We start from the raw sequence: 72,089 nt of genomic DNA, 5'->3' as shown, positions 1-72,089 counted from the left end.
AAAAGATAGACGTGATAAAAGCAATACGCAGTATTAGAACAGATCAGGATCTGTCATATACCATCATGAATAACAAACTAAAAATCTCAGCACAGGCAGAAAAACTTAGAAGACACACAGATAAATATAAAGGAAAAGTACAAAATAAGCAGTTTATTGATGACCCAAAACTGTTTTATAGAGAATTGGGAAACAAGGTAAAAGGAATTGAAAGGCCACCAAAAAGGAGAAATAGATACATTTTGGAGAAGTATCTATGATTATCCTGTGGAACACAACAAGGATGCTAAATGGATAGAAGAAGTAAAAGAAGGAATAAGAAGCTTAAAGGTACAGGATGTGGAATGGTATGAAGTAACAGCCAGAGAGATTGAAAGAAAGTTCAGAAAAGCCTCAAAATGGAAAACCCCAGGCCCAGATGCAGTACCTAACTTCTGGTTAAAAGTATTAACATCTTTGCATGAAGATTTAGGCGTGAGTAAGAACTATTTATATGCCCACACTGAACAGACACTGACCTAACTAACAGCAGGAACTGCTAGATAGGGGCCCGGAGAAGTAAATATTGTGGGAAGAAATATCCAGGAAATTGTTATGGCTAGGCTTGCATAGGTCCTAGGGCCGATAGCCTAGTGCCAACCTATGAAAAACAATGCTCCTACTTAAGAGCGAATCTGCAAGCTTCCCTAAAAATTATAGACCAGTAACTTGCCTTCTAACAATGTATAAACTATACACTGGAATTGATGCCAACAGAGTTTATAGTCATTTAGAAGAAAACTCAATGATATCAATAGAACAAAAGAGCAATGAAAGAAAGTCATATGGGACAAAGGATAATTTGTTGTTAAATAAAATCATAGTGGAGAACTGTAAAAAGGGGAAGAATTTAAGTATGGCATGGCTTGACCACAAAAAAGCATCTGATAGTATCCCACGTTCACAGATAAAAGAGTGCTTAAAAATATGTAAGATACACCCTGCACTGATCGATTAAATTACAGTGACCATGAAACAGTGGCAGACCACTTTGCAATTAAGCCATGATAAAGGACAAATTATTATTCCATGGATACAAATTTAAAGGGGGATATTCCAGGGTGACTCTTTGTCACCGCTGCTATTCTGCCTTTCCCTTAATGCACTAAGCTGTCTACTTAACAGCTTAGGTCATGGCTATAATTTGGCTCCTAGAAAACAACACAGTGTAAAGACCATAATGAAAAAGGCACAGATACTGGGTAAATGCTCGGTAGTCACCTCAAAGAAAAAAATAAAAACAAAATAATGAATAAATCACGATTGAAAGAAGAGAACAAACAAAATTTAATGAGAAGTTATGGCTTTCATGATCCAAACTGATCGCTTCTTCATACTACTGAACAGCCAAATTTAAATTAAAAGACAGCCTATCACAGTGGAGAATGTACTAACTAAATTAGAAAGTGCATTTATCTAAAAACTTTAATTACTTAAAAGCTAAAAATATTTTAAAAATGTACAAACTATTGGTAAAATGTATAAATAATACATAGTACAAAAAAACTGATACATAATTTTAATGTTTCAGTTGTCTGGCTTTCAAAAAAGGTTTAAGTGATACTGTACCATTAATTCCAGGGGGGTTATCAGCCTGCAGTTTTATAATCCACTTCTGTTCAACCTCCTCTGTCCTGTTCTTAATATCTCCACCTCTCAAGCTTTCTGATAAAATATCTAATACAAAAAAGTTAAAAACATGGTGCATCACTTTTTCTTGAACATGTCTAGCCAGTGCACTAGTTTCCTAGTTGTCATTGTTGGCATGCGCAACTGTACTGTGATGGACAGTTGTCTGATGTTTGGTTTTAAGAATACCGTTTGTTGCCGAAAGTAAACTCCGGCGCCTGTGGCAGGTGTCTGCATTGAAAGCACATTTGAAAAAAATTGAAAGTATTTTCTGAAGATCACTTATTTATTATTCGGTGGTTGACTCTTAACAAGTTTTTACGATTAGCACTTAACACTTGGGGAGGCATGTTTAATTTCTGCTAGTATTTCGTATTGTGGTAGAGGGGAGCAATGCGTCTGTTGCAACTTTTTTTACAAGATGTCAGAAATCTTAAAAGATGTTGCGTTTCGTTTTCCGGAAGTCTGAAATTGACAGGTGATTTTCATTTGAATATCAGTACTTTATGGTTGCTTTTTTTGTTGATAAAGCAGTTATTCGTGTCTTGTGAAAAAAAACTCATTTTAATATGATAGTTTTGTTATTATTACTTTCTGGTGACTGCGTCTGAGTGATCAACCCACCATATTCATTTAACAAAGAAATAAGTGTAGTATGAGTTTGAATGAGAAATGAGGAGGAGTGTTTAGAATGTTATGGCCCTTTTGCACCATTGCAGAATGGATGTAAGCCCCCATTTACCACCATGTGGGAAGCCCTCCCCCTTAAATCACTGTAATTTTGAGATTGTACCTGTCAAATATTGCACAGAAAACAACTTATTTTATGTTTGAGGTTTCATAAATTTGGGGTTAGAATATGTAATTGAGTGGTGGGATTGCCACCCCTTCCCTGTTTAAAGAAAAAAAAACTTTTGTTAAAAACTTTTAGGTATGTGGCTACAAATAGGAGACACTTGCAGGACACCATACTTTCAGATGTGCAATCATTTTGTTAAATGGAAGATATTGTATTAACCAATGAAGAAATAAGATTTAAGATATAGGTGGTTGTGTATACTTATCTGATTAGGGGTTATTTGAAATGTTCCTGAGTAACTTGATCTTTGAGAGTGAAGTTTGAGAAGTCAGGTTGAGTATGAACATTGAGAATAACTGTTGCTCAAGTTATTTATGTAATCACTTGCTGTTTCTTCTAGTTTTGGGACTTCTACAATTTCTGTATGTCTCAGCATAAAAGAAAAAGGAGAATAAGTTTACTTCTTTATTTTTTTATCTATTTATAGCCCCTTACTTCCTGTGTAATGCGCATATAGTAGATCTGCCACTTTTTATGCTCTTTGTTTGTACATCAAAACTTTATTTTAATGCATTAAAGAAATCAGGGAAATTGTGTTAATGCAGCAATAATTGATACTGTTTTTGTTTGTTACTGATATACTTGACACTTATCCGGCCCATAATTGAGTATAACGCCCCATTCGGTATGTACTGTACTAAAAACTTACAGCAATTAGAGAGACCTCAGAGGTTTCTAAGAAAGAAGATCAAGAGCCTCCAGCATGTTCCTTACATGGACTGGCTAAAATCCCTGTCACCATACTCCATATTATAGACTTCTTAGGGGAGACTTATGCCTGGCTTACAGAGCAACCCAAAACCCAAACCTAATGGACTTACTGCATATCTGTAAATCAGATGGGTCTAGGGCTACCTGTTCTAGGGAGTTAAGTATGGCCTGCGACTTAAATAGGACATGTAGGACAGACAGATTTATCTTCTAGCGACCACCATGTCTTTGGAACAGGCTATCAATTCATGTGAAACAGAGCTCTTCTATGACGCTGTTCAAAAGGAATCTGCATGAGTGGATGTGGGACTGTAAATTCTTACCGGGGATGGTGCCCACAACCCTCCTGGACATGGGCAGTCATCACTAAATGCAATCTTGGGTATTGATTAGTACCTCTACATCATTACATTGGGTTGAAATGGTTAGGCTTAAAATGACCTCCTGGTTGAAAGCCTAGTAATTTCCTGTGATTCCTGTGATCCTTGTTTTTTACAATGTCCCTCATATGTTCCAGGATTATATCTTTAAGGCATCCATTTGTCTTCCCATTATAAAAAGCATCACAATATTTACAAAAACTAAAATAGACCACATTTTGCATTTTATGATCTGCATAGAAGTCAGCCTCAACTTTAAATTTTTGACTTCTGTGTGAAAAAGAAGAGCCTGAATATATGTACTTACAGGCTGTGCAATTTCTGCAGGAGAAGGTGCCGACTCTGTTAGAGCATTTGCTGGTCATTCCTGAGGACTTATAACAAAGCTGCCTCTTAAGTGACTTTCTATTAATAAATGAGAAATGTGGTACTGTATCAATTACATTGTCTAATTCAGTTATCAATGTTAATATATTCCATTTTTTTTCAAAAATATTACAAACTAACTTAATATCACTGGAGTATGATACTGGAAATCTAATTCTATCATTATTAGCCCTAGAATTACTAGGGCTACCTTTTGTTGAATGGGAAAAATATTGTTTGCCACTACTATTACGTACTTCATACATATGACTGACACTTTCATCTATCTCAGTTTGATTATAGCCCATATCCATGAAATCTTTCCTCAATGCAGAGACTGCTGCATTTAACCCATCATCTGTATTATGTATCCAGCTCATTCTCAAGAACTGCCCCTTGAGAACATTCTTACTCACATGTTTAGGGTGCATACTTGATTTATGTAGGATGCAATTCTTTCTCCTAGGTTTTCTGTACAGGTCTGTAGTTAATCCCCCAGGTTGTATCTTACTAACTTTTACATCTAAAAAATCTATTCTCTTATTAGAGTACTTATAAGTGAACCTCAGGAAGTTGGTAGACATATGAAGATAATCAATAAATTGTTCTAATCTTTCTACTGTACTTTCCCATAAGAGGAAGGTGTCATCTACAAAACGTACATAAAATTGCATCACTAAAGTCATTGCCTTGGAGTGGAGTATTGTGTTCCCATTGTACCAATGCTAGGTTGGCGTAGCTACTGGCACAAGCCGTGACCATAGTGACGCCAACCTTTTGCAAATAAAACGTCTCATTAAACATGAACACATTGTTCTCCAAAATAATCTCAAGTAGGTTACATATCAGGTTAGTTTTAGCAGAAGTAAAAACTTTTTAGTACATAGCAATTCACGAACATTCTCAATGCCCCATTCATTAGGTATTACTTTAAAGAGAGATACTATGTCCATTGTAACAAAAAGAAAGTCATTGTTCAGCTCTTTCATTTTAGCATAAAGTAAGCCAAGAAATGTCTTAGTGTCTCTCAATATAGTACCACAAGTTTCCAAAATGGGGTGCAAGCTCTTCTCTGCAAACATCGATATAGCCTCAATTGCCTAGCCTCTACTTGAGACAATAGGTCTCATGGGGGGCACACCAGATCTTTGTGCACTTTTGGTAGTCCATAAATAATAGGAACTACCGGATTGTCAACAGAAAAAATATTTAAAAAGTTCCTCTGTAATTTGACAGGACACTAATAAATCAAAAATTAGAACAGAAATGTTATCAATAACACCTCTAAACATAGTTTTAGAGATTTGTAGGTATGTTTCTCTGTCATTCAGAAGTTCAAGCATCTGCTGCACATAAAACATTTTGTCCATAATGGCAACCCCTTCCCCTTTATTAGCTGGTCTAATCTCATTGGACTGCATTGCTTTTAGTTGTGTGAGAGCTTCAGATTCATCTCTATTTAAATTATAAAACATTGCTGATCTGTTATCTAAAAAAGCTTCCCTAATTTGCTTCTCACATACAGTAACATATGCCTCTACCATGGGATGCATCTTAAGTACAGATGTGCTGGGTCTTTCAAAACAGTAATCATTCCCAGCTTCATTGTCCTTAAAAATGTTTTTTAAGGTTAAGTTCCTGCCAAAAAGTCTTAGTTCTGTCAACAAATCTACCATTACTGTCTTTTGCGCAGGAATGAAGGAAAGTCCTTTATTCAAAAGTGAAGACATGGCTTCTGTTAATTGAAAAGAAGAAAGATTGATTACCATTTTTTTTTTATTCTTGCTGTGAGTTATCATTGGGTTTTGGCGTACATCTCCTTCTTGTGTTTGACGAGTTCTCCCTCTCCTCCCTCTGCTCTTTGATCTCTCTCTCTGATTGGTAATGCATTTTTCAGTACAAAAGGTAGAACTGAAGTCCCTACAGTTTATTGGGGAACTAATGGAAAAGAAACTGCTTCATTACTTGAACTGTTTTTGGCATTGTTAACTACTGAACTGTCTCCCAAAGGTCTTTTACTTTCCTTTGACTTCTGGGATACAGGGAGAGTTATTGGATTTCCTGTCTCTTGAATCACATGCGTAGAAATTTGCAGGTTCATAGGTAGGTACTAGGCTACCTGCCCAAAGGCATTTATAAGCCTAGCCGGAATGTGTTGGCTTTTGCCGCCCCCTTAGATTAGTTCCCTGTGCCTCTGTCCAGCAGAGCCACTGAAGTGATCCCTGGGGTAAACTTTCTGTTTCCCATCCACTCGTCAAGGTTTCTCTTGAAGAGGGTTAGCGAGGAGCTCTGCCTAATGTAGACTGGAATATTGTTCTAGAGCTTGGGAAGTCTCCGGGACAGGAATCTATCCCTCCAGCACGTCCTATTTATTGTTGTGGTAAGGTTTAGATCCCTGGAGGTTGTGGCTCGAGGGGATATGGTTTTCTTTAGGTGGAGCATGTCCATCAATTCTGGGTTGGAAATGGCCTTGTATGTCAGGTAGAGATCACCTCTCAGTAGGAGGTATGCAATTGAGTACAGCTGGAGTTTCTTCAGTCAAGCTGCATAGGGCATCTGCTTGAGGCCAGTGATCCTCTTGGTGAGGTACTTCTGTGGTCTTTCCAGTTGTTGCAGGTGTCTTGTAAGGTACATCCCAAATGGGCATTGTACTCTTTGATGGGTCTGATGAGTGATGCATAGAGGGGCCCAATGACCTCTTTCGATCTGGATGCAAACCCTTTTGTGATTAGATGGGCTACAAAGAAGGATTTTCTAACCACTTTGGCAATGTGATTATCAAAGGAGAGGTTACTATCTACTTGTGTCTCCAGATCCCTTATTACGTCTTCCGTATTTAGGGGGCTACCACCTATGTGATAGTTTGTGGGTACTTTGTTTTTTCCAAAGGGGATGACTATGCACTTTTTGGCATTTAGCTAGAGGCCATGGTTTTGACACCAGGTATCTGTCTCAGTGAAACCTTTTTGGAGGATGTCTGTGTCAGCCGGAGAGTCAGTTATAGCCCCTAGTTTGCAGTCGTCTGAGAACTTGGTCAGCAATAGTCCTCCTGTGCTTGCCTTTACCTCTGAGAAGTATATGCCGAACAGGAGGGGTCCTAGGACTGAGCCCTGGGGAATGCCATTTTAACCGGTTTAGAGTCAGACCTAGCTCCCGCAACTCTTACCATGTAGGTTCTGTCCATGAGCCAGTTGGCAACCCATCTCGTGATGTAGGGGTTTATGTTAAGGCTGGGGAGCTTGTCTATAATACCTGAGTGGGGAATGGTGTCAAAGGCCTTTGCAAGGTCTATGTAGGCTGTGTGGACCACCTTTCCCTCGTCTATAGCCTTGGTAACTGACTCAAAGAAGTCCACCAGGTTTAGGAGGCATGATCTGCCCTTAACAAAGCCGAACTGGGTAGGGTCCAGTGTTTGGAGGTTCCCAATGTCTCTGTTAATGAGATCCATGATGATGCACTCCATAGCTTTGCAGACCAAGCCAGTCAAGCTTATAGGGCAATAGTTCCCGGGGACCGTTGTGGCTCCACCTTTGTGGAGCAGAATAACCATTGCTGTGCACTACTCTGTGGGCACATAGCCTGTTGAGAGGCTGAGTTTAAATAGTGTGTTTAGGTGAGGGGTTAGTTCATCTTTGAGCTCGTGTAGGACGCAGCCTGGGACACCGTCCGGTCCCATTGATGCTGTGTTTTTGGCTTTGGAGAGGGTTGTTTTAACCTGAGTGTCTGTAATTTTAGGGGCACTACATTCTTCTGGTATAGTTATGGGCCCTTTTGGGGGTGAGATGGGGGTGAAGTTTGCACTGAACCTGTCTGCCAGGATGTTGGCTATATCGGTCGGTTCAGTGTATTTTGTGCCATTCTGTGCTAACTCTGAGCAGATCTGAGAATTGCCACTTAGATTCTTGACATAGCTAAAGAATGCCTTGTGGTTATCTTTGGAGTCCATGACAATTTTTCTTTCAAAGCTAGCCTTGGATGATTTTATGAGGGAACATAGTTTCTTGCTGATACTGATCAGGGATGTCTACCCTTCTTGGGATTTTACTCTTTTTTGTACCAGTTTCCTCCTTCTATTGTATAGCTTGTTTATGGCAGAGGTCCACCAGACTGGTTTCCTTTTCTTGGAGGAGTGAGTCTTGGTTTTGTTTGGGATAGCATGATCCATGCATTCTTGTAGGTGCCCTTAGAGTGCATTAATAAAGGATTTTGCAGCTTGGACAGCGTTATCCTTTAGCATGGGGGCTTTGAAACTTCCCACCTCATTCTTAAGTAACGTGAAGTTTGCTTTTGAAAATTTTTTCATGGTGGTTTCTTTGACCGGGGTGGTGGTGGAATGTGGATATTCAGAGTGATTCGTTTTTGGTCAGATCTAACCAATGAGAGGTTGACCTCCAGTGTGGAATACCGATCGCCCATTTTGGTGATGACCAGGTCCAATATGTTGTCACCCCTGGTGGGGGTGTTGACCAGTTGATCCAGGGTGTTTGAGTTTATAAATTGTAGGAAATGTTGGGCAAGGGAGTTTGTACTTGAGTAGTTCTCCCAGTTAATGTTTGGGTAATTGAAATCACCCAATATCAGGGTGTTTGGTAGAACCTTTATGTTTCCCAGTGTTTTCAGGAATGCGGAGTGGGGGTCATGGGACATGGTGAGTGATCTGTAGCAAGCTATAATTTGAATAGCAGTTTTGCCCATTGTTAGTTGCACATGGATGATCTCTGAAGCATCGTGCTGTGCCACTAACCTGGAGGTATGGGTATCCTTGATGAATATGGATACGCCCCCAACTTTTGTATTTCCTTCCAGGTTTTGTGGCCGAAATGTATGGTATGAGTTGTAGCCTAGTAGTGCTGGGGTGCTCTCTTGAAACCAGGTTTCTGTTACTGCACATATATCGATTTTCTCCATACTGGAGAGTGCCTCGAGTGCATGCATTTTGAGGTTTAGACTTCTGGCATTGAGTAGCATTACCTTCAGTTTTTTGTTACTTGTGCTATTTACAGCTGTGGAGTTGTCTTTTGAGCCTTGCCTAAAAAAGACACTAAGGCGGTGACAAGAGCCTTGGCCAGTATTCGAAAGCCTAAGGGTGACAGGTGCAAGCCGTCTCTAGCGAAGCAACGTAGTTTGTCGAGCATGTCATCCCAGGCTGACAGACACTGGATCCCCTTTGAATAACACCAGAAGCTTAGCCAATTGTTGAAATTGATAATTTTTTCTCTATACCATGATATCATTCTTGGTGAGGGAAGGATGCTACTGAGGGTCAGGGTCATACCAGCCTGGGCTACATGATCAGAGAGCTCCTCCATGTCTCTTTTATGTAGTTCCGGGAAGTACAGCTCAGGTTATTCACACCAGCATGGACAATGACAGAGTCATATTTGTACTTGTTCTAGAGTGACATGAGTGCTTGTGTTATGTGGCAGATCCTGGCATCCCACAGGCAGCTAACAGTAACCTTCTCCTTGTTCAGCCTGGTGAATGGTATGTCAGTGTGCCTGACTATAGTCACCTATTACTAGTGTGTTGGGTATGTTATTTTGCCTTAAAGGCTGTGATTGCGTGGCACACTGGTTTTGTGAAGTATGTGTTTCATGGTTTGTGTTTGTGGGTGGAGGTTGCTTGGATGTCTGCTTTGGAGGTCTCTGTTGCTTTTGCAGATTTTTATTTAGAGCCTCCAAGTATGTTTTCTTGTATTTATGGGTGTTTTTTGCTGGTGCTGGTTTCATAGGTCTGTGTGAGACTGGTGGTGTGATGCAAGTAATTCCCTTCTCCTCTTGACTATCTGGTCCAGTCTTGTGTTGAGAGAGCTTAGCCTCCAGTTTTGCTGTAGCTCTTGCATGTATTAGTGTTTGGTGGAAGGAGGAGAGGGTTGTCTGTGTACATAAGGCAATTGTAATATTGCCTCAAAATGCCCAGATTCACCAGTTGGACCGGAGAGTACACCTAAAACTGCCCTTTGGACATGCCTGGATAGGTACAGTGAACTGTTTTACTGATTGGCTGGTAAGGTCGATTAGAGAGCCTTGTCCTTCTCTACATTATGAGGGGGGGGTCTAGTGCTAAGGTTTATTAGTGCTTGCTATGAGTTTTGAGCAAGTGCCGGGATGAGAAGTGAATGGTTTGAGTGCTTAAGCTGAAAGTTTGTCTAGTTCCAGTTATACCCTAGCTAACCGGTGCTGTTCAGTTCGCAAAACCGAGCAAATATGGGTTTTATAGCAGGGAAATGAAAGAGATAGAAATTAGTCCAAAATGGCCAATAAATTACTCATTTCTGGGCTGAAACCACTCCTCCAGGGACAGATAGGCTGCTCAAAGCTCCCTCTCTCACAGTGAACAGAGAAACTTCCTTTTATCCAAGTAAGGTAAGGGCAAACACAGAAACATGTAACACAGCTCTGAATTCAGCACTAACCTGAAAACTGGACTATACTAGCTTAGAAAGGCGGGAAAACAAGTATTTTTTTTTGTTTTGTTTTTTTCAGAAGATAAAGCAGATACAATCAAAAAACACTTTAAATGCACAGAAATGGCTATCACACTTGAGTGTGTAGCCTACAACAGTTAAACTGGTAATTTAAACACAAAAATGACTTTGTTAAAGTGCAGGCAGTAAAATAAGTACAATATGTAGCTGAAACAAGTTTTTTAAATCACAGAAACTCTAGAAAATCGGCGTTTTCAGCAGAATTAACTAAAGGCAGCAAGAAAATGCAGAAAAATGGTACTTAATCACTCCAAAGTCTCTCTTTTGTCTCTCTGCTGCTGTAGAACTCTGCAGGGCACCAGGCAGGAGCTTGCTGAGCTGTATACTAGCGCAAAAACCTCGCAAATGCGGGTTTTATAGCAGATAAATGAAATAAATAGAAATTAGCCCAAAATGGCCAAGAAACTACTAATTTCTGGGCTGAAGCCACTCCTCCAGGGGCAGGTAGGCTGCTCAAAGCTCCCTCTCTCACAGTGAACAGTGAAACTTCCTTCTATCCAAGTAAGGTATGGGCAAACACAGAAACTTGTAACACAGCCCTGAATTCAGCATTAACCTGAAAACTGGACTATACAAGCTTAGAAAGGTGGGAAAACAAGTATATTTTTTTTTTTTCAGAAAATAAAGCAGATACAATCAAAAAAATACTTTAAATGCACAGAAATGGCTATTACACTTGAGTGTGTAGCCTACAACAGTTAAACAGGTAATTTAAACACAAAAACGACGTTGTTAAAGTGCAGGCAGTAAAATAAATACAATATGTAGCTGAAACAAGTTTGTAAGTCTAGAAAATCAGCATTTTAGGTGGAATTAGCTAAAGGCAGCAAGAAAATGCAGAAAAATGATAATAGAACTTCAGCAAGAGGAAGTGTATAAATATTTGGGGATTGATGAAGGATCAACAATAAAACATGAACAAATGTGAATAAAACTTAATAAGGAATACTTTAGAAGACTTAAATGAATTCTGAAAACAGTGTTGACATCTTGGAACAAAATCCAGGCTATAAACCAATTTACTCTTCCTGTCCTACCTTACAGTTTTGGAGTGATTGACTGGCCCCAAAACATGTTGGATAGATTAGATAGGAAAACAAGAAGGAAGCTTCATGCCCACCAAATGATTTATAAAAATCATTGCATACCAAGATTATATATTCCCCGTTCTGAAGGAGGTGTGGATATTCTTGAAAGTGATTACATGTACAGATCTGCAATTGAGGGGCTCCACACATATCTGCTGACCTTACAAGAACCAAATGTTGTGAAAGTTTTGAAACACGAGGAGAATAAATCTAAGATGAATTCCCTGCTTAGGCTAGCAGAAGCATATTGGCATAAAGCAGGAATGGAAATCAAACCACAAGTAAATAAAAATCAGGCAGCAACTGAATGTGCCTAAAAATAAAAGGAAGAATATAAGGTGAAAGTCCAGATAAGAAGGCAAGAAATATAGAAAATGCGTAAATATAGTTGCAAGTATAGAAAACTTTTGGAAGAACCTCATGTTGATCAGGAATGAACATAGGAATGATTAAGGAGAGGCAAATTCAAACCAGGAGATGAAAGTTAATACTGGTGGCACAAGATAGTGGGCTACATACTAGTTGGTTTACAAAGTTCTTTGAACATGTGGGAGAAACAGACAAATGTAGGTTATGTAAAACAGAATTTGAAATAATTGCATACCTCATTGCTGGTTGTGACATACCAATGGCAGAAGGGCTGTATACTGACAGGCATAATAATGTGGCAAGACTGTTGCACTGGAGATTGTTCAAGCATCATGGTATTGAAGTGGCTGAAAAACACTTGAAATATGATCCACAAAGCATCATAGAAAATGATGAAGTCTACATCACATGGGATTATCCGTTACCAACAGTTCAAAAGATAGGTGCTAGAAAAACAGATATAGTGGTCCAGAAAAAGAAGACAAAAGTAGCATTGATAATTGAAATTGCCACACCCAGTGACTACAGTGTCCTGCATACAGAGAGACACAAAGTCATAAAATATCAGTATTTGCAGGCAGAAACAAGAGCAATGTGGAAGAAAGATACCCAGATAGTTCCAATAGTAGTAGGATCAATGAGTCTTATAAAAAAGAGTCTACAGTCATATTTAGATATCTTACCAATAAATGCAACTCCATATGAACTGCAGAAGAAGTCATTACTGGGCACATTGCGGGTGCTGCAAAGAGCATTACTGGCTGACATCAAAGAGTAAGACAATACTAATTTCATGAACTTTAATCGTACTTTGACTTAGGAATGGGGTCCATTCTTGTCATGGTATTAGAGACCCAAAAGATTTGGAAAAAATTAAAAAAAAATAAAGGAAGAGGAATTGGAAATAAACTTACACTGCCTACATTTTCAACAAGCAAAAGTACTTCTTGCTTTAGGGCTAGAAGTTTCACTAAATGGAATACTGTTTGCTTTTAGTAATGACTTAAGATTGAAATTTCTCTTGTTAATATAAGTTATTTGTTATCAAATAAAATTTTGAAAATTTTGTCTGATTCTGAAATTTTTTAATTTGTACGTACTACTTTTATTTCCATACAAATCAAGATGTAAGTAAAAAAAAAATTCCATCAACAGCATCTTTTTCATATATCTTTACTTGGTCAGTGTCAATATATAACAATGGCCTAAACAATGTATTCCATCCACTGATAACCTCTTGTTTAACATCTAATAAAAGATAATTCGGGTGACCTCTGACCAAAAAGTCTTTGGAGGGGGGAAGTGGCTTGGCTTGCCACTTGAGCAAAATCCAGGGGGAGCTCTGGGCCTGAGGGACATGCTGTTTCAGTGTATATATGGAGGCTTAATTCCTCCTAACACTGGTGACTTTTGGAGATGATGTGGTGAGCTACACTTGATAATAATTAGAGTTATAGACTTCTTTTACTTCAGAAAATGTATATTAATTCGTATCTTATTCTGTCAATATCTCAAGTTAATAAATAAATATTTTAAAATTGTCTGTGATTATGACTGGTCCCTGATTCTGTTGAAATGTGTCCTTGACTGGTTGAGAGCTATGCTGGACCAAATCGAAAATGATGGGGGACAAAGGCCCAAAATCAGTGAGAAATTTTAAATATCAATATTTAAACTTGGGGACGTTTGCTTTACCATGCATTTTCTGAATGGTATGAAGTCTGAAAATCAAGTGTATGTCATTATTTAGTGACATCAGCCCTCAATGATTTACCAGAATACCACAGATTTTATAAGTATCAGATTAAAAATCTGGACTATTAAGAAGTTAATGCTGTCTATTTACATAGATGACATGGGTAGAAAAATTGTAGAGATGTAAGAATGTACAGACTGACAATGAATATTGAGAACTGTGAGACGATCTTATAACATACCCAAATTGTTTTGCATTTTAACATGGATATCAGGAAACATACCTTGAGAGCAGGTTGATAATGGAAACACAGGACCACCCTGGTGTTTTTCTGTAGTTGGATATTATTGTTGTAAGGTAGTTTACCAGCTGCATTCCTAATGTTGTGACAGATTTTTGAAGACTGGCAGGGCTGAGCAATATGTTTATAGTTGCTACTGCTATCACTTGTTTGGAAAGAGGCTGCTCCCCCACTTAAGCCCTCTGCCCACTAGTCTGCCCCTTTAATAAATAAATATAACATTTTACTGTGCTTAATCTGGCCTTTATAAAGAATATAATCACCAAGACTGAAGCAAATTGTATATTATGTGTACCATAAAGTATATACACTGTATATGCTGCATTTTTAATATCTTTATTGAATTATCACTTAAGAAGAAGGCAAACATACATAAGAAAACAAAGCATGCTAACGTTCACATTTACACAATTGTCATCAATCTAACATTACATAATTTGATCAGCTTCTGCCTTCCCTTAAACTTTACTCCTCCTCCTGCAAAACATTATTCTGCATGTATTTTTCCCACAATTTTCACTTTTCTGTGTAATTTGCTCTTACCCTTTTCTAAAGCTTCTACTTCCAATTCTTTTACCTCTGTTACAATATTCATTACTTCAAATACAGCTGGTTTAGACTTTGATTTCCATTTTCTAGTAATTGCATTTTTGGCAGCAACCAGAATTAAACTTAACAAGATCTTACTATGTCTAGCCAATCATGACCCTGTATCCCAGCTCAAAAATGTATTTCCTTAGTTATTCACAATTGCACACCCAATATTCCTGAAAGAGTACTCTGTAGAGAATTTTGAAAGTCTGCCAACTCATTACACTCCCAAAAACATATATTCCCAGTTATCTCTTTCTTCCCCATCACATCTCCAACACTTGGTATCGACCTGAGGAAAAATTCTTTGGAGTCTGCTTGGGGTATAAAAATACCCATGCAAACACTTCCAAGCAAAAATCCTGAATTTTCTAGACTTTGTTGCACATTTTGAAGCCATACATATGTCCTCCCATTGTTTCCTTGTGAATTGCTTATCCAATCTGTTCACAATCTTTTCTAACCTCCTCTGATTGATTCCTATAGTTATTGTGTAATATTTTGTATGCCCTAATTATCATTTTTTAACAGCAGCTTCTGTTCTAGATTCAACTAAAAACTTTACTAGAACAGGTTTTTCACTTAGGATTCCCCTATCCCTTTCTCTTTGCCTTTATTCTGATATCAGTCCCTGTTTAGGGAGGTAGTCTCTAGCCTGCGGTCCAAATATCTGTTTGACCCTCTTCCCACTCTGTTACCTTTCTTTCCCTAGCTATTTAATCCTAAGATCTTGGTTCCTTTGCCATTTTTTTCGAGTAAAATCCATCTCCCTCTTACCTATTCTTTGTATCTCTAATTTTAGTCATCCCTATCAGCAGAATCTCTTTTCTCCATTCACATGTTGGCTTAGTTCTTAGAATACTTTGCTGCTTTATACATATAAAAGACTTGAAACTGTCTCAGAATGCTCCCCAACACTGAGATGTACTTTTCTGCTTTTATCAGGTCCAAAATAATATTGTCTGCAAATAAAGCCAACTTTTCCTGATTACCATACTTATTTTCTTTGCCAATGAGTATAAATATAATGAAAATAACAAAGGAGAAAGAGGACAACTATGCCTGTTTCCTCTGTGCAGACACAACTTATCAGAAAGGAACCCTCCTACTTTAATTTTTGCCTCTGATCCCTCATACACCTTTTTAATTAACCCTATTATTGTACCAGGGAAAGCAAATGCATCCATTGCCCTACTAATAAAATTGCAGCTTAATCTGGCTAATGATTTCTCTGCATCAAGACCAACCAACTAGAGGTATTTTCATTCATTCTGCTTCCCTCTGAATCATCATTGAACTATTAATGTTGTCAAATGTTTGGTCCCCTTTACAAAACAGCATTGATCCAGATGTATAAAATTTGGCAACACCTCTCTATTATTTTAGTTAGTATAGACATAAACACTTTATAATCATGATTTAAAATTGAAATGGGCCTGTATGAAGCTGTGTCTGATGGGTTTTTACCATCTTTAGGTATTACAGCTACAACAGCTTTCTTCCAGGATGTTGATGATTCTCCTCCTTTTAAAATACTGTTAAAAAACATTCCATATCCTTATCATTTCCTTCCCTCATAGTTTCCAGACAGGAACACTAGCAATTCCTGGAGACTTTCCTGCAGATTGATTGTACATCACTGTTTTTATCTCATTTCCTCCTATCTTAACTAACTGTTCTTTTTATTTTTATTTTTTTTTATTTTTACTAATTGTTAATTGTTGATCCTCATTTACTCCTAAAATTGGTATAACTAAGTCTTCCATAAATATTTCTATTTGTGCTTTTTCTTGATTTCCACACTCCTCTGTTTTATACATATGTTCATAAAAATTCTGAAGCATCTCTACAAGATCTCTGGTTATTTTTCTTGTTATAGGCTTCCTAAGTTTAGCAACAACCCTTTCTACTTTTGTTGCCTAAGTCATTGTGCTAAAGTTTTTGTGCTCTGGTCTTATTATCAAAAACAGTTGTTTTAACAGCAATCTTTCTAAACTCATGCATATTATCCAGACACCCCCTCATTTTCTCTTTAGCATTTGCACCTCTTCTTTTTCTGTGAGATCCGTCTTATTCTGCAATACTTTAAACTTTGTCAGCCCCTCTAAATAAATCTTGCTACTTATTAACCATATCTGTTTTTCTTTGTTTTTTATCCTATTTTTAAACTCCAGTTTCATTTTATTCCACTCACTATCTATAATTTCTGAAGAGATTTCTATCTTCTTTCCTAGTCACTTGAATAATTTTCGCTACCCATTCCTTAAATTCATCTCTTTTTAACAGGTAGGTGGGGAAGTGTCAGTGACTCATTTGTACTTCACTACACTGCATTTTTATCTCAGTTGTTATTGGCACATGATCTGAAACAGTTATTGGATGCGTGCCAAAGATTTCAATTAAATGTACATGTTCCTGTGAAATATAATTTCTAGTCTAGTCCAGTTATTGCTTCTTGGGGAATAATATGTAAATTCTCTCTGAGTTCCTACTACTGAATTTGTATCTTCCATACCAAATACTTTCATAAACTTCTTCAGAAATCTACCCTCTTTTGTTATATTTTCCCTTTTAGGTCCCCCAGATAAAACCTCACTGTTGCAAATCAAGTTCCAGTCCCCACCTATAGGTAGGACTGATAGGCTGAAAGCTGATTATTTTTCCCCCAAATTTCTTAATTTCTATGATAGTAGTTCTGGATGGAATATAAATGCATGCCAGCATAATCCTCCTCTCTTTCCAATAGCCCTTTACCACCACAAATCTACAATATTATCTTTTTTGTTCCTTTGAATATCTCCTCTGAAATCCTTTCTTTATCCAATTCACATTCTCATTTCTTTCCAAGTGTGTCTCCTGTAGCATTGCTATTTGCACTCTGCATTTCTTAATATAATTCCTTATTCTTTCCTTTTTCTCTATATCTATGAGGCCATTCACATTCCTAAATGATATGTTTAGTGTAGCCATTTTGATAATAACTTATTATTCCCACTTATTATATATGATAGATTTTTTAAATGTCTACTCCAGCTTTTGTGTTACATGCATCCACTAATGTTTGGCAGGTTGATCCATTTGAACCTATGTCATATTTTACAAGACTTTTTGTTTTAATGAAAACCCTCAAATAAAAATCTGAACACCTCATAGACAATATAACCTATTACCTTAAAACAAACACACAAAACTATGTACATCTTCGAATAACGAAGGTTAACCCTCCTGATAGGAATAACTGTCACAAACCAACAGCTGCGCGCGCGTGCACACACACACACACACACACACACACACACACACACACACACACACACACACACACACAGGCAAAACCTATCCTAAAATTAAAGCTATCCATGCTAAAACATATGCTATAGCCTGTGCTTCTACTTAGATTAATTGCTGTCTGTTCTTGTCTTATCTTTATTCCACTCCCAGATGTGAAAAACAACTTGCATGTTTTCTGAAAACATTAACATTTAGCCTTAAGAAAAACTGCACTGCTATCTTTAAATAAAACTAAATTATTCACTATTCTAGTAAGTGCATTAAAGTATTTAGTTACCAGAAAAGCTGGTATTTCTTTTTAACTTCCAATAATTTCAAAATTTATTTTTTTACTGAACTGCTTGCCCTTGTACATTTTAATTTTCTTCTTCCTTCAGTAAACAGTGTCCAGACCTCATAATTTATTGCCAAGACCTTTAATCAGTTTGTTTCCATGGAAACATAAATTAAAAATATAGAGCTGTCCTCAGCTCCAGATTTCTTAACTAACACTGAAATTGTATTTCTTTAAAGAAAACTATTTATTACATTGTGGTCTCATTTTTTAAAACCCACTTTCATTCACAAAGCCTCTTTCCCTGACTTTACTTTTCTCATTGGTCTTCACACATCTAGGATGGGCTCTTCCTAGATTAAGCAAAGGGAATTAATTCAGACATTCACCTATGCAAAAGTAAAATAAAACATTTAAATTCTACGTATATTATAATCAGTGCATCTGCCCATCCACCACCACAACAGAACAAGATTAAAACCTATTGACATAAATGTGATTTTGTCCAGCCTTTCTTCTCTTTTTTACATTCTAATGCATGCATTTCTTAAAACTAAAAAGACAGAAGGAAAAGAAACACACCTGTTTACTTTAATATCTTTAACACATATAACAATCACCAAAAATACTTTTCTATATGACATGCAAATTATATCATAAAATGTTTTATATTAATACCGTTAAGAACAAAATTGTTTACTTACAGTTATTTTCCCTCCTTCTCCTTCCTTTTTTTCTTTAGTGTCCTTTTAAACATTAATATCATGATGTAGGGCGCATGCCTCAGTCTCCTAGCAAGTTTAACAAAGTCAACAAAAATCCAATCTTTTTCTGCCACTTTTTCTTGTAAAGCCATATTTCACAAATGTGATTGATAGTTTATAGTCTCACATTTGTTCTCTGATGTCAGTGTTGCTGATCTTCCTGTTCTAGTCAACTCCTGTACTTTTTTATGTCTCTCAAGCATTTTCCTTTGGAACATTGGAAAAGGTTTCACTTACAAAATCTTCTATGAAGAAGAAGGAAAAGCAGAGTCCCCTTCTGTTTGATGTCTCTTCCCTTGTTGCATACAGACCTTGGTTGCTTCTTTTGGCCAGGTTTGGAACATACATAGGATGTGCCTTTTCAGTTAGCAAATCATGCTGTGGACTATCAGTCCAGTTACTTATCTGTGCTTTCATAAAATGAATACAGTCTGTTCCTTCCAGTTTCTCTGGTACACCAGAAAATCCCAGGTTTTCTCTGTGAGCTCTGTCCTCTAATGACACCATTGTTTGAAAGAGCTCTTCTTGAGTAGTCTCATACTTAACCAGCCTTTTATTCATTTAGATCTCAGATTTTTGCAGATTTATCTGTTAATCTGAATAGCTGTTTATAACTTTTTTCCATTTTTTACAGAATTTTGCTATTTGAGTTGATATACTCCTTCAATGCTTCATTTATTTTAATCAACTCTGAGCACATTTGACTTATTTTTTTCATTTAAATTACTGGAAGCCATCTCTTGTATCAAAGCTGAAGCTTGAACCGCTTTTTGCTGAACAGCTGTATGATTCATCCCAGGCAGTGTTTTCTCTTCACCTTTTCTGGTTGATTTTCTTTCAGGTTCTCTAAATTTCTTCTTTGTAGGCACCCAGGCAGTGTACTTATTAACCAATAACTTAATTTTACTCAAGCTGACAATATCACTGATTAGTGCTTCTCAGTTTCTGTTTTCATAATGGGAATGCTAAAGTTAAGCTGTTGATCAGTATGTAGCCATCTTAGAAATCCATACTATTACACCTTTTAAACATTTTTGCTTCATCCCCCTAAATTCCCTGAGGTGGACCGATGTGCCTTCTCACTACTAGTACTATATATGCACACACATATACTAACTTAGAGAGCAGTATACTTTGAAGTATGAAGAATACTCCAAGATATAGCAATATCAGAGTTAGTATATATGGGAACCAGTTGCACTAGCAGTTCCATAGCACTGAGGATCACAGTTGCCATCTGCAAACAGTCAGCAGAAATTCCATAGATACAGCAGCAACAGCAGTTGTAAAAATTAAATGAAAATTTTCACAAAGGATGAAAATGTTTGAATGCATGTTATGCATGCCTCCCTCCCCCAATGTTACTAATGTTCTGTTCCTGTGAATCAGATGATGAAGTTATTTCAAGAGAAGCAAGGGAATCAAGTTTAAGAATAAAAAGTTTCATTTGTCAGCAATTCACACAATTAAGTCATTATGTCTCCCTGTTTTGTTGAGACTGAGGATAAGGTTATATACATAAAGGTATACCCAATATATCTGAAGGAATTCATAATTTAATGGGGTTTATCATAAAAATGAATAAGACAGGTTCCATAGCATAACCACTGTAATATTCATAATATTCCAGTGGATCCTCAAACTTTTGTAGTTAACATTTCTGGCATGCAAAGAGTGAACACAAAAGTTCAGTTTATCATCATCAACCCCCATTTCCCCACCTTTTACATGTGGCCAAGGTGTTGCATCAGCTGCCACGACCTGTTTTGATGCAGAGCTGCTCTCTTACCTTTTTTAATAGTCATACCTGAATGTCAGAGGTCATCTCTCACACAATCTCTCCATCTCTTGACTGGACAGTCTTGTCTCTCCTTGCCTTCTTCCAGTCTCTCTCAATTCTGCCTTTAAGAAATCATCTTCAGCTTTCCTGCACATGTGACTGAACCACCATAATCTGTCACTTTTACCCCTTTACAACTGGGACTACTTTGGCCTCTGCTCTAATGTTATAATTTCTTCATCTGTCCCACAATTTGCACTTTGCTAGCAATTTCAAGCACTTCATCTCTATCACATCAAACTTCCTCATCTGCTGTTCCTTCACTGCCCTGCTTTCTCTACCATAGAGCAGCACTAGTCAAACCAATGTTTTGTTCACCTTACTTTTGGCATTCTTCTGTCACATACTATTCATGCCACTCTGTGTCAGTTGGCTACAGAAGCCCTGATACTAGATCTAACCTCCTGGATTAGACTTCCCATCTCCTCAGCCATACTTCCCAAATACTTGAAGTTGTTAATTTGATCCACTATTTTCACTTCTGGCTCAATTATCTCCATTAGCTGCCATGACAACTGACTTATCTGTACTCATTTTCATCGCATGTGCCTTCAGCTTTAGATTCCATTCTGTATCATTTGCTGAAGTTACTTTTTCAGAGTCTGCTTCTACATATCCTGCACTAATTCTGCCAATATTTCTGGGACTATGACCCATCACAATACTGACAAAATCAGCTTTCTTTGGACACTGTCATTCGCTTCCTTCAAGACTAAAATGCTCATTTTAAATCTTTTTTCATCTCCAACGTCTGCTACACTGTCTCCATGCAAACATCGAGTCAGCTGTACATCATCGTGATCTGACTCTGAATTGCTCATTTCTTATTTTTCTTTCTAATTTTCCATTTCTGCTCTTATGTACCCAACCCTAATGTATTCAACACCTTGATCATATCTGCTGTGACATCATCTGACCTTGCTTCTTTCTCTGACTTTCCTTTCCTCATTGCTCTTCATACGTCTAGTGTGGGTTTGTCCTCCTCTTTCAGCATAGATTGTGCTTGGGGTAGTTCAGCTCCTGTGGGGTTTTCTTCATTCACAAGTGTCATGAAGTGCTCCTGGCAAGCAGATTGTTGCTAGCAGCCCTTATGAAGATCCAAATCCATCAGAACCACGAGAACAAGTGACTTAAACCTCAACACAGAAATAAATAGAACGTGCTGGAGGGACAGATTCATAACCCAGAGGCTCCCTACACTCTGGAACAGAATCCCAGTCCATGTTAGGCAGAGCCCCTCACTGACTCTATTCAAGAGAAATCTCGACGAGTGGATGGGAGATCGTAGGTTTACCCCGGGGGTCATCTCTTTGTCACTACTAGACAGAGGCATAGTAAACTAAACCCTAAAAGGGCGTAGTATTCTCATCCTAAGGGGTGGTGTAAGCCACATACATTCTGGCTAGGCTTATAAATGCCCTAGGGCAGATAGCCTAGTACGAACCTATGAACCTATGAACCTATGAATGGAATCTGACAGCTATCTTCTTTACCCTTTTATCATCGCCTTATAAAATAATAGAGCTACTTTGTGTCATCTGCTGAGTTACTTTCCAGAAACTGATATAGTTTCTTTGACTTCAGGGGTCCAGGGAAGTAAATATTATGGGAAGAAATATCCAGGGAATTATTATGGCTAGGCTTGTATAGATCCTAGGGCCGATAGCCTAGTACCAGCCTATGAACCTATGAATCTATGAACTTTATTTTTGCCTTTGTGACTACTCTGTCAGCCTCTTTGTTAACTAATCAATACTTCTAATTAGCCTGATCCATCTTTTCTATCTTCTACTTCTTCCTGCATGCCTTTCTTTTGATAGCCAGATTTTTGCATTCCACCATCAGCTCTCCTTATGTACCTTATTTCCATACCTGGCTCAACAGCATATGTTTTCTGTCATCTTCACACATGTTGTTCTGGAATGCTGCCATTCTTCTTTGGCTTTACCTATATCTTCTCCTTCCTGAGGTGCTAAAGCCTTAAGTATTTTTTTGGATTCCTGTGATTTCACTCCAGATTACTTTCAGGTGCTCACCCTAGTCTGTGCTGACCATAGAGCCTACTCTGACCACTGCCTGCACTTAATTATTGCCAGCAGTGTTTTATTTTGGGGACCAACCATTCCACTGCTGATGACTTTGCAATTCCTGATTTTTACACCAGTGACCATTCCTTACTAACAGAAAGTCTACCTGAATTACATGCTGACCACTTTTTTATATGATCGTGTGACTGTCTTTCTTGGTGAACTATGTGTTTGCCACCATTAAGCCATTTATCAAACAGAAGTCTAGGGTGGTCTCTCCTTTATTATTCCTGTTGCCCCCCGTTTGGGTCCAGTTAGTCCTTATATCTTGTTCTATCTGTTCCAATGTAAGCATTCACATTCAGTATTATCAAAACCCACTCTTTTTGTCCTGCTTTACCTAGGAGATCCTGCAACTGCTGCCTGAATGCCATCCTTTCCTTGACTTCAATTTACACCAGTGTTATCATGTACAGCCAGCCCTGCTTGACTTGGGTGGGCACTATTAAGTATTCATAATAGGTGTCAAGACCTTTTAATTGTGACTACTTAAAGATGTATATAGCTAGGCCTGGTATGGCCTCTGTGATTGCTTGCCTCCTTGTTCCTATGTTCCTATCGCAGCCCTGCTCTGGGGCATAGGCTAATATTATAATGACTGCTCTATCTTTATACTGGAGTCTGATTGCTATCAGTCTGTCAGTGTTTTTGTTGATGTTTCTCACTGTCTTCAGAAGACTCTTTTTCACCACAATTCCCTTGCAAGCCAAGAGACTTTGCTGCACTGCCTTTTTATCTTGTCAGTTACCAGTATTATTTCACATAGATTAATGTTTGCTTGTTTCTTCCAAGTATTTATTAGATACAAACTTTGAAGTAAACACTTTGAAGCACAAAAAGTTTTATGGGAATCTCCCCACAGGTACCTTGAAGAATTGCATTTCTGTCTATGAGAATAGGCTAGCATTACCTAACCCTTTTTTTTGCTATTTTATAAACAAAGTTTCAATTTATTAGAAGAATTATAGCATGCAGATGTGTCTGTGATGCCACTTATAGGAACATCTTACTTTAAATACTCCTTCTGGGTTTTGAAATATAGGTTGACCTACAAGACTCATGTTCTATGCCAGTTAAAAGATGATCTGTTGCATCTTCCTTCCAGTCATATGCACTTCAGTCAGCCAGTGCCATTGGTGTACTATTTGGTCCCAGCAAGGTTAACTATGGGACAGCAACCACATACCAACTAATGGTATTATGCGCCCTAGCAAAGTGATTCCCTCCTCCCCTTCTAATATGCTACTCAGCATACTACACTAAGTGACATACTAGCACAGTGAAAAAACAAAACAAAACAAAAAAAAACAACTCTGTTTCATTGCAGGAAAATCCCCACCAGCAATGGACTTAGGATCATAGGATCATAGGAGGTTACTAGGCTATTAGCCCTGAGGCCCTTATAAGCCTAACCAAGAGTTTAGCTCATGTTTAGACAAGTCAGCACCCAGAGGTCCTGTCCAGCAGGGATACAGATGGAATCCCAGGCGTGTATTTTCAGTTTCCCATCCAGTTATCCAGGTTGTGCTTAAAAAGGGATAATGAGGTAATCTGCTTGACGTGGAGAGTCTATTCCACAGATGGGGGGAGTCTCTGAGACACATATCTGTCCTGCCAACAAGTCCTATTGATATCACAGACCAGGTTGAGATCACGCGTACAGGTTGCTCGAGTGGAGCTTGACTTGTGGATATGCAGCAGTCCCATCAAGACAGGGTGTGAGATTGCTTTGTATGCCAGACAGAGGTCACCTCTAAGGAGTCTGTGTGAAACTGGGTAGAGGGACAGGGCTTTTAGCCTATCTGTGTAGGGTAGGTGTTTGAGGCCCTGATTTCTCCTGATGAGGAACCTCTGTGGTCTCTGCAGCTGCTGCATGTGCTTTGCAAGGTACGTGCCGAAGGGGGTATTGTACTCAATAATTGGCCTTATAAGGGAAGAATACAGGGCTCTTATGACCTCTTTGTCCCTGGATGAAATACCGTTACTTATGAAGTGGGCCATGTAGAAAGCTTTACGTACAACTAAAGCAGCATGGTGGTCAAAAGTCAGGTTGCTATCAACCTGGGTGCCCAAATCCCTCACTACTGATTCTGTACTTAGGACATTGTTATTAATGTGATAATCTGTGGGGACATCACAATCCCCAAAGGCAATGATGATGCATTTTTTGGCGTTCAGCTTGAGGTCATGTTTCTGGCACCAGTCATTTGTTTGGGTGAGACCATCTTGGAGGACATCACTTGGAGAATTAATGACTGCGCCCAGCTTGCAGTCATCTGCAAACTTGGTCAGCCATAGCCCACTGGTTTTGGCCTGCACCTCAGAGAAGTATATCCTAAATAACAGAGGCCCCAAGACCAATCCTTGGGGTACGCCACTCGTTACGGGTCTACTGCTTGAGGTGGCTTCCCCTATTTTGATTAGGTGGGTTCTATCAGTGAGCCAGTTTGCTACCCATCTGGTAACATATGGATTGATGCCTAGTTGAGAGAGTTTATCTACTATGCTTGAGTGGGGAATAGTGTCGAAGGCTTTGGCCAGGTCAAGGTAGAAAAATGTGCACTGTCTTCCCCTCATCCATAGCTTTGGTTACTGTCTCAAAGAAGTCGACCAGATTTAACAGACATGACCTCCCCTTGACAAAGCCAAACTGTGTGGGGTTAAGTGTTTTGTGGTTACCAATGTTCCTGTTAATGAGGTCCATGATAATTCATTTCTTGCAGATCAGGCTAGTTAGGCTGATGGGTCTATAATTTCCTGGATCGGTGAATGCTCCACCTTTGTGTAAAGGGATGACAGCAGCTGTCCTCCACTCGGCTGGGACAAAGACGGTACTCGGGCTTTGGTTGAATAGGGTGCCTAATGGTGCTGCAAGTTCATGCCTGAGTTCATGTAGGATGCAGCCTGGGATGTTATCAGGTCCCATGCAGGCTGCATTTTTGCCTTTGAGAGGGCAGTGATGATGTGTCCCCTAGAGATAAAGGGTGGGGGCAGGTATTGGAAATCTCCTGATTTACTGATGGGGGAGAGAGGGGAGAAGTTTTTCTGAATCTGTCGGCCAGTAGATTGGCTATATCTACAGCACTTGTGTATGTGGTGTCCTTGACCACCAGTTCTGAACAGATCTGGGTGCTTCCTTTGAGATTGCAGACATATGTGAAGAAGGCCTTTTGATTGTCTCTAGTAGATGTGGCTGATTTGGACTTGAAGTTGGCATACAGTGGAGGCAAACCTGCTCCCACACATTGTCTTATCCAACCACCAACCAGTGATGCTGGTGAGCTGCCACTAATGGGGGCTCACATTGCACTGATTGCCTCACTACTATCATATGCTAATGATCTCTGGTCTGTCCTCATGTGTAACTACTGTTATTAATTTATGAATCAAAGTTAGGCATGATTGCAGAGCATTGGTGATGAGGCAAGATGGTAGCGCCTCATATGGCTGTGGCCTCTCTGGCTCCCAATGTGCACTTTCTGTTTTCTCATTGTGCAGTGTGAGTCTTTTTTGTGTGGTGAGCCTGCTTTTGTTATTAAGTGAGCAGACATCACAATGGAAACATTGGTGGTGTCGTAATGAATATTGATGCGTGTTACTGCCTGTTTTTTTTGTTTAAGTGCTGAGCGGAGTGTGGGAAATGGAATTTTGCTTTGGTTTGGTATGGTCTACTTGATTGCATCAGCGGGTTACAGTGATGAAAAAGGAGAAGGAGATTGTCTGGATGGTGGAATGTGAGGGTTGGTGTTATCAGCAGAAAGGAAGGACTAGGTGGTTGCTGGTGATGGTGTGGCCATTTGGGTCTGCAGGTAGAGGTGGTTGAAAGACTATGGTTGGAGGAGGTAGGAAGGAAGACCGTTGGACTGGATGATGCTAGGGATGGTCGAGACTGTAGGTGGTGGTGGTTGGTCGGTTATTGGGGATGAGAGGATGGTCAGATGAAAGGATTGTTTATTTAATGCTGCTGGAGATGCATGGAGATGGTATGCGTTTATAGCTTCTGATCTTCGAATTGTTCTTTTCACTGTTGTGTCATTGTTGTTTACTGTTATATGTAGTTTGTGTTCTGCTGTTATGTCATGTTATTTGTGCATAAGCTTGGAGGAATGTAATTTTGTTCAGCTGTACTCGGTATGGTTGAATGACAATAAAGTTTGATTTGCTTTGGTGTAAGGCAGTTACAGTACAGTTTGCCTTACCAATGAGCTATATATATATAACCAATTGTCAAGTCAAACCATACTACAAGTTACTGGCTTACAACAATGCTCTACCCAGCAATGTCATTTCTCATAGTGGTGCCTGCCAGCCAGAGCACAGGAGCACCAAGTACACAAAATGTTACTAGAAGGTAATCCTATGTGTTATTCAGAGGAAGGCTATTGTACACCACTGTAAATTGCCATGGTTCATGCCTCTGAATCATGGTACTTTTCAGTGGTGTTCTAAGAGGAGCGCACATGATGCTGGTAGCAATCTATTCCATATGTTTATGAATTCCAGGGTATATCAACAAATATCTAAAGTATTGATGAGTAGTTATATTAATGATTATATTGGTTCTGTTTATTTTGCAAGAAAGGGTAATAAAGCTATGTCTGAAGGACATTAATAATTATGTGGGTTCTATTCATTTTCTGTGAAAGGTTAATAGAGCTATGTCTGAAGGATTAAAGCTTGAATGGATTCCAGTGAATTAAAGATGCCAGAAGGAGATGTTTCAAATTTAATGCCATGTTAGCCTACAGTTTCATAATGTGTAGGACATTTGGCACTGTTGTGTAGTAGTTCATTCAATACATCATTACTTTAGACAAAGATAAAAGGAAAGTTATTAATTCTGCAACAGAGTAGGAATCAACAACCCCCCAAACACATCTACTGCATATCCAACTTCATCAACATGTCACAAACAGCAAAAACCCCATGAGCCTAACAAGAATAAATCAACTTTTGGAAACATCCTAATAATTAGTGAATCTATTGTTAGGCACACTGATTTCATACTCACTAGGCTGAACAAGGGCAGAGTTACACTTAGCTGTCTCTTAGGAGCCAGGACTGCTGATATGTCAAGAGTGCTTAAAACCCTCTCCCCCAGTAAGTATAACTATGGCATGATCAAAGTCCATGCTGAAGTGAATGATCTGGCAAAATAAACACATGAAAGACATGCAGAAGGACTTGCTGGAACTTGCTATGTATACTTCTATCAAGGATAACACTCATGTCTTGAGCGGTATCTTCCCCTCACTGAAAATGATGCCTAATATCAAAGAAAAGATAATTAGTTTCAGCAATTAGCTAAGTAACTGTAGTGATTCTAAGAGGGTCCAGTATATCTCCCTGGGGCAAGATGATTGGCAATCCTTCTTGCTTTAGTCAAAATAATAAATAAATAAATAAATAAATAAATAAAAGTGTCTTCTGGGGACAAGAATATTGGCAATCCTTCTTGCTTTAGTCAAGGATGGTTTATACCTGTCATGTAAGAGCTTCCATATCCTGAGCAAAGTGTTTTGCTACCCACACTGCATCTTCTTTTTAAGCAGAATTCATCTAATGAACATTCCAGACTAAACAATGCATACAATCATAAATTAGACAACATCATGCTGGCCCATCTCAGTGCCAGGCATCTTAATAACAAACTGACCAGTCTGAAAGTACTTCTGCATCTTGAATGAGTCCATGTTTGTGTTGTGAATAATACATGATTCAAATACAATGACAGCACCCCTTCTGTGCCTATCATGCTTTTAAGCTCACTGGAAATGACAGTGGGGTCTCAGAGTTTGTCAGAAATTAAATCCCTTTCAAAGTGATCCCCAGTGCCTGTACAAGTGGGCTCACTGAACTCCAGCTTACACTTGGTAAGTTAGACCTTTAACTTATAACTTGTTACAAGTCCCATTCCATGGCCCCACATGACCATGATAAGTTTCTAGCATTCACAGAAAACATACCAAGTAGAGATAGATCTCTAATCCTCAGTAATTTCAACTACCCCCACATAGACTGGGGTTCTTATGCTTCTAACATTGGGTATGAACCAAATTTCTTAGATTGGGTGAACAAACATTCCCCTGGTTTAAGTTTGTCTGTAACTCTACCAGGGGCAAACATATCACAAACTTAGATATGGCCTGAGGCCTGCCCATGATTGGACACTCAGTTGTTAAGTTTGATCACTGACTGGTTACCTTAACCTTCCGACCGTCCTCTCTCATGGTTACTAACACCACCCTCTTTAGAATATTAAATAATGTTAAAGCGTATAAATACTGCATATTAAGTAAACTGGAGTTATATCTGTTGAAGCTTGGTTAAGAGTGAAAGTGCCCATCTGCTTATCTTTTATTTTTCAATAAAGATATATCAATTTCAAGACAAGTTATAAGTGCTTGATTACTTTAAAGTCTCAGTGAAGCTTGTCTACAGTTCATAGTTCTTTTTCCCTGATTTTAAGGAATTTCAGTCAGCAACTTAATTTCTCACAGTGTGCCAGTTTTCCATATGATATATTGTTTTTGTTTTTCCTTATGGGTGGAAGATGTCTCACCCCCAAGGCTAGAAAACTATTGGACCCCACTACAAGGATCTTATTTTTATATATATATATATATATATATATATATATATATATATATATATATGTGTGTGTGTGTGTGTGTATATATATATATATATATATATATATATATATATATTTATTTATTATGTGATCTTCAGTTTCTTCTCTTGGATTATTGCTATTATACACATTGCACACTGAACAGTTTTGCCTTTTTGCATCTCAAGATCAATTTGTATTGACTTTCCAGGCCAGTATTATGCAGCAGAAGCTCTTTATTTACACTTTCACTTCCCAGTTCCTAACTGAGACCTTCTATTTTGCTAGCATTATTTTCTTTAACTGATTAGGCACTATTTTATCTGCTTCAAATACTATTTCATATATACAGTATATTTCATCTTTAAATGAAAACTGGCATGTTGCAAGATGATTTACTAAACAGAATGAGATAGAAGTAAAGTTTAAACGGTGCACTTTTATTCTCACACAAATATCTGGACTGGACAACTGCTTATAGACATATCTCAAAACATCATCATCTCTGAATTGTTCTTAGTACAATGCTAAAACATCTTTAAGGTTTTCAACCACAGACAAGTCTAGAACTATCCATTTTACTTCCAGTTCCTCCTCTGGCATATATTTATTCTCTGGTAAATAGGAATGACTTAGCTTAGATGATGTAAGAATTTCTTTTTGTGATGTATACTTCACAACTAAGTTTTGCTTCTGTATTCATAACAACATTATATATACAGTCTTAGTAGTTTCTTTTACAATAACTTCTTAAAATACTCTGCAGCAGTTTATCAGAATCAACCAACACAGTTTTTCTACAGATATATTCATGAAATGTTTCACATCACCATGCTAGAGTTAATTGTTTTTCTGTATGACTATAACTTCATTGGCATTCCATAATGTGTCTTGCTCCCTATGTAACTAGTTTACTGTGGTGGTGTATCACTGTGCCAATTATTATTTTAGCTGGTATGTACTTGTAATACATGTAAATGCACTAAGATATATATTGCATTAGTTTAAGAAAGTTAATGAGAGCTCATTGTCCTCAGAAATGGGGCATATAAACTATTGTTCTTACTTTCACAATGTCTTGTTTCAAGCCTTCAGTTATTAAGACATGATCTATATATCTCAGTTAAGTACCTCAAACTGGATACTTACATTTCCTCCCATTGAAGTTATTCTGTCTCGCTGTATTCAATAAACCAGTCTCGCAATATACTATTTTCTGGTGTGACGGCATATCAAGTGATATTAACACCATTTCCAAGTCCCTCAAAGATATGTTCAACTGCTCTGGGGCATGTCAGGTGCTGACAGCAATGCAAATGGAAATAAAAAAAAAAATCTGTATCTTCTCATTGGTGATTTAAAGGTGCACAGTTTAAACATTTCTTATAAACCCTCTAAGCAAATTCTCTGCTCCTGACATAGAAAGCACCACTAATTCTTAAAGAAACCAAAGAGGTTTAAACATCCTCCACCCCATCTCTCAATACTCCGAGAGAATTACTGAAAAAGCTGACAAATGTTTTCAAAGCAAGGATGCTGAAAAAATGTTTTCTTCCATTCTTGCAGTAGAAATGAGGAGGCAGTTACTTGTATTATGGTAATAAAAACTATTTGAACGTAGACTTGCTCCTCCCAAATATGTTTTGGGAGGAGCATTACAAAAGGGCTGTCATTTTGTTTATGCTTACAGTCACTATAAACACTGTACTCAGAATGTTTTACATTTTAGTTGGTAACTATGAATGGGGAGGTACGAGGTACTCCCACCAATAGAGTAACCTTATTGCAAATCCCTCATAGCTCCTTCAGAAGGTAAATTTATATAATTTGTTTTATGAATCTGATAATGAGTAAGGTATTATTTATACAATAAATTACACTATATGGCTTGGCTGTTCTGAGTTGTTTTGTTGTTGTTGTTGCTGTCTTTGCAGGATATGTTAAACTGCAGTCCTCAGTGTCATTCTAATAATCTGGAAGGTACATAATGGATAGGCCTGCTAATTAACCCAATAGATCTGGCAGTCAGCAAAGAGAATTAAGGCTATGAGAAGTGAAAGAGATGTCCCGAATTTTGCAGAATGTCCAGATTGTTATTTCTTATTCTTGGTTTGTTCCTCGTAAAATTTGTGGCTTTCTGAAAAGTCATTTAAGACTGAAATCACTAAATAATGACATTTGAGCTGCAGGCTTCATATAATTTAGAAAGTGTATACTAAAACAAAACTTATTACTCTTGCAACTTTCTACATTTATAAGAGCAATATATAAAATCTGTTCTTATTTTTTGGGCTTTTGCCCCCCCATTATTTTGGCTTTGCCAGATTTCTTGTACTAAGAGGTTGAGAGATACCCTATAGTCCAGTGTACAGGGCTGGATTCCTTCTATCTCAGTTTACCTATCTCTATTTACCTACTCTAACCAGTCCGTATATGTCTAGAGGGCTTACCCAATTAAATTAAAAAAAAGTTTATATTTATATATATATATATATATATATATTTGCACACACACACACACACACACACACACACACACACACACACACACACACACACACACACACGCACACACGCGGTGGTCATGATGGTGCAGTGGTTAGCAGTGTCATCTCACACAAGAAGTTCTCCAGTTTGATTCTCAGCTGGAGTGCCTTCTGTATGGAGTCTGCATGTCCTCCCTGCGGTCACATGGGTTTACTCCAGGTGCTTCGGTTTCCTCCCACATTCCAAAGACATGCAGTAGGTGGATTGGATAATCTAAATTGGCCATAGGTGTGAGTGTGTGGTACGAATGAACTACCAAGGCAGGGCTAGCCACTTGGTGGTGTAAACTTTGGCTCAAGATGATTATCACATATATATTTTATATATATATACACACACACACACACACACACACACACACACACACACACATGCACACATGCACACATGCACACAAACACACACACACACACACACACACACACACACACACACACACACACACACACACACGCACACACAGTTTTTCTCTATATGATAGAATGTTCTTAATGTCATGGTTAAAAGCCATTAAGTAGTTCAAACATACAGAATGCAGAATGCTCCATATATCGAGCACACAAGAGGTCAAGAAAGGAAAACTATTTCCTCTCCAAATCTTAACACTAAAACGTCCCATAACACTAGCCTGAAATTCAGTTACAGAAAAGTTTTTATTAAGTTAAGATGTAGGGTTAGGGTTGGGAAAGCTGCAGCATTAGTGTTAAGGTTAGCACCCATTATCAAGGTGGGCTGGGAGGCTGAGCTGTTTAGGTAGTGGTAGACGTCAGAAGTGAAAGTGACAACTTTCTCAGTTAAGCTGACTTACAAGAGATTGTTGGGAATTTTGCATATGCCTTACAAGTGGAAGTAGGTTTGCCTTGGAGAAGTTCCTAAAGGTAGTTTCATTTGTTGATGGAGAAGTACAACTAGGTCTGACAGAGAAGCTGACCAGTTAGCGCTCACATTTAACCAAGGATGAAGTGAAGCAGGTTTTGGTACCGGTGGGGGCTAGGTTGGTAAGGACCAGGTCAGGTATGTTTGAGACCCTAGTGGGTAGGTTTACAGTTTTCTCAAGCACATTCATATTAACAAAGTCTAGAAAATGCTGAGCATAACTATTTATAGAGTTCTATGTGCACTAATCAATGCTTTGGTAATTGCAGTACCCCTAGCAAGAAGTTATTTGGTTTGATATTTAATCCCTCAATGGTGATGTAATTTTTCATAATCTTTGGGGGACATTGACAGAGATCAGTAGCTAGCAATGAAGTAATATTTGGATTTAAGGGTGATTTGGTTCTCCAGGGACTCCAAAACTGGGTCAAGGGTAATTTGAAGTGAGGTAATGGTGTTCTAACAAATAATGATACCCCTCCCCCACACACAATTACCCAGAGGTCTGAAGGCATGACAGATGCTAAGCATTGATAGAGGGAGAGTGCTGTTATTGAGATCCATTTTGACATGCTGAAGGTAGTTTCATGATTGTAAAAAATCTGAAAAATGTTTGCCAAAACTACCTTAAATGGACATATGAGAAAAGTTTTTTTTTCTGGGGTCAAGCCCCTTGCACCCCCCTTGTGGATGGATGCAGCCCACACCTCCTATGCATATATATAACTAATTCCAAGGTCACATAACAGTGGAGAAAGAGGCAAACTCCACTGTCATCAAATATAATTTTGGAAAATGTACTTTGATTATTTCATGGTTGCTGAAGCTACTTTCTGCGACCTGACACATTCCCCCTGTTATCGCACTGAAACCATGTCTCAGTAACAACACAAATATGAATATGCTCAGGTTGCAGGAGGGCTTCACTTCTGCCATCTTTCTGTTTAGACTCATACCACTGAGTAATGCCACCATGATGTCGTCCAAATTTGAGCTTGAGTCTGTTATTTAGAAATGCCAACTAGGGTGAGCATGCCTAAAAAGGCATTATGAGGTCATCTGTTCCTATTCTGGGGCCTTTACCCCCCTCCATTATTTTATGCTTTGTCCAGATTTCTTGAGCTAAGAGGTTGAGAGGTATGATCTGTGACCTAGTATGGTGTGGGAAAAAATGTTTATTGGCATAGGACTGTCATACCCACCATCGCTGCCCACTGTATAGATTTCACTGGCCATACCTCAATATGCTTTGTAGTAGGCATGTGCAAAGACAAGTTTTCCTGATGCTTTGGGCTTCCCTGTTGCCATTACAATCTACATGCAATATACACATGCAGACACAGATGCTCCTATTTCTAGGCTTTTGTAATGTGAATTCCCCTGCATATACAGCTTGTCATGTTCTTCCAGAGTCCTGCGTGTCTCCTCATATCTCTCTAATAGCACAGATAATGCTGTTATTACATCTGGTTCTGCTGTCCAAATATCTAGTATGCCTTCCCAAGTCTGCACAGCCTAACTTAGAAAATGGTGGTGTACCAGTTTTATAACGGTTTGCATGAGAGATAGGCACATTATATCAGTTTGCATGAATGCCCACGAATCACTTAAATTTACTGCCAGACATCTGATGCATAGAGCTTGCTACCTGTTCTCATCTCTGATAGCTCATGGTTGTGAGCTGCTGTTGAAAGACAGCATGAATATGCACTGCACTGTACCTCTTAGCTACGTGTTGCACTACCTGCTATTCAGAACTTATGTTGAGAGTGTGAGTTACAGATTATCACTTTGTTCCTCTTTAAAGTGATACCAATTTTAGGGGAGATTTGGAAGATGGAAGAATGGCAGCTTCTTCTAGTGCCCACTAGAAGGTGCCTGCATGGTACATGAAGTAGAAGGGGGATCGTGTCCTGTATCCTTTACAGTCATTTTTGTGAATGCCTATTGGGCTATCATTATAATGATGATGATGATTCTTTCAAAAGGTTAATGCCTGGTATAAGCTAGATTAGCAGCTGTCTGTAGCCACAAGCATCACCAGGATGGGAGAGCAGTGTAGACATCATTATAATGACCTGCATCACAGGAACCTAGCCTCAGAAACAGAGTTTAAGCAACATTACAGTACTGTTTTTTTTTTCCTGCTTTGGAATGTTTTTGCTACTGGCAGGTATTTGTGAAGACCAGCTTTGGAAATGTGTCTGTGCTACTGTGTGGATCTTCATTGTCAGGTAGAAGTGATGGTGGGATTTATGTAATTTACTAGCTGAATTTAGTGTTGTTTTCTGGCAGTACCTGTTCTGAGGTGGAGTTATGCTGCATCATCTGATGGTGCCTCCACACTATCTGGTGTGTCCTCATGTGTAACTGTACCATTGTTTATGTCATTATGTTAATGTATGCAAAAGAAACACAGATGTGCCTGCTACCTGTCATACAGCTAAAGGAACATATGACTGGGATTGTGAATTGTACGTGTTGTTGTTGCATCTTACATTATTCATCACAGTACTCTGATGTGCTCTTTCTGTTTCATAATGAGCAAAACATGACAATGATTGTATTGCCTTCCACAGGATGAGGCAGTCCAAGGTTACTTCCACTCACTAATGCAGGCATGTGTTTCAGTTATATTCAGTCCACTATCAGGATTGTTTGCATGCACTCTTTGCTTTGTCTCCTTCCTGCAGACCTTGGTGATAGATTTGCTCAGAAGACACATTCTTCATGTCCTGTATCTGCTAAGAATGTTGCTGTGAAACATAAGTGCAGTATGGCTAACAACACCTTGTTGGAGGGGTATCCTGGCCCTTATGTAGCCCAGCTGCAGCTGGAGCAGACAATGGAGGTTGTTTCATAGCTCATAGGTTACTACTAGGGAAACTGCCCTTTGTGGGCCATTTTAAACCTAGCCAATTAGGCCACATAAGAATCATTTAACCATTATGTCAACCTCTCCTGGAGAGAGCAGTGGGCAGGCATTTGGCCCGGGATGGAGACCCTCATGGAGTGTAGATATAAGTCACTTACCTGGCTGGGCCCTATCACCTAAGGCCCTAGCCCTAAGAGAGGAGGGTGTGGCTATACCACTGGCCACCCTGATCCATCAACTGGTGATTCATATGTTCATAGGTTCATAGGTTCATACTAGGCTATCTGCCCAAGGGCATTTATAAGCCTAGCCCATAGTTATGTGGCTTTCGCCACCCCTTTAGTTTGAATAAAAACTATGCCTATCATTTTGCTGTGCCTCTGTCAAGCAGTGACGCTGAAGTAATCCCTGGGGTATATCTGCAATCTCCCATCCATTGGTCAAGATTCCTCTTGAACAAGACCAGAGAGGTGCTCTGCCTCACATGTACCGGGATTTTGTTCCACAGCATAGGGAGTCTCTGGGTGATGAATCTGTCCCTCCAGCACGTTCTATTTATAACCGTTGACACAAATCTTTATAAACATCAGCTCACAAAGCTTTCAAACAAAATAAATATCAGTAAAGACCAATCACATTACATGATCAACCTATCATAATAAGTTTGATTATCCTTTCTCTCTTTAGACTTTAGAAGTTAACAGTTCATGCATTTTTATCCTGACATTTACCCCTTAATGGTGGTCAATAATAAAACAAAAAATTAGCTGTGGTGTGTTTTAAACTGTGTTTGAACAATGCATTATTACTACGCTATTCTTGATGTCATAGATGTCTGGCCCACAAAAGGCAGAACAGGAGTACAGGTCACTAAATATATAACCCACCCAGAACTGCAATTAGCCCAAAAATTAATCTCAAAATATCAGGTGTATTTTGACTACTAAATTGAAAATGAACATCTATCCCCAAGAACACTATGCATCAATGGACAAACCCATCCACGATTGTGATCTTTGTAGCATTTGCTTGTAATAAATCTGTTCTCTTAAATTTAGAAGCCCACTGTTTGGCCATATGTATAGTCCCAGAATGATATCCAAATCATCACTGGTCTAAGACCCCTTGATTGGAACAAATTCTCCTAGCTCGTAGGAGAATTGACTGATTGGAATATTCCGATGATATGTGGTGGAAGCTGGTAGCATGCAATAAAGAAGATAGTGTTATCCATATTTCTATGAATTTCAACATCCAAAAAACTATATTGGACCTATCAAAACTGATCTTAAATTTTATTATTTAGATAATCAAGAAATTCCATAAGATATGCACCCAGTTCCTTTCTTTTTGCCAGAAGCAGCACTTGTTCTGATATAGAATATGTTGCTAGTTTAGCACATATTCAGTGAGACAAACCAGGAAGGTATTAAAACCTGGTTTGTATAATCAGATCTCAGAGCCAATATTCTAGTGCTTGTAGGGCCTGCCCAATGTGGGATGTTGGTATAACAAGGTACATAATAGCCATTCTCTGACTCAATTGGATGTGTCCAAAATCTCCAAAACTGTGTGGTATCCTGAATACGAGCTCTAATACATCCTAATAAAGGTTTCAAATAGAATGTCAGGTATTCATTGTTAACATTTTTGTGTATTTTGGGAGCATATAAAGGAATTGTTTTTGAGGGATGACACCATCAGTTGTTCTTACGCTGTTTGATAAATACCTGGTTCTTGGATAATCTCCTCTACTGCTGATGTTAAATTCATCAATCTTCATATAATGGTCTCTATTCCCCAACTGTCTCATGACCTCATGGTCATAAGAATCCTTGTTCTGAATCACACCTTTATCTGACTGAGTGATCACCACATTTTTATTCTTAGCTAACTCATCCAGACTACATATTTCATCCCTAGATAAATTGTTATAAGACAGAGGAAAATCCTTATAGTGATAGTGTAGATCATATAAAACATTCTTTTGAAAAACCCCCACCAATTGAGACATAGATTTCTTAAATTTAAACTCATCAGATCTATGACCATCACTATCAGCAAACATCAATCTCAAATTCAATAGTCTGCAAAAGTTAACCACATCCAAGGCTAAAGACTGTTCAGGTACAAAAAAACCGGGGACAAAGTTTAACCCTTTATTTAATAATAAACCCTGTGTAGTGGTAAGTTCAATGGAAGAGATATTATGAACATTAGAAGAGAACGTTACTGTGCTGTCATCAGTTTCAATAAAGTGTCCATGCTTAAGGGTGTGACAAATTGTCACGTTTAGCATTAGGTAAAACATCAGACTGGTTCTCCTCAAATTCCCCTTCAGTATTGGATGAAAATTCATCACCTGAAGTAAAATTGGAAGATTCAGAGGTATTGTTAAGAATTGATTTGGGTCTTTTCCTTTTATCATGTAGACATCCTAAATGAAACATTTTAGAGCTATCAAATAGTCCCCAACATCTCGGAAGAATTTTTTAATCTTCCTTTCTTTAAGTACCAATTCCATCTTAGAAAGGTCAAAGTCTTAATCACAAGTTTCAAACTTGCTGGAATCAGCACATATAGTTTCAAGATCTTTAACCCCTTTCTGAACTTTCAACAAACTTAGAACTGGCCAACTGTTGGACCTGTCCCCAATCTTCCAACAGTTTATCATCAATATCAGAAACCAAGGGTTGAACCTTAACCCTAAGGCCCGTGGGGTGATGTTTACGCTGATAAGCTTTAAATAAACGTAGGTGCCAAACATTAGTCCTAACCATACATTCACTATTGGATGCATTGGGAACATGTAGAGCCCAATGGGCCTAAACCAAAAACTGATAGATCATCCATATCCGATGATAACCCCTGAATAAGGTGATAATGCCATAATTTTAGGACCTGCTCAAAAACAACAAAATGTTAACTATATATATATGTATATAAACATATATTCACTATACTTGACCACTAACACAATATAACCAACACACCAACAACACAATAATTGGGAAAATCCACCAGTATTGACCACAATACTTACTAAAACTAGGGTTCGGACCTGTTCATATGCAAAAACACCCACAAAAACCTAATACCATAACAGTCCTGAAAGCCCTAAATTCAGGCCTCACACTGTGTATAGGTGGAAAAAAATGAAAACCTTCATTAGTCCACACAAATACAATAGGCAGCCAAAAAGCCAAAACAATAGCACCAGATATCTTGAAATGCACAGACCAAAAGGTCCACAAACCCATATACAAAAAATTTTACAGTGAAAGTACCCAAAATTGAGTCGGCATGTGACAGTGCAGTGGTCAAAAATGCTACTTATATGAATATATACAAAAAATCTCTATATATGAACCAAGTCCAATGCATAAAATTAGTACATATGATAAAGATAATATGGACCCAAATGTACACAAACCCTAAGAGGAGCCTCCCCTATTTGGACAACCTATTCAATATCCACCCCATAAGTAGAAACAAACTAAATATAATATTGTAATTAGGGAAAAACACCCCACATAAATATCCAATAGGAATATACAAGGTATCTAAGAGGAGAACCAGAAGATGTAATATTCAACTGTTGTCACAAAAAATATAGGTATATATAAGTAACACACCACAGCTAATTTTATGTTTTGTATTATTGACCACATTAAGGGTAAATGTCAGGATAAAATAAAATGGCATGAACTGTTAACTTCTAAAGAGAGGAAGTGGATAATCAAACTTGGGGCCATGTTTCCACCTGGTCTTAATGACCAATTGTGATTTGGCAATTATGATAGGTTGATCATGTAATGTGATTGGTCTTTTACTGATATTTATTTTGTTTGAAAGCTTTGTGAGCTGATGTTTGATATTAAAGATTTGTGTCACTGAGGAAGGCTCAGTTGAGCCGAAACCGGTCTGTATATTTGTTATCTGAGGGATTTTTCCCTCGGGTTTCATGTATTAAATTATTGTTGCTGATACCTACAGCTGCTGGCTTCTTTTGTGTGGATCTATATGTGTTTGTGCCGTGCAGTGGTCCTTCGTGCATCCTTATTTGGAGTTTCGATTTATTGGTTTGGATGCTGGGGACTGTTATTGGTGTCCGCTAGATATTTCAGTCATTTTTGTGGCTCGTGAAGCTTTCTACATTCATTGGAACATTTAGTTGTGTGCAAGATACATTTTTTGCCGGTGGAAGCATTGCCGGATATAGAGACAAGCCTGAATTGCTGCCGTCTTATGGAGAGCTGCTAATATACATCTACGGCGTTTCCCTTATTGTTTGGTCTTGTTGACACTGATTTTTATGCCATTTCGTTGGTGTTTGGCTGGTATGATACATCGTTGGACGGTCGGTGTTATTCGTTCTTAAATGTGGACGGTGTAAGAAGTTTAATAACATTTTGGACCCCTTTACACTGATTGATGTTTTACTGTGGTTTGTGGCTTATTTCAAGCCCTATATTATGTGGGATTAGTTGGCTCCGATGATTTCCGATACCTGATTCTTGGACTTTGGACTAAGATGTATTGGAGGTGAATTTATTCACTGTTTATATTTCCACAATATGTTATAATTTTACATGTATGTAATCTTTTTTTGTGGCGTTTTGGAATGAGTGTTTGTTTTTTTGGGTGCATCCATGTACGGGTTTATTTCCATACGTTATTCTAGCGAAACAGAGTTGTAGTTTAAGATCCATATGTCATATTTTATGACCAAAAAATCTTTTCAAGTTGGCTGTTATATACTGAATATTGCATGTTGTCGTTTATACTTGCAGGTGTTTTGATATGTATATATACTTATATATACCTATATTTTTTGTGACAACAGTTGAATATTACATCTTCTGGTTCTCCTCTTAGATACCTTGTATATTCCTATTGGATATTTATGTGGGGTGTTTTTCCCTAATTACAATATTATATTTAGTTTGTTTCTACTTATGGGGTGGATATTGAATAGGTTGTCCAAATAGGGGAGGCTCCTCTTAGGGTTTGTGTACATTTGGGTCCATATTATCTTTATCATATGTACTAATTTTATGCATTGGACTTGGTTCATATATAGAGATTTTTTGTATATATTCATATAAGTAGCATTTTTGACCACTGCACTGTCACATGCCGACTCAATTTTGGGTACTTTCACTGTAAAATTTTTTGTATATGGGTTTGTGGACCTTTTGGTCTGTGCATTTCAAGATATCTGGCCCATGCAAGTACGCAGTTTGCTATTGTTTTGGCTTTTTGGCTGCCTATTGTATTTGTGTGGACTAATGAAGGTTTTCATTTTTTTCCACCTATACACAGTGTGAGGCCTGAATTTAGGGCTTTCAGGACTGTTATGGTATTAGGTTTTTGTGGGTGTTTTTGCATATGAACAGGTCCGAACCCTAGTTTTAGTAAGTATTGTGGTCAATACTGGTGGATTTTCCCAATTATTGTGTTGTTGGTGTGTTGGTTATATTGTGTTAGTGGTCAAGTATAGTGAATATATGTTTATATACATATATATATAGTTAACATTTTGTTGTTTTTGAACAGGTCCTTTGCGTTAAAATTATGGCATTATCACCCCTTATTCAGGGGTTATCATCGGATATGGATGATCTATCAGTTTTTGGTTTAGGCCCATTGGGCTCTACACATGTTCCTTCGTCCAATGCATCCAATAGTGAATGTGACGTGTTTTTTGGCTTACTTAGCAAAAACATGCGTATGGTTAGGACTAATGTTTGGCACCTACGTTTATTTAAAGCTTATCAACGTAAAAACATCACCCCACGGGGCCTTAGGGTTAAGGTTCAACCCTTGGTTTCTGATATTGATGATAAACTGTTGGAAGATTGGGGACAGGTCCAACAGTTGGCCAGTTCTAAGTTTGTTGACGCACTAACAGCTTTTTATGAACAGAAAGTTCAGAAAGGGGTTAAAGATCTTGAAACTATATGTGCTGATTCCAGCAAGTTTGAAACTTGTGATTCTTCTACACAGGTCAAAAGACTTACGCCTGACCTTTCTAAGATGGAATTGGTACTTAAAGAAAGGAAGATTAAAAATTCTTCCGAGATGTTGGGGACTATGAAAGATAGCTCTAAAAATGTTTCATTTAGGATGTCTGGCGAACATGATAGGGACTCCAAAAAGGAAAAGACCCAAATCAATTCTTAAGAATACCTCTGAATCTTCCAATTTTACTTCAGGTGATGAATTTTCATCCAATACTGAAGGGAATTTGAGGAGAACCAGTCTGATGTTTTACCTAATGCTAAGCGTGACAATTTGTCACACCCTTCGAAACACAGAAAAGGACACGCCTAAGCAAAGCATGGACACTTTATTGAAACTGATGACAGCACAGTAACGTTCTCTTCTAATGTTCATAATATCTCTTCCATTGAACTTACCACTACACAGGGTTTATTATTAAATAAAGGGTTAAACTTTGTCCCCGGTTTTTTTGTACCTGAACAGTCTTTAGCCTTGGATGTGGTTAACTTTTGCAGACTATTGAATTTGAGATTGATGTTTGCTGATAGTGATGGTCATAGATCTGATGAGTTTAAATTTAAGAAATCGGCTTTCAATCCCCCTATGTCTCAATTGGTGGGGGTTTTTCAAAAGAATGTTTTATATGATCTACACTATCACTATAAGGATTTTCCTCTGTCTTATAACAATTTATCTAGGGATGAAATATGTAGTCTGGATGAGTTAGCTAAGAATAAAAATGTGGTGATCACTCAGTCAGATAAAGGTGGGGCGGTGGTGATTCAGAACAAGGATTCTTATGACCATGAGGTCATGAGACAGTTGGGGAATAGAGACCATTATATGGCCATGCCTTTGGATCCAACCTCCAATTTACAGCGTAAGATTGATGAATTTTTAACATCAGCAGTAGAGGAGGGTATTATCCAACAGGCGACTAAAGAACAACTGATGGTGTCATCCCCTGAAAAACAATTCCTTTATATGCTCCCAAAATACACAAAATGTTAACAATCGATTGTGTCTGGACATGGGTCCTTGACGGAACCTTTATCGGAATACCTGACATTCTATTTGAAACCTTTATTAGGATGTATTAGAGCTCGTATTCAGGATACCACACAGTTTTTGGAGATTATTGGTGACATCCAATTGGAGTCAGAATGGCTATTATGTACCCTTGATATTACGTCCCTTTATACCAACATCCCACATTGGGCAGGCCTACAAGCACTAGAATATTGGCTAGTGAGATCTGATTTATACAAACCAGGTTTTAATACCTTCCTGGTTTGTCTCACTGAATATGTGCTAACTAGCAACATATTCTATTATCAGAACAAGTGCTTCTGGCAAATCAAAGGAACTGCTATGGGTGCTTCTTTCGCACCCATTTATGCAGATTTATTTATGAGGAGATCATTATTTATGATGTTAGCCATAACATCTACATGTGTGAAATGGATATGTGGCGTCGATATCTGGATGATTGTTGGTTGGTGTGGAGGGCTGATGAGCAATATCTTATGGAATTTCTTGATTATCTAAATAATAACATATGGGGTATAGAATTTAAGATCAGTTTTGATAGGTCCAATATAGTTTTTTTGGATGTTGAAATTCATAGAAATATGGATAACACTCTATCTTCTACCCTATTCAGGAAATTTCCTGGGTACAACTCTTTATTGCATGCTACCAGCTTCCACCCACCACATATCATCCGGAATATTCCAAAGTCACAATTCCTACGAGCTAGGAGAATTTGTTCCAATCAAGGGTCTTATGTAAAGACCAGTGATGATTTGGTGGCCAGATTTAAGCATAGGGGATATCATTCTGGGACTATACATATGGCCAAACAGTGGGCTTCTAAATTTAAGAGAACAGATTTATTGCGTTACAAAGATCACAATCGTGATGGGTTACCACAACCATTGAGGTTGGTTACCTCTTTTCATGAAAATTGTTGATAGACATTGGAACGTTCTTTTGGCTGACAATAGATTGCATAGTGTTCTTGGGGATAGATGTTCATTTTCCTTTAGAAGGGATCTTATTTGAGTCATTATAAGAGGTCTTGGTCCAACCAAAGTATATACTCAATCCACTCTTACAGGCTCCAGTGGTTGGATGTTTTGGCCACTGCAAATTTTGTAATAAAGTGTCATGTATTGGAGAATTTAGTAGTCAAAATACACCTGATATTTTTGAGATTAATTTTTGGGCTAATTGCAGTTCTGGGTGGGTTATATATTTAGTGACCTGTACCTGTTCTGCCTTTTATGTGGGCCAGACATCTAGGGCATTCCGGCTTAGAATTGGTGAACACTTGAGTGACATCAAGAATAAGCGTAGTAATAATGCATTGTTCAAACACAGTTTAAAACACACCACAGCTAATTTTATGTTTTGTATTATTGACCACATTAAGGGTAAATGTCAGGATAAAATAAAATGGCATGAACTGTTAACTTCTAAAGAGAGGAAGTGGATAATCAAACTTGGGGCCATGTTTCCACCTGGTCTTAATGACCAATTGTGATTTGGCAATTATGATAGGTTGATCATGTAATGTGATTGGTCTTTTACTGATATTTATTTTGTTTGAAAGCTTTGTGAGCTGATGTTTGATATTAAAGATTTGTGTCACTGAGGAAGGCTCAGTTGAGCCGAAACCGGTCTGTATATTTGTTATCTGAGGGATTTTTCCCTCGGGTTTCATGTATTAAATTATTGTTGCTGATACCTACAGCTGCTGGCTTCTTTTGTGTGGATCTATTTATAACCGTGTCAAGGTTTAAGTCTCCCGCCCTTGTGGTTCTGAGGGATCTAGATTTTTTGAGGTGAAGCATATTCATCAAATCTGGGTTTGACATGGCCTTATATGTCAGGCACAGGTCACCTCTGAGCAAGCGGTATGAGACTGAATAGAGCTGGAGTTCTTTCAGTCGGGCAGCATAAGACATATTTTTGAGACCCTTTATCCTTTTGGTGAGGAACTTTTGGGGCCTTTCAAGCTGCAGCAGGTGTCTGGTCAGATACATTCCGAACGGGCATTGTACTCAATCATAGGTCTAATAAGTGATGAGTACAGGGGACGATGACCTCCCTTGATCTAGATGTGAATCCCTTCATGATCAGGTGGGTGATATAGAAGGTTTTCCTAACTACTTTAGCAACATGAGTGTCAAACGAAAGGCTACTGTCAACCTGGGTCCCCAGATCTCTGATGACTTTTTCTGTGCTCAGTGGATTGCCACCTATATGGTAGCTAGGGGTAGCCTTGTTTTTCCCAAAGGGTATGACTATGCATTTTTGGCGTTTAACTTCAGGCCATGGCTCTGGCACCAGTTATCCATTTCTGTGAGGCCCTTCTGGAGGATATCTGTGTCAGATGTGTTTTCGACTATGGCGCCCAGTTTGCAGTCATCTGCAAACTTTGTCAGCCATAACCCTCCTGTGTTTGCTTGTACTTCAGAAAAGTAGATGCCGAACAAGAGTGGACCCAGGACTGAGCCCTGTGGGACACCACTTGTGACAGGCTTTGAGTCTGACATGGCTCCAGCAACTCTGACCCTGTGGGTTCTGTCACTTAGCCAGTTTGCAACCCATCTTGTGATGTATGGGTTTACATTCAAGCTGATGAGTTTTTCGATGATACCTGAGTGGGGTATTGTGTCAAGGCCTTTGCCAGGTCGAGGTAGGCTGTATGGACTGCCTTTCCTCATCAATGGCCTTGGTGACTGTCTCGAAAAAGTCAACCAAGTTTAAGAGGCAGGATCTGCCTTTGACAAAGCCAAACTGAGTTGGATCCAAAGTCTGCAAGTTCCCTATGTCTTTATTTATGAGTTCCATTATGATCCTCTCCATGGCTTTGCAGATAAGGCTTGTCAAGCTAATGGGGCGGTAATTTCCAGGGTCTGTGGAGGCACCGCCCTTATGAAGTGGGACCACAGTCGCCGTGCGCCACTCCTTGGGTACGTATCCTGAGGTGAGGCTAAGATTAAACAGCTGTCCTAACTGTGGGTTTAATTCCTCATTGAGTTCATGAAGCACACAGCCGGGGACACCATCCGGTCCCATGGATGCTGTGTTTTTGCCTTAGTGAGGGCAGTTCTCACCTGGGCGTTGGAGATGTTTGGGGGCTACAATCCTCTGGAATAGATATCTCTCCTTTTGGGGAGGGGAGAAGTTTGCACTGAACCTGTCAGCCAGTATGTTGGCAATGTGTGTAGGTTCAGTAATTTTCACATCATTTTGAACTAATTCTGAGCATATCTGGGAGTTTCCTCCTAGGTTTCTAACATAGCTAAAGAAGGCCTTATGATTCTCTTTAGAGTCCTTGGCGATTTTTCTCTCAAAATTTGCCTTGGATGATTTTATGAGAGCTCTTAGTTTTTACTTATAATGATCAAAGGTGTCTTACCTTTCAAGGATTTTGCTCTATCTTGTAGTAGCTTCCTCCTTTGTTGTAGAGCTTGTTTATGGCTGGGGTCCACCAGACTGGACGCTTGCCTTTGGTACAGAGAGTCTTAGTTTTGTTTGGGATTGCCTGATCCATGCAGTCCTGTAGGTGCTGGTAGAAGGCATTTGTAAGTGATTCAGCGGTTTGAGTAATGTTTACCACTGGCTCAGGGGCCTTAAAGGAGACCACACTAGTTTTAGAAGTGTGAAATCGGCTTTTGAGAAGTTTTTCACTGTGGTCTTTTTGTTTCAGGTGGGGCGGGATGAGGACCTCCAGCGAGATTAGTTTATGATCTGATCTCACCAGTGAGGGGTATACTTCGGTGTTGAACATTTTGATCCCATGTTCGTGATGATGAGATCAAGTATGTTTTCTCCTCTTGTGGGGATGGTGACTAGTTGTTCCATGGCATTTGAGTTTATGAACTCCAGGAATCTTTGGGTTAGAGTGTTCGGGCTTGAGTAGTGTTCCCAGTCTATATTAGGGTAGTTAAAGTCACCTAGTATGATGGTGTTTGGAGATACATTTATCCCTCCAATGTTTTCAGGAAGGCCATGTGAGGTTCCTGAGTTTGAGAGGGTGGCCTGTAACATGCTACAAATTGCAGAGCAGTCTTGCCTATGGTTAATTGCACCTGGATGGTCTCCGATGCATCATGCGTTGCCACCAACCTTGAGGTGTGGGTGTCCTTTATGAATATGGACACCCCCCCTCCTTTCTTGGTGTTGTCCGGATTTTGGGGCCGGAACGCATGATATGAGGTGAAACCTGTTAGTGCTGGGGTGCTCTCAGGAGCCTTGAACCAGGTTTCTGTCACAGCACAGACATCGATGTTCTCCATATTGAGAAGGGCCTCGAGTGCGTGCATCTTGAGATTGAGACTTCTGGCATTGAGCAGCATTACCCTTAGTTTTTTCCCTTTTTGGTGTTCTAGGGTGGTAGGTTTAGAATTTGAGCCTTGCCTAAAAAGGCACTATGGGGTGGCAAGAGCCTTTGCCAATATCCGAAGCCCAGGGTGACAGGTGCAAGCCGCCCTGAGCAGCGTGGCTTGTCCAGCATGTCATCCCAGGCAGACAGACATTGGATCCCCTTTGAATGACACCAGAATTTAAGCCAATTATTAAAGCTGATCATCTTATCACTGTATTGTGGCATCATTCTAGGTGAAGGTAGGATACTGCTCAAGGTCAGGGTCATACCTGCCTGGGCTACATAATCAGAGAGCTCCTCGATGTCCCTTTTCATGTAGTCCAAGGAGGTACGTCTCAGGTCGTTGACACCAGCGTGGACAATGACTGAGTCGTACTTGTACCTGCTGTTGAGAGACCTGAGTGCTTGCGTTATGTGGCGGATTCTAGCGCCTGACAGGCAGCTTACTGTGACCTTCTCTTTACTCAGTCTGGTGAGCGAACGTCAGTGTGTCTGACTATGGAATCACCAATGACAAGTGTGTCTGGCATTTTGTTTGGCCTTAAGGGCTGTGACTGTTTGACACTCTGACTGTGTGGTCTATGTGTTGCATGTGTTGGGTCGTGAGGTGGTAGTTGTTTGGGTGTCTGCTTTGGTGGCCTCTGCTGTTTTGGTAAATTTTGATCAGAGCCTCGAGTATGTCTTTGTGTGAGTATGTGTATGATTTGAAGTTGTGATGGTACCATGTGTGACTGGGTATGTATTGTGTGTGGTTACCTTCTCCTCCTGTCTGGTCTTGCCAGTCCTATGTTGAGAGAGCTCAGCCTCCAGTTTGGCCGTATAGTTGCATCTCTCGCATGTATTTGTGTTTTGTGGGAGAAGGAGAGGATTGTCTGTGTACATGAGGCAGTTGTAACATTGCCTCAATATTCCCAGGTTCACCAGTTGAGCTGGAGAGGACACTAGCAACTGATCCCTCGACATACTAGAAGTAGTAGATAAAGAGACTTTCAAAGGACTCGGGAAGTGGGTTTTAGGCTGGTGGGGTACTATCTATAATAAGAGTGCTTTATCAAGGTGCAAGTACTGTAGGAGTAAGTGCTAGGCTTTACAGATAGAGAATAGTCTACTTGGGAATCAAGTAGAGATGAACTTTTCAGTTATAGGATATGCTGGTTAGATCAGCAGTACAGCTCGAGGAAGGTAGTTTTAAGGGAAAATTGGAAGAGTGGAATTTAGATGGCCCAAATAGTTTAACCTTGTTTAACCGCTGCTCTTGTGTGCAACAGTGGTAACTCCGCTTCAATCGGCTTACACGCTGCTTAGCGTGTTTTATAGCAGGGGCTGAAGGGAGCTAGGAATTGGCCCAAAACGACCAATGGACTACTAGTTTCTGGCTGAAACTTCACCAAATCAGACAAAAGGCGCTCAGTGCTTCCCACTCCCACTGGTAAGCAAAGAAACTTCCCTCCTTCCTAATAAGGCAATGGATCAGTAACAGGAACTAAAAACAAAGCCCAGGGATCAGCAACTCTGAAACTGGACTACTCTAGTTCAGTAAGGCGGAAAACAAGAGATTTTTTTGTTTTATTACAGAGACAAGGAAAAAAACAGACAGTAATTGCTGTAAATCGGCTAGCGCACTTTAGTGTGTAGCCTACAGAAACAATTTGCAACAATTAGTAACTTAAAGTGCAATAAACAGTGTAAAATGCAGAAATCACTTAAAGTAGCAATAAAACAGGCGAAATGCAGTTGCTAGCTTAAATAACAGTGGGAAAGCCACAAAAAATACTTATATCTGGTAGAAAGTCACTCTTTAGCTCTCTGCTGCTTGGATCACCCTGCAGGCCACCACGAGGATCTGTGCTGAGTTGGTACAAGCTGGAAAACGCGTGTTTAGCGTGTTTTATAGCAGGGGGCTGAAAGGAGCTAGGAATTGGCCCAAAACAACCAATGGACTACTAGTTTCTGGCTGAAACTTCACCAAATCGGACAGAAAGGCTGCTCAGTGCTTCCCACTCCCACTGGTAAGCAAAGAAACTTCCCTCCTCCCTAATAAGGCAATGAATCAGTAACAGGAACTAAAAACAAAGCCCAGGGATCAGCAACTCTGAAACTGGACTACTCTAGTTCAGTAAGGCAGGAAAACAAGAGATTTTTTTTGTTTTATTACAGAGACAAGGAAAAAACAGACAGTAAATGCTATAAATGCTGTAAATCGGCTAGCGCACTTTAGTGTGTAGCCTACAGAAACAATTTGCAACAATTAGTAACTTAAAGTGCAATAAACAGTGTAAAATGCAGAAATCACTTAAAGTAGCAGTAAAACAGGCGAAATGCAGTCGCTAGCTTAAATAACAGTGGGAAAGCCACAAAAATACTTATATCTGGTAGAAAGTCACTCTTTTAGCTCTCTGCTGCTTGGATCACTCTGCAGGCCACCACGAGGATCTGTGCTGAGTTGGTACAAGCTGGAAAACGCTGTTTAGCGTGTTTTATAGCAGGGGCTGAAAGGAGCTAGAATTGGCCCAAAACGACCAATGGACTACTAGTTTCTGGCTGAAACTTCACCAAATCGGACAGAAAGGCTGCTCAGTGCTTCCCACTCCCACTGGTAAGCAAAGAAACTTCCCTCCTCCCTAATAAGGCAATGGATCAGTAACAGGAACTAAAAACAAAGCCCAGGGATCAGCAACTCTGAAACTGGACTACTCTAGTTCAGTAAGGCGGGAAAACAAGAGATTTTTTGTTTTATTACAGGCACAAGAGAAAAAAACAGACAGTAAATGCTATAAATGCTGTAAATCGGCTAGCGACTTTAGTGTGTAGCCTACAGAAACAATTTGCAACAATTAGTAACTTAAAGTGCAATAAAAAGTGTAAAATGCAGAAATCACTTAAAGTAGCAGTAAAACAGGCTAAATGCAGTCGCTAGCTTAATAACAGTGGGAAAGCCACAAAAATACTTATATCTGGTAGAAAGTCACTCTTTTAGCTCTCTGCTGCTTGGATCACACTGCAGGCCACCACGAGGATCTGTGCTGAGTTGGTACAAGCTGGAAAACGCGTGTTTAGCGTGTTTTATAGCAGGGGCTGAAAGGAGCTAGGAATTGGCCCAAAATGACCAATGGACTACTAGTTTCCGGCTGAAACTTCACCAAATCGGACAGAAAGGCGCTCAGTGCTTCCCACTCCCACTGGTAAGCAAAGAAACTTCCTCCTCCCTAATAAGGCAATGGATCAGTGACAGGAACTAAAAACAAAGCCCAGGGATCAGCAACTCTGAAACTGGACTACTCTAGTTCAGTAAGGCGGGAAAACAAGAGATTTTTTGTTTTATTACAGAGACAAGGAAAAAAAACAGACAGTAAATGCTATAAATGCTGTAAATCGGCTAGCACACTTTAGTGTGTAGCCTACAGAAACAATTTGCAACAATTAGTAACTTAAAGTGCAATAAACAGTGTAAAATGCAGAAATCACTTAAAGTAGCAGTAAAACAGGCGAAATGCAGTCGCTAGCTTAATAACAGTGGGAAAGCCACAAAAATACTTATATCTGGTAGAAAGTCACTCTTTTAGCTCTCTGCTGCTTGGATCACTCTGCAGGCCACCACGAGGATCTGTGCTGAGTTGGTACAAGCTGGAAAACGCGTGTTTAGCGTGTTTTATAGCAGGGGGCTGAAAGGAGCTAGGAACTGGCCCAAAACGACCAATGGACTACTAGTTTCTGGCTGAAACTTCACCAAATCGGACAAAAAGGCCGCTCAGTGCTTCCCACTCCCACTGGTAAGCAAAGAAACTTCCCTCCTTCCTAATAAGGCAATGGATCAGTAACAGGGTGTCCCTCTGAGCTAGGGCAGCAGATAGCACACTGTTGCTAGTACCCAACTCTATCTATGGTCATGTGTGCCATGTGCTTCTTTCCTCTTGTGTCATACTCTACACTCTGCATTGTCCAATCCTGTCCATCATCATTACACTGTGCATTGTCCAGTTCTCTCCATCACAATTTCTCTACCCTCTGTTCTTGTTCATCCATCTCATGCCTTCCTCATCCTAATGTGCTCATATCCATACCAGCTTATTTGTACTGTTCCATGTTTATCTGTCTTCCCTTATAAACTCTCTTATCCCCTTTCCTACCCTGATTTGCCTTTCACATGTGCCACCTATTTTCTTTTCTCTTTGTAATGAAAAATAAGTCCCTATTCTCAACAAAATATTGCCCCTGCTTCCCTTGCACACCCCTATCTGTTGTCATTGTGTGAGACTATCTGCTTGCTGCTTCCCTCGTTTTCCTACTCTCCTATCCCCAAGATGAAACCTTAAAGCCTCTATACCAAATCCATGATGTATACTGGTGTATAGGCTTTTAACATCTGGCTTAAATATTGATTGCAATTGGAAATTGCTAGTTCAGTATAATTTAATTTAATTTAATTTGCTTAATTGATTTGATGTGTTTTACTCATGATATATAAGGTGTTGTTTGATTTCTTGGTTTATAGTCCTTGAAGGCAGTTGCTTGCCGAAGCACTAGAGTTTCTTTAATAAATTGTTTAGATACATGGGCCCTTTGTTGTTTTACTTAGTGGTTTTCTTATTTGTAGTTTTGTGTTAAATTTATCTTAACCCTGATAGATGAATACAGAGGGTGGGAGAAAGTAAACCCATTTGAAAAGATGTGATGTATAGACAGTTGAGTAGATACTTAGTGAGTGGGTAATTCCCATTGAGAAGTTCCTTGGAAAATCCATAGCAACAAAGGTAGTCTGTTTATAAATAAAGTGACACAAGCCATGAACCAGTCATAGGGAGTAAAGCAGAAATTTCATATTCTCTCTACCATCCTCAAAGTTCAGAAAAAGTAGAAAGAACAAACATGATCTTAAAGGAAGGATTTAAAATATCACTGCAGAAAATGGAGACAAATGGGATAAACATCTACCCAGAATATTAATAAAATTGAAATATTCCCCATAAAAACGTGAACTCACATCACTTAAACTTATGACTGGATGATTTTGCTCAAAACTCATAGCAAGCACTAATAAACCTTAGCACTAGACCCCCCTATACTGTAGAGAAGGACAAGGCTCTCTATTCGATCTTACCAGTCAATCAGTAAGACAGTTCACTGTACCTATCCAGTCATGTCAAAAGGGCAGTTTCAGGTGTACTCTTTGGTCCAACTGGTGAATCTGGGGCATTTTGAAGCAATGTTACAATTGCCTCATGTACACAGACAACCCTCTCCTCCTTCCACCAAACACTAATACATGCGAGAGATGCAATTATACAGCCAAACTGGAGGCAAAGCTTTCTCAACCCAAGACTGGACCAGGTAGTCAAGAGGAGAAGGGAATTACTTGCATCACACCACCAGTCTCACATAGACCTATGAAACCAGCACCTGCAAAAAACACACATAAATACATGAAAACATACTTGGAGGCTCTAAATAAAAACCTGCAAAAGCAACAGAGACCTCCAAAGCAGACATCCAAGCTACCTCCACCCCCCCCCCCAACACAAACCATGAAACACATACTTTACAAAATCAGTGTGCCACACAATCACAGCCCTTAAGGCAAAATAACATACCCAACACACTAGTAATCGGTGACTCTATAGTCAGGCACACTGATGTCCCACTCACTAGGCTGAACAAGGAGAATGTTACTGTTAGCTGCCTGTCGGGTGCCAGGATCCGCCACATAACACAAGCACTCAGGTCACTCCAGAACAAGTACAAATATGACTCTGTCATTGTCCATGGTGTGAATGACCTGAGCCGTACCTCCCTGGACTAGATGAAAAGAAACATAGAGGAGCTCTCTGATCACGTAGCCCAGGCCGGTATGACCTTGACCCCGAGTAGCATCCTGCCCTCACCAAGAATGATACCACGGTATAGAGAAAAATTTATCAATTTCAACAATTGGCTAAGCTTCTGGTGTCATTCAAAGGGGATCCAGTGTCTGTCAGCCTGGGATGACATGCTCGACAAGCCACGCTGTTTCGCTAGAGACGGCTTGCACCTGTCACCCTTAGGCTTTCGAATACTGGCCAAGGCTCTTGCCATCCCCATAGTGCCTTTTATAGGCAAGGCTTAAAAGACAAACCCACCGCTGTAAATAGCACAAGTAACAAAAAACTGAGGGTAATGCTACTCAAAGCCAGAAGTTTAAACATCAAAATGCACACACTCGAGGCACTCCTCAGTATGGAGAAAATCAATATATGTGCAGTAACAGAAACCTGGTTTAAGGCTCCAGAGAGCACCCCAGCACTACCAGGCAACAACTCATACCATACATTTCGGCCACAAAACCAGGACCGAAATACAAAGGGCGGGGGAGTATCCATATTCATCAAGGATACCCACACCTCCAGGTTAGTGGCACAGCACGATGCTTCAGAGATAATCCACGTGCAACTAACAATGGGAAAAACTGCTATTCAAATTATAGCTTGCTACAGATCACCCACCATGTCCCAGGACCCCCATTCTGCATTCCTGGAAACACTGGTTAACATAAAGGTCCTACCAAACACCCTGATATTGGGTGATTTCAATTACCCAAACATTAACTGGGAGAACTACTCAAGTACAAACTCCCTTGCCCAACACTTCCTAGAATTTATAAACTCAAATGCCCTGGATCAACTGGTCAACACCCCCACCAGAAGTGACAACATATTGGACCTGGTCATCACCAACATGGGCGACCAGTGTTCCACACCGGAGGTCAATCCCTCGCTGGTAAATACCATAAACCATAAACTAATCACTCTGGATATCCACATTCCGCCACCACTCCTGATCAAAGAAACCACTATGAAAAACTTTTCAAAAGCAAACTTCACGTTACTTAAGACCGAGGTGGGAAGTTTCAAAGCCCCCATGCTAAAGGATAATGCTGTCCAAGCTGCAAAATCCTTTACTAATGCACTCTACGGGCACCTACAAGAATGCATGGATCGTGCTATCCCAAACAAAACCACAACTCACTTCTTCAAGAAAAGGAAACCAGTCTGGTGGACCCCTGCCATAAACAAGCTATACAATAGAAGGAGGAAACTAGTACAGAAAAAGAGTAAAATCCCAAGAAGGGAAGACATCCCTGATCAGTATCAGCAAGAAACTACATTCCCCCATAAAATCATCCAAAGCTAGCTTCGAAAGAAAAATTGCCATGGACTCCAAAGATAACCACAAGGCATTCTTTAGTTATGTCAAAAATCTAAGTGGCAATTCTTAGATCTGCAAGGAGTTGGTGCAGAATGGCACAAAATACACTGAACCGACCGATATAGCCAACATCTTGGCAGACAGGTTCAGTGCAAACTTCACCCCCCCTCACCCCCAAAAGGGCCCATAACTATATCAGAAGAATGTAGTGCCCCTGAAATCACAGACACTCAGGTTAAAACAGCCCTCTCCAAAGCCAAAAACACAGCATCAGTGGAACTGGATGGTGTACAAGGCTGCATCCTACATGAGCTCAAAGATGAACTAACCCCTCACCTAAACACACTATTTAAACTCAGCCTCTCCACAGGCTATGGACCCACAGAGTGGTGCACAGCAACGGTTATTCCGCTCCACAAAGGCGGAGCCACAGCGGACCCCAGGAACTATCGCCCTATAAGCCTGACTAGCTTGGTCTGCAAAGCTATGGAGCACATCGTCATGGATCTCATTAACAGAGACATTGGGAACCTCCAAACACTGGACCCTACCCAGTTCAGCTTTAAGGGCAGATCATGCCTCCTAAACCTGGTGGACTTCTTTGAGACAGTTACCAAGGCTATAGACGAGGGAAAGGTGGTCCACACAGCCTACCTAGACCTCACAAAGGCCTTTGACACCATTCCCCACTCAGGTATTATAGACAATCTCACCAGCCTAAACATAAACCCCTACATCACGAGATGGGTTGCCAACTGGCTCATGGACAGACTCTAAACCAGTTACAAGTGGCATTCCCCAGGGCTCAGTCCTAGGACCCCTCCTGTTCGGCATATACTTCTCAGAGGTACAGGCAAGCACAGGAGGACTATGGCTGACCAAGTTTGCAGATGACTGCAAACTAGGGGCTATAATTGACTCACCATCTGACACAGACATCCTCCAAAAGGGTCTCACTGAGACAGATACCTGGTGTCAGAACCATGGCCTTAAGCTAAATGCCAAAAAGTGCATAGTCATCCCCTTTGGAAAAAACAAAGTACCCACAAACTGCCACATAGGTGGTAGCCCACTAAATACGGAAGACATAATAAGGGATCTGGGGACTCAAGTAGATAGTAACCTCTCCTTTGATAATCACATTGTCAAAGTGGTTAGAAAATCATTCTATGTGGCCCACCTAATCACAAAAGGGTTTGCATCCAGATCGAAAGAGGTCATTGGGCCCCTCTACGCATCACTCATCAGACCCATCACAGAGTACAATGCCCCATTGGGGATGCACCCTACAAGACACCTGCAACAACTGGAAAGACCACAGAAGTACCTCACCAAGAGGATCACTGGCCTCAAGCAAATGCCCTATGCAGCTCGATTGAAGAAAGTCCAGCTGTACTCGGTTGCATACCGCCTACTCAGAGGTGATCTCTGCCTGACATACAAGGCCATGTCCAACCCAGAATTGATGGACATGCTCCACCTAAAGAAAACCATATCCCTTCGAGCCACACACTCCAGGGATCTAAACCTCACCACAACAATAAATAGGACGTGCTGGAGGGATAAATTCCTGTCCCAGAGACTTCCCATACTCTGGAAGAAGATTCCAATCTACATTAGGCAGAGCTCCTTGCTAACCCTCTTCAAGAGAAACCTTGACGAGTGGATGGGAAACAGAAAATTTACCCCAGGGATCACTTCAATCTCTGCTGGACAGAGGGACAGGGAACTAATCTAAGGGGGTGGCGAAAGCCAACACATTCTGGCTAGGCTTATAATTGCCTTCAGGCAGATAGCCTAGTACCTACCTATGAACCTATGAACCATGTACCTGCATGGAAAATAAGTACCTTGGGAGGGTGCCTGTGGGAGATGCCCAACTATGGCATCAGCTCCAAGACCAATTCTTATAGGTCAGAGGGAGAATCTAGGAAACTGAACAAATCAAAATAACTAATTAATTCAGTAATTAATCAGTCAATTAATTTTATGAATTTTATTGGTTAAAGTTATTAATTAATGTATTTATTTATGACTTGTTGACAGGGTTAGTCCCACTAGACTAGTGGCTTCTCTTTAAGGGAGACCAAAAATAGTACTGTTACTCATTAAAGGGAAATTTGTCCAAGACAATGGAGAAGTTCCCCTGCTCTTTTCAGTAAATGCCATGGATTCTTTTATATCCACTTGAGGTACCACTAGTTCAGGCAGATGGCATCTCAGTTTAAAATCTCAAGCCAGCACACTCAGGAATGCAGCCCCTCCCCATGTTGCATTTTTTTTGGAAAATGAATTCAGACATCTGTTGTGGGAATAGAACTCACAGTTTTCTGATCTTCTAGCACCAAAGGGAAATATGTTACTTGCTGAGTGACTTAAAAACAGTATCTGGCAAAATCATCAAAGAAAATTGATCCTGATGACCTAGTCATGGTTAGATAAATTCATACCAACAGTAAGTGGGATCCCAAATGAGTGGGCTCATATGTGGTAACCAATGAGGGAATGACAGTAGTTCAAGTCCAGCATTACATTAAGCAGTCTGGAATGATCTTGACCAGATCAAAAAGTTAAAATGGGGAAAAGTGTGAATAGAAATATCAGATTATAAAATACAAATGTTAATAGTAATAGGTAGGATATATCAGATTAAAGCTGATAAAAATATTTGTTTTCTGCTACAACACCATGGGGAATCTCATTTTTACCATTATTCTACCAACGATCATCATACCTTTAAAAGACCCCTACTGAATACTATTTTCCAGGATTTAATAAATCTTTTTTTTCATGAAATCTGAACCATAGCAACTACTGGATTCCAAAGATTAATTGGGGTTGCAGTTTCTTTGATAGCAGTTCCACTTATTCAATCTCAAATAAATTGTCTTAACTGAAAAGTACGAATTAAGGGGGAGCGAACTAAACTTATGTTCCATCACCAGCTATGGAAAAGTAACAGTCTGTTACCACTGAACTGAGATTGACTCTAAAAACATTATCATAGTGGGATGATGCCAATGTGAGTTGCAACTGTATATCAGTGACCCACTTAAGAGTAGCCTATATAGAGACGGTTACAATTGCAACATCTCTGCCAGCAGTTGGGAAGGTAGACTAACAATGGTCAAGTTTCTATCTGTTTTATCCTACGTGGAACCAAACCACACAAACCTTATCAATATTTATATATCAAGCTTATTTTGCTTATGATAATTGTGCTTATCATTGGCTTAATACAACCACTGGGGAAGATACTAACTCACTCATGTGTTTCCAACTATTTGAGTGACGAAAGAACTGCCAAAAGATAGTCCTGGGAATTTCAAGAAAAAATGGTGGATCAATGTTTCAACTCTTGATATAAATGAAAATATCATTGCCAGTGATCTCTGCTTCTTTGGTATGGAGTATGAAAAGTTTTATGTCAAACTAGAAAACTGGCTTGGCTACCTTAGAAGTTGAGTAATGCTAGGTTTGATAGCCTAGATAAAATCACTACTGAAATGGTAGCAATGGGAACAGTAGTCATGCAGAACAGGCTTATCCTGGACGCCATACTTACTAGTAAGGGATGGATAAGTGCTCAACTGAGGAAGGATTTTGTACCTACACCTCTGATTATGAACCTTACATAAGGGAGCATTAATAATGGATTAAAGAGTAGTACAAAAAGCTCATATCGAAGAGCAAGATAGCTGGTTTAACCAGCTGAGTACTACTTTTGGGGGCACTGAGGAGGAATGTTTTATCTTGGATCCTGTTGCTGTTGTCATCCCTGTGGTTGCTTATTTCTTTTTCTTATTTAGCAGACATGTTAGCACATAACCAGACAAACCTGTATTCACAACTGCACAAATGAAACAAGTATATGCCATAGCCATAGAAGCAGGACAGATAGAATCACAGAGGATATTAAATCAAATTCCAAGAAATTATAGTAACAAGTATTGGTTGTGTGTTTCTGAAAATATGAGGGAAACATATTTATTTCTTTATGCATGTTCAAGGGGAACTGTTGCAGTCTGGAAAGGTTTAAAATATTTGTCCTCTGCAAACAGCCTCAGAAGACCCTGGACCTAGTTAAAATCTGGTCTGTTGTGATGATAACCCCAATTAAATAAACATCTTTGTAATAGTTGTACTTTATCCATTTTAATGCAATGTGAATAGACATATTGTAATGTTGTGATTTAATTGATCAGTACTAAAATAACAATATAAATGCATCCCTAATAGTAATTCATTTTAAAGGAAGTAGGTACCAAGGGAGTTATCCATGACAAATGTTGTGACATTATGATTCTCATTGCTTGTAGTAAAGTTAACATTTGATTTAGTAATAAATCAATGATGCAAAACGTATGGTATTCCCCATAGAGCTTTCCAAGCTTTCAAACTAAACGCAATAGTAAAAACATATAAGAAATGTCATAGTCCCATACGTCATACTGTTCAGCATGTTTATTTATTATTTATTTATGTTTGTTGACTGGAGTAATGCAGTGGTCACAACCGACCAATTTCAGGGTCAGCCCATGTGAATACATCACAACAGAGGAGAACAGTAAAACACACAGCAAATGTCGATCAAAATAATATGATAGTTGAAAAAAGTAATTTAACAGTTACACAGGTTAGTACAAACATTATTTTGCATATCTTCAAACCATAGCACCATCACTGCCTTACTCTCCTTTACTAACACTATCCTTCAGCATAAAAACAATGGCTATCTCTCCTCTGCTATTTTCCTAGACCTATCTAATGCATTTGACATGGTCCCACACAAACAACTTATCTCTGTCCTCAATAACCTATCCTTCTCACAATCGGTCACCAACTGGTTTCAGAGTTACCTGTCTGACCGCCAACAATCCGTTGTATGGCAGAATGACATATCTCCCCAACTACCTGTCTCCATAGGGGTTCCCCAAGGATCCATCCTTGGACCCCTACTCTTTTCTGTTTACACCAATAATCTAGCCTCTGCCACCAAACATGACACACTCGTACAATACGCAGATGACTCGACCATCATCTGCTCAGCCCAGTCCCTACCAAAACTGCAAAAAGTCACACAGGAAGCCTTTTCCTCTGTTGAAACATGGTTATCCGATGCCTGATTAATACTCAACCCAAACAAAACTAAACTACTCATCTTCCAACCCACCAAACATACTCAAAACAACTCTCACTTTAACATCACGGCAAAAGACAACACCACTATATACCCAACTGAACACACCAAATTGCTAGGAGTGGAAATAGACAATAAACTAAAATTTGACATTCACATATCCATGACCATAAAAAAAGTCCACAAAAAACTAGGAGCGTTATACAGAAATAAGCAATTTCTCACCAAAGCAGCAAAGATTTCAATAGCAAATTCCCACCTTATCTCCACCCTACTTTATGCCTCTCCAATATATACCAACCTAAGGCAATGTGATCTAAAAGCTAGAAACTTGCTACAACAAAATCGCCAAATTCGCCACAGGGGCATCCTACCGTAGTCACCACTGTCTCTCACTTGCTGAACTGGGCTGGCTTGAACACCCTCACCTCCTTCAGTGGTATCAACTCTCACTCTCTCACAAACTAGTAAACCATCAACTAAATGTCCCATCCCTCCAGAATCTACTCCAACCCTATCGCACCACCAGACCACTAAGATCCAGCAGCAAAAATGACTTGCAGATCACTAAAGCCAATAACTCTGCTGGTGAAGCACTATTCTCTTGCACCATAGCCAAATTATGGAACTCACTCCCACCCACAATTACCTCCATACCATCATGCACCCACTTCAAAACTTTACTAAAAGCGCAACTAAAAACATGCTGGCTATGCCCTTGCAACTCCCACTCTAATATCATCCACCCCATCCAACCACTACCTTTCTTTCCACTCCACTAACCACCTTGATTATAGCAAGCTCAGATGCTCATAAGCCAGTACTTATTATACAGCAGGAACTTCTTCTTCTTGTAACATTTGTTAATGTCTGTTATGCACTTCACAGATAAAGATTCTAGTTGTCTACTGATGTACTATGTTCTTCATCTGTAAATATGTTGTAAGTAATTGCTATGTAAATTGTTAATCACTATGTATCCAATGTAAATACTGTCTGTTTATTTTAACTGTGGAGCTTTTCTCCCCGGGCCTCCGCTGAAAATGGACCTACATCCAGTCGGACACTCCTGGTCAACAAATTTAAATAAAATAAATAAAATAAATCTGCAAACATAGTTATTGTTCAATCCATGCTAAACTAAAAAAATTACGTTACCTGAGGCACATATGAATGTGCTACAAACAACAGTTCATACACAATCCAAGGACATTTCCTTCAGACGTATGTTTGGTGAAAACAATACAATATATTTTCTGCATCTTTAGGCATTGGTCTAAATAATCAAAACTGACCATTTTCATCTTCTGAAAATAAAAACTTTATACCCCATTTATTCTTTATGAAGTCTATTATTAAATAACAATATGGATGGTGTCAAAACTGCATCTCTCATGAAAACCCTTATAAATAGCTATGGATGCAGTCGGACAGAAGCTCATTGTTCCATGACCTTATTTTTAATGGCTGTTACAGGAGAAGATGAGAATAATAACTTTGGACTATATATCTTTTGTTCTGAATTGGCAAGATTCAATTTTAACCAAGTAACAGCTACAACTTTATTTCAGCATGGTTATCCAAGTGTAAACTGATAGTTATGTGAGTAAATTCTCAAGTTATTTCTAAGAAATCAGCATTAGCAGGATTCCATATCATTAATGAAAAACAGATGTCAGTATCTTTATTTCATTGTTAATTCAAGTATAGCTTGAGAAGTGGTCAATGATGCAAAATATATGGTAGAAGTAATACTATTTAAGTAATTCCTGATTCATTCTCCTGATAGTAAGATGTATTTTCTAGTTCCTCAAAGACATAATGTACTTCCTCTAAGACTTTTTATTTAGTTTAAGGTAATTATTATTAAATGATCTGCAAGTTATTTACAATTAACTTAGATCACTTGCTTAAAAGTTTAAAACATCTAGTTTGCTACATGGATATTATATTCTGCTTCCTTAATTTGTGCTGCAAAAAGTATACCCATGATTCAGAGAATTTTTCTCCTACAACCCAACACCCTAATAATGGGCGATTTCAACTATCCCACCATTAATTGGGAAAACTACTCATGTACCAACTCTTTTGCTCACTGTTTTCTGGAATTCATAAATTCCAATGCCTTGGATCAACTTATCCATACCCCCACCAGGGACAGCAATATCCTAGACCTGGTCATTAGCAACATAGGCGACCGGTGTTACACACCAGAGGTCAAGTCCTCGTTGGCCAGATCTGACCACAAGCTAATCACCCTAGACATCCACATCATGCCCCCACCCCCCATTAGGGAAATCACCGTAAAAAATTTCTCCAAAGCCAACTTTACGTTTCTTAAGACAGAAGTGACAAACTTCATGACACCTATGCAGATGGACAATAGAGGTATGACTGCTGAATCCTACACAAATGCACTTTATAAGCACTTACATGAGTGCATGGATCATGCTATCGCTAACAGAACCAAGATGCTATCCTCCAAAAAAAAAGGAAGCCAATCTGGTGGTCCCCTGCCATAAGCAAACTCTACAACAGAAGAAAGAAACTGTTGCAAAAAAGAGTAAAATTCCATGAGTGGAGGAACTCTCTGGTCAGCCTCAGTAAGAAGCTGAGATCCCTCATAAAATCCTCCAAAGCTAGTTACAAAAACAAAATTGCCACTGATTCTAAAGACAACCACAAAGCATTCTATAGCTATGTCAAGAATCTCAATGGGAACACTCAGATCTGCTCTAAGTTACAGCACAATGACACTAAATATACAGAACCAACTGATATTGCCAACATCCTGGCAGATAGGTTCAGTGCTAACTTTACCCCCCTCTCACCCCCTAAAGGGCCCATCTCTATACCGGAAGAATGGAAAATTCCTGCAATCATGGCTGCACAGGTAAAAAACACACTCTCCAAAGCCAAGAACACAGCATCCATGGGACCTGACAACATCCCAAGCTGGGTTCTACACGAGCTACAGAATGAACAGGCACCCCACCTAAGCACCATGTTTAATCATTGCCTCACCTCAGGCTTTGTGCCCACTGAATGGCACACAGCAATGGTTATCCCACTCCACAAAGGGGGTGCCACCATGGACACCAAGAACTACTGCCCCATTAGCCTAACAAGCCTGGTCTGCAAGGCCATGGAACGTATCATCATGGAACTTATAAACAAAGACATTGGTAATCTCCAAACTCTGGACCCCACCCAGTTTGGGTTTGTAAAAGGCAGATCATGTCTCCTAAACCTGATAGACTTCTTTGAAGCAGTCACCAAAACTGTAGTCGAGGGTAAGGTGGTTCACACAGCCTATCTAGATCTCGACAAGGCTTTTGACACCATCCCCCACTCTGGAATTATAGATAAACTCAGTAAACTAGGTGTAAATCCCTATGTCACAAGATCATTTGCCAACTGCCTCACTGAAAGAACCCACACTGTGAACGTAGCAGACTCCAAATCCAACTTCAGACCAGTGACAAGTGGAGTACCACAGGGTTCAGTCCTGGGTCCTCTCCTGTTTGGTATCTACTTTTCTGAAGTACAGGCTAACACAGAAGGTCTTTGGCTAATGAAGTTTGCAGGTGACTGCAAACTAGGAGCCATAATCGAAACTCCTAATGATGTGGACATCCTACAAAAGGGCCTCACTGAGACAGATGCCTGATGTCAAAGCCATGGCCTCAAGATCAATGTCAAAAAGTGCATTGCCATCCCCTTTGGTAAAAACTCTGTACCCATGAGCTACCACATAGGTGGTAGTCTACTTAACACCTAAAGTGTGATAAGAGATCTTGGGATACAGGTGGAAGGTAGTCTCTCCTTTGATAATCACATTGCCACAGTAGTCAGGAAATCTTTCTATGTGGCACACCTCATCACAAAAGGTTTCTCATCCATGAAAAAAGGGGTCATTGTTCCCCTGTACTTGTCACTCATTAGACTCATTATAGAGTACAACACCCCTTTTGGTATGTTCCTCACAAGACATCTACAACAAATGGAAAGGCCACAGAAATACCTCACAAAGAGGATTACTGGCCTCAAACAGATGCCCTATGCAGACCATCTCAAAAAACTCCAGCATTACTCCGTCGCATATCACCTACTAAGAGGCGATCTCTGCTTAACATACAAAGCTATGTCAAACTCAGAGCTGGTGGACATGCTCCACTTAAAGAAATCCTAATCCCTCTGAGCTACAAACTCTAGGGACCTAAACCTTGCACCACAATAAACAGAACATGTTGGAGGGATAGATTCACATCCCAGAGATTTCCCATACTCTGGAACAAACTACCTATCTATATCAAACAAAGCTCCTCATTAGCACTCTTCAAGAAAAATCATGATGATTGGATGGGAAATAGGAAATTCACCCCGGGGATCACCTCTGTGGCTCTGCTCGACAGGGGCACAGGAGAATAATTTACTTTGGTGGCAAAAGCCAGGGTACCTTTTTAGCTAGGCTTATATAGGCCCTAGGGCAAATAGCCTAGTACCTACCTATGAAGCTATGAACCCCAATATGGGTCGCTCAGACAGTGTGATGGAGAGAAATTCCAGTTCAGTGATCAAATTAGTGCCTTATTACCATGTTTCTGAAATGAACACTGCACTGTCAGACCAGACCATGCTAGCGCTCTTCCTAGCAATGCATGCATTTTGATAGCAAAAGCATTCCCCCTACATGTGCGCACACACACACACACACACACACACACACACACACACACACACACACACACACACACACACACACACACACACGCGCACATGCACATATTCATTCAGCCTCATTCATGCCCCTTCAGACATGCACACACCTATGTTCAGACACATGCATACAGTGATAGCCCCTTCTCATGACTTTGTTATACTTATGTGCAAAGGGAGTATATCTGTAGGAGTGAATAGATGACAGTTGTCTTTCTGAGTTTCACTTTTTCACCTAAAGTAAAATTATACGCAGATGAGAGATTCTGTGAATCATTTAATTGAGCAAACTGGGACCTGCAAACATTTCTGAGGAAGAGTACATAGCTAATTAGTATAGTTTACTCCCCTGGATTGCCATATTAGCATGCTGCTTCACCCACAAGTCCATTCTCCTCACTAAGGTACTATATGGAGAAAACCTCAGCAGTAGAATGGTCTGAGATCTGGAAAGGCTTATCGCAAAGTAGATACCTTCTCAGATGAGGCTTCTGCATTATGCTAAGCCTTTCTGAATCCCAGGGATAAATGTACACCGATGTGTCTTTGTAATAAAACATTAATTAGTTGGTTTGTTAACATAACATTTCATGTTAATAATATTATACAGCATTAATATTTTTAAAAAAAAATATTTTATTAAATTCACTTTTTATTCTTATTTCTGTATTATCAAGCTTTAACTAAAGTTGGACTTATAGGAAAATGCATAAGTTCTCAACTGAAATGACTATTTTAGAAAAGCAAACTGTCTAAATATGGATTTCCTGTAAGTAACTAATTAAATTACTCTAACAGTAAGAAAAATAAGGTTATTGTAAATGGAGAAAGGAGGAGCATATTTATTCTGTGCACGCGCGCACGTGTGTGTGTGTGTGTGTGTGTGTGTGTGTGTATATATATATATATATATATATATATATATATATATATATATATATGGGTCTACCTGAGATGGTCGACAAGCCATTTGATCGACACTCATATAGTCGAAATTCATTTGGTCGACAGGCAGATTTGCCCCCCTCCCCAATGTTGTGCGACCCTGGAGTTGATATATATAGTTAGGGGGGGTGTGGGGGGGCGAAGCCCCCCACATAACATGCTTGTCGACCAAATGAATTGTCTACCAAATGAGTGTCGATCAAATGGCTTGTCGACCATCTCAAGTAGACCCATATATATACATATATATATGAATATTGAGAATATGTTGATTTATTGAAATGTACAAGCACTGAAACATGGGTTTCTAATGATGGCATTTCAGAAATCAGTTTACCAAAAAAACAAAACATTGTAACAAAAAACAATTGCAAAAGGAAAACAGCTTCCTTTTGCAATTGTTTAAACAAAATCCTACCACTAAATTCAGACTATACGATGGTAGGATTCCAGAAAGGGATATGTTCTTCATTAGATCACTGTTGCAGTAACTGAAACTATGTAGGATGCATCTTGCCAAGGATATGCCCTTAGAACAAGAGAATGTGCTGCTATAAGAGGAATGTGTGGGTGCAAAGAAACTCTGAACTTTCTTGCTGTATGTACACTCAGGCATACTTCTCATTAGCCTAGCATCATTAGTGTCAGAGGTTGGCTTCAGCTACTATTTTTCAGATAAGTATCACAGTTGAGAAACCCTCCTTTTTCTGAAGAAACATTATGTCTAAAGTTGCTTATGTCTATCAGGAAGAGTAAATACCTGTGTGGGAGACAAATAGGTTTATAGGTGTTTACTAGGCTAATGACCACAATGGCCTTTTTAAGCTTAGCCATACATCCCAAATCTCTGACAAGTTCTGATACCCCTGATAAGTGTAAGCATGGGCCTGGGAGATGAACCATTTACAGGTTACCTCTGTCCATTAAAGACAGGTGCCAAACCAGGGATGAATTTCCGGTTTCTCATCCAGTTGTACAAGTTGCGCTTGAATTGGGTTAGGGAGGAACTCTACTTCACTTGGATGGGGATCCTGTTCCACAGATGGGGTAGTCTCTGGGATACATACTTATCTATCCAGCAGGCCCTATTTGTATCACGGACCAGGTTTAAGTCTTTAGAATGGATAATTCCGGTGCTGTTTGTTTTGTGGATATGCAGGATGTCCATCAGAGTGAGGTCTGACATTGCCCTGTATGCCAGGCATGCATCTCCCGTCAAAAGCCTGTAGGAGACAGAATACAGGGATAGGGCCTTGAGGCAGTCTACATAGGATCTTTTAGTGAGGAACCTCTGTGGATGTTCCAGTTGTTGGATATGCATGGTTAGGTACATACAAAAGGGGGCATTATACTCAATGTGCCAAATACAGTGGAACAATGACTTCTTTGGACTTAGATTGCATACCTTTGTTTATAAGTTGCACAACATAGAATTATCTCCTCACCACTGTAGACACGTGAGTATCAAAGGCTAGATTACTACCTATGTTTGTCCCCAAGTTCCAGACTACTGAGTCAACTCTAAGGGGTATTTGTCAATATGATAGTTACCAGGGATGGATGACTTCCCAAAGGATACTATTATGTATTTCTTGGCATTTAGTTTTAGTCCATGGCTCTGACACCAGTTGTTTGTCTGTGTCAGCTCCTCCTGGAGAACATTTGTGTCAGTGTGAGATTCAATGACAGCTCCTAATTTACAATCATCTGTAAATTTAGTCAGCCAGAGACCATTGACATTGGCCTTGACTTCAGGGAAGTAAATGCCAAAAAGGAGCTGTCAAAGGCCAGATCCCTGAGGAACTCCACTTGTGACTGGCCTCTTTGTAGAGGTGGACTCCCCAAGCCTAACTTCCTGGGTCCTGTCTGTGAGCTATTTGGCTATCCACTGGGTAAGATATGAGTTTGTACCTAACCTCTTGAGTTTGTCAACAATACCCAAGTGGGGTATTGTGTCAAATGCCTTGGCCAGGTCAAGGTAGGCAGTGTGAATGACTTTGCCTCATCAATTGCTTTGGCGACCACCAGGTTGAGTAGACATGATCTGCGCTTGACAAAACCAAACTAGGTTGGGCCCATTGTCAGGAGGTTTACTATATCTCTATTGATCATCTCCATGATAATTCTTTCTATGGCTTTGCATATAAGACTAGTGAGACTTATGGGTCTGTAGTTTACAGGGTCTGTAGATGGCCTACCTTTGTGCAGAGGGATGATTGTTGTCTTTCTCTATTCATGAGGCACAAAGCCTGTTTGGAGGTTACAGTTAAATAGTAATTTTAGAGGCCCTGATAGGTCATGTTTCATGCTATTTAGAAGGCATCCTGGGATATTGTCTGGGTCCATTCATGCAGTGTTCTTGGTCTTAGAGAGAGCATTAAGGACCTGTTCCCTAGTGATAGTAAGGGGAGTTATAGTTGATGATATTTCCTGAGGGAAGGTTGAGGGGGAGAGAGGGGTAAAGTTGGAGCAGAATGTATCAGCCAGGAGGTTTGCTGTACCTTTTGGTTCAGTATAGGTGGCTCAATTTAGAATGAACTCTGCACACAATTGTGTATTGCCTTTGAGGTTGTGGACATAGCTAAAGAATGCTTTGTGGTTGTCCTTGGCCTGGGGGGGCCAAACTTACCTCAAATTTAGCTTTGGTAGACTTTATTTGTCTTCTGAATTGTTTGTTTTGTTTGATGAGAGTGCTTTTATACTTCTTTATAAGGACTCCCATCCCTCTTGTGCTTTTTTATTTAGGAGGCGCAACATTATACTAATTCGAACCACTTACTTTTTGTTTACTCCTTAAACCTTAAAAAACACAGTCTCAAGTCTCTGAAATTATCTCTTGAAAAAAGGTGACTGAAGGAGCTGGCAAAAGAGACCATGGTGATGGACTTCAGCAGAACCTTCCCTCTCAGAAGAAAAAAGAAATGAGTAACCAAGGAGATTTTCAAGGAATTTTAGTTTTTGCCTTTTTTACTGCCTGGAATTAAAGTAACTACTGAGATGCTTTTACAGCCATTGACCCGTCAGGCCACATTTCCTGGTCTCTCTGTCACAAATTTTCAAGTGCCTTCTAAGGCCTGGGAATTATGCATGCTCTATCGGACTATACTTCAAACTGCTGCCAAGAAAGAAGAACCTAGAATCATACTCTGTGAAGCTGAGGGAGGTATTCATAAAGTTTTAGTGAGGTATGATGTTACTGGATCCCTTATGGAGGTATGTCATTTGCTGCCACCCTTAAAACTTTAAGACTGGAGACCCCCTTAAAAAGAGGTCTCAAAAGACAAAATATTTATCTCCTCCTTTGATGCCCTTTTTAAGCAGAAACCAACTCAAGAAGACTGACAAGGCAATCCATTCTCTTCAAGTTTCTCTTCTTTCAAGGTTCTAGAAAGAGATTTCCCTCTTCTGCAAATGTAGAGGATCTTTCTGAATCTGATGCTGAGGATCTGGGTTATGCCTCACAGCTTTTCTCACCTCCCTCACCATGAGTCTGAAAGAGAAGACACACATTCTTCAGATTCCTTTAAGGATACTATCTCAAAAATGAAAAAAATAAATACATAAAAGGGAAAGTAGGGAGGTGTCATAATGAACTACTGAACTAGTGTGCATTCCTCCTGTTCTAGATGCCTCAGAGAATGCATTTGCTTTTTCCAGTATTTCCCCTGACTCCCAACCCCCAGCTCTCAATAAACCTGACAGATTCTACAGGGTTTCTGATTCACATAAATTTATCTGCAAAAAAAAACAAAAAAAAAAACATATGCAGACCCAGCTATTATATATATGTTGATGAAGACAGATCAGTGAATGTCTTCTGTGATTCTGACCTTGTTACAAATGGCAAAGATAGTCTCTCCTTTCAAGAAAGATCTATAATTAATCTGTCTTACCATTTATAGCAATTAATTGCTAATTCTTTAAGAGCGTCTTCTATTTTTTGCATGACATAATTCCTAGTCTTTTTACCTAACTCTATATCTTCTCTCTTGGATATGTTGAATTTGACTTCATAGATCATCAGTTATACTGTTATGCTTGTAACTCAGTGATTGTTGGGTCCAGGCAGCTGTCACTGGCACAATCATTCATAGGAATGTATAGATTAGACTATAGAATCCCCCTGATGATGTTAAGACCAAGCTTCTTAATGCTCCCCTTTGCAGAGACCTTTTATTTAGTAATGCTTCAACTGAAGTACTAAAGAAACTGGAAGAGAGGGATAAGTTCAACAATGTAGAATATGTAGAAATATTCCTAGATAATGTAAACAGGATCTCCCTGGACCAGACTGTTAGGAGATCCATTAGAGGACAGAATTTAACTGACTTGGTCCTAACAAACCTAGCATCTATATGTACCATTCTCATGGTATCCCACCCACTGGTGAAGTTAATGAAGTGAGATCATAAAGATGTAACCTTCTTAAAAATCATTAAACCATCAGAAGCAAATATCACAGAGTTCAAAGACTTCAAACATACAAATCTACAATTTTATGATGAAGTCTCCAAATTTAAGTATAATTGTATAATTAAAAATGTTGATATTGCATAGAGTTATGCTGGCAGACGTTACTTCCACCTGGACAAATATATTAACTTTGCAGGCCTAACTAAATCCACACAAATGGGGAGTTTAAAAGCAAACCAATGTGATGATCCACAAGCACTAATAAGCTATAAAGTTAAAGGAAGAAACTCCTTAGCCTATATAACAGAGCAAAATACTCCCAAATTAAGGAGAACATCAAACAACTAGTTAGGAAACTCTAAAAGGACATAAAAAAATGAGGGCAACCCATAAACTCAGACAAGATACAGAAGGCAAAGACAACTACAAATCGTTCTTTAGTTATGTCAGGAAAATAAGGAACAACACTCAGTATTGTGCAGAGCTTATTCAGAATGGTACTAGCTATTCTGGCACAGTGGATGTTAACACACCATACTGGCAAATAAGACTTCCAAGATGGCTGTACACTGATTGACAGCTTAATTTCAGCTCTGTGAAAAAGAAACTGAGAGATAAGGGCCAGTAGTGCTGACAGTTTTAGTAAATTTAGTTACTGACTAGTAATTACAGTGGCTGGATGCCAGCAAAGAAGAAATTTAGATAGCCTGAAAGAAAATCAACTAGAAAACATGAAAACTTGACTGAGAAGAATCCTGCAGCTATTCAGTAAAAAGCCGTTCATGCTCTAGCTTTGGTGCAAGACATGGTCTCAAGTAATCTATAGGAAAAATAAATCAAAAGTGCTCAGAGCTGATTAATATAAACAATGACTAAAATAAAAATTGAAGGAGTATATCAACTTAAATACAAAAAAGGATGGAAAATGGAAGAAGCTTTAACCAGTTATCCAGATGAACTGATAAAACTGCAAAAATCAGAGGTCTTAATTAAAAAAAGAGTGGCTGACTACGAGACTGCTCAAGAAGAAATGTTGCAAAAAATGGTAGAGTTAGAGGACAGGACATACTGAGAAAACTTGAGATTTTCTGCTGTACCAGAGTAACTGGAAGGAACAGACTGTATTAATTTTTTGAAAGCGCAGATAAGCAACTGGACTGGTATTTCACAGCAGGATTTGTTAATTGAAAGGGTACATTGTGTGTATGCTCCAAACCTTGCCGTGAGAAATCAGCCAAGACATGTATTAGTAAAGATGTAATCATATCAGTAGAAAGAGTTAATCCTGACAAAACTGTGGCAAAAGGGTAAAGTATTAAAATTGGAGACAGTAGAGTATTTGTGGAAAATGATTATTTACTGTACACTAGGCAGAAGAGAAGCAAAATTATCACAGTAATCAGGAAATGCCCAAATGCAGGTCTGATATTTAAGCTACTGTAGCCAGTTGTCTTCAGAATATTTTTTTCCTGGTGGATCAGTGTAATTTTTTTATTTAGAATAGGCTAGGGAGGGAATAAAAAGTTTGTTCAACAAAAAGTGAGCCATCAATCAGAAGGGGGCTGCTTCTTATTCTTCTGATAATAAAGCAAATAGAGAGACTATGCCAGTAAAACCTTTTTCCAATATTTCAATGGAAAATGCTTGAGACAGAAAAAAAAAGCACAAGAGTTGACTAGAAGAATTGGAAGTACCTAAGACTTAAACTGGAGTCTAGGATTGGAAGATGGAGATTAACAAGAAGAAGACCAGCAGCACTGAACTTAATGAATGAATGTGAGACTGTAAATCATCAGTCACATTTATGAATTATGGCTGTACAAGAAAAAATGGAAATCATCATCACCATCATCAGCTCTCTTTTTCCCATTTTTTTCTACATGCGGTCGTGGTAACATGTTAACTGTCACCAACTCTCTCAGTTCAGTGCCACACTCTTGCCTTCTTCAACACTCATACTTGACTGTCGCAGATCTTCTTTTACACAATCCATCCACCTCTTTGATGGATGTCCTCGCTTCCTCTTACCTTCTTCCTGTTTGTCCCAAATTTTCCTCACCAGATTGTCTTCTGCTTTTCTGCATGTGTCCAAACCACCATAATGTTTTCTTTTATTTTTTCTGCAACTGGAGCTACTTTGGCTTCTGCTCTTATGTCCTCATTTCTTTGTCTGTCCCTTAGTGTGCATCCTACCACCCTTCTCAGGCACTTCATTTCCATCACCTCTAGCTTCTTTGACTGTTCTACCTTTACTGCCCAGGTTTCTTTTCTGTACCATACAATAGTATTGGTTGCAACACTGTCTTGTACACCTTACTTTTCAGCTTCTTTGGCATTTTTCTGCCATAGACTACACCTGACACTCTATGCCAGTTGGCTGCAGCCCCTCTGATTCTAGCTTTGACCTCTTCATTCAGACTTCCCTTCTCCTCAACCACCCCTCCCAGATACTTGAAGCTGTTTACCTGTTCCACTATCTTCCCTTCTATCGCCATTCTCAGTTTCTTCTGATTTCCCCAATTTGCTGTCATTACCACCATCTTATCAATGCTTAGTTTCAGCCCATGTGCCGTCAGTTTTGCATTCCATTTTCCTATCCTTTGCTG

This window comes from Protopterus annectens, chromosome 2.part1, assembly GCF_019279795.1.
Source record: "Protopterus annectens isolate FY-2018-M chromosome 2.part1, PAN1.0, whole genome shotgun sequence".
Taxonomy (NCBI): Eukaryota; Metazoa; Chordata; order Ceratodontiformes; family Protopteridae; genus Protopterus; species Protopterus annectens.
This window is presented reverse-complemented; position numbering follows the sequence as displayed.